At 49.2% G+C, this 60948-nt stretch overlaps 1 protein-coding gene and 1 long non-coding RNA gene across 4 annotated transcripts; one reads left to right on the top strand and one right to left on the bottom strand.

The window, feature by feature from the left end:
* Nucleotides 1-276: 276 nt before the first annotated feature.
* Nucleotides 277-23014, bottom strand: ZNF507 (zinc finger protein 507). 3 transcript variants are annotated; one of them, XM_074314985.1, is made up of 6 exons: nt 22894-23014; nt 13940-16035; nt 12467-12587; nt 8995-9109; nt 4046-4180; nt 277-3954 (listed from the first exon to the last, which is right to left on the bottom strand). In XM_074314985.1, the coding sequence occupies exons 2-6, from the start codon at nt 16031-16033 to the stop codon at nt 3603-3605; spliced, it is 2817 nt and encodes a 938-aa protein (XP_074171086.1). In that variant the 5' UTR covers nt 16034-16035; nt 22894-23014; the 3' UTR covers nt 277-3602. The 3 variants fall into 3 exon arrangements, with proteins under 3 accessions (XP_074171086.1, XP_019596088.2, XP_074171088.1); XM_019740529.2 differs by lacking the exon at nt 22894-23014 and adding an exon at nt 21506-22699; XM_074314987.1 differs by lacking the exons at nt 277-3954; nt 4046-4180; nt 8995-9109 and adding an exon at nt 9116-11210.
* LOC109451923 (uncharacterized) lies at nt 22162-47144 on the top strand. Its single transcript, XR_012490534.1, has 5 exons — nt 22162-22421; nt 22541-23428; nt 38970-39155; nt 44157-45244; nt 46760-47144. It is a non-coding gene; the product is annotated as an uncharacterized LOC109451923 (long non-coding RNA).
* The last annotated feature ends 13804 nt before the right edge of the window (nt 47145-60948 follow it).

Below are 60948 nucleotides of genomic sequence, written 5' to 3'. Positions count from 1 at the left end.
TTGGAAGATAAAATGAAGAACTGTGTAGCAAGGAAAAAAGCTTCAAAATCAGATTGAATTTTTAAAACAATCGAAACAATCTAACGCATTTTTGGTTATGTTTGTGTAACAGTTTGATGCTAGTCAGCAGTTGTTGAACAAGTTACCGAAGGGTGAAAACCTTAAGTCTAACCCTTGGGAAGTTCCTCATGAACTAAACCTAACTTTCTAAGTGATCAAATCAACATTTCCAAGATAAGAATGGATATACTCTCTTGTTAATAACTTACAGGCAAGTGTTTTTAACAAAAAATTTATTACCAAAATACAATCTTAGAGTCAATACATGACAGACTCTCCTATAAAGCACAATAAGTTACTGTAACGTTGCACAGTGTTTCCAAAGGTACTTCAGGCAGCGCTGCAGACCTAGCTTGGCCGACCAGGCACACTGCCCCGTGGACACAGCCCTGCAGCGCCCGCCTTAGGCACGCTGCTCGACCACACGGCTTTACAAAATGCAAACCAGCCTGGTGGAACAGGATACAGCGGGTAGTCTTTACCTGTCAGTGTTCCAGAAACTTCTAGACTTTGGCTACAGAAGCAATGCCATAGTGTTACACAATACTTATTTCTTAAAAAAATACATGTATCATGTCCATGAATATCAAACTCAGAATTCTATTAAATAGATTTCATAGAATATTAGAGCACCTTGCTGTACAATAAAAAAGATTAAATAAGTGTGTATGAATACTAAAAATACAGTTAAGTCTCAATAGAGAACCTGCTTGTCTTTGTCAACCTAGTACATCGCGGGAAGATACAATGTAAACATAGGTGCCTGCCACCTGCTTTGTGTTGAAAGACAGAATATGAGGAAGCCACCAATCGCTGCCTCGTGTAGGACAGATGCAGAACAAAGGCTTTGGAAGTGTCACTACACCACATGGGCTGCACACAGAGCTCAATCTACAGAGCAATGGGAGAGAGTTCTGGGATGGTTAGGGCACTGGGGACACAGACCACCGTGGATCACCAGAGAGGAAATGACAAAGCCCTGAACGGAATCATTTATAATGATCAGAAGCATTACCTTCCCCCCAACTTTGCCTTACCCAGTGAGTTTCTTTAAAAAACTATTTTCACTATCAAATCATAGAGTTGTAAGTGTTCAGAGTGGAAAACAAATTCTGTGGGCCACAGTGTATGGCAAAAGCTCGAGGGCCCGTAAATGAAATGTTACTCCTATAAAGGGAGTCCCTGCTGACTACTTCAATACCTATCTCTTCTCCGACTGAATTGTGGATTTAGTCATTTTCACTTTTAGAAGCACTCAGTTGTTCTTGGTTAGAGGTGCTGCTAACCTCACGCTTGCCACAACGCGGTCCGGGAGGGAGCGGACCGTCCCGGCCGCATGGGCCCTCCTACAGGCTGGGAGGAAGCTGGTAAGGACATTCTAGGCCAGAATCACACAAATGTTTAAAGACTGAACTTCTGGGTTAGTTTTCTCCCCATGAGCCCGGGGAAATTTAAATTCGTGATTACAAACGGAGTGTTTAAGTCACAATCAGAGGAAGTGGTTTAAGAAAATGAAGAAAGGTAATGTAAGAAATTCACCATTGGAATTTTGGGGATTTTTTTGGTTATTAGTATTTTCCAAATGATTATATAAAATTAAAGACAAGGAAATTTATAAAACAAAATTTTTCTAAGGTTGTTAATTTTCAGAATAGTATTTTTATAAAGAAACAGAGTCACAGCTACCAGCAATGAAAGGACTGACTGAGGGGCAACAATGTAAGTGATAATAATGGAACCATTTAAAACATTTTATTTAAATTTGAAATGAAATATAATTGTTTTAATTCTTAAAACGAGAAAATGAATATATATCCACATGCAGCGGATTTGGGGAATATAATTTACTACATATAAATTCATTGTACTTTTTAAAAACCAGAAAGTGGATGAACTCTCATAAATAAATTAAAGCTACCTAAATTAAAGAGCTGCAAAGTTACAATCGTGTTTAAATATCATCATGAAAATGAGATTAGAAAAACAAATCAGACAGTGCTTCAAGATGCCTGGCCCCGCGCAGATAACTCCTAATGCGACCTTAAAATGCTAATTCATCCAACTCACACCTGGACTTTGGGGCGCAAGCTCTCCCCTGACTGAGTCCATAGAGAGCCCCATTGAAAACCCTGCTCTCAGTGTTTCCTGTTTGCCAGAGTCCCGGCCTCGGCTCCAGCAGGCGGCTTCCCGCCGCCAGTTCAGGAACAGCAGCACCGTGAGGGCAGGCACCATGGCACCCACCTGACCGTGGGCACAACGTGCTCAACAAACAATGCATAAATAATGATCAAGCCACAAAACCAAAACAAAAAACCCTGTTCTCTTCACTCAGAAATACATTAAAATACAAAATGTGTAATTAATGAGATCACACCTACTTCCTGGCATTTTAATGTCGGGCCCTCCTGCATGCCAAGAAAATGGAGCTCATTTCCTAGACGGGAGAAACTCCCGGAGACTTGCCAAATGCTGTTTGTTCCTAAAAGTTTATAACAACCTGAATTCTCATTTGACTTTAGCCACATTTGGTTTTCCTCTTATGTTAAGTGGAACGACTTACTAACCCCAGGAAGTAAAATCTCAGTAGCAGCGCTCACCTTCAGGGGTTTCTGGACCTCGCCCCTCTTCCCCCACTGATTTTTATTTTCGATTTAAAACGCCTCAATTTCCAAGTTCTGCTGATCAAATGCAAATTTTCATACTTTGTTGCTTTCCTAGACTCTTTCAGATAAAAGCCTGCTCTAGTTCAGGACAGAGGGTTGGGAGGCTTGTGTAACCTTCTAGACAACTGTGGGATCCGTCAAACACTGACCAAAACCTTTGGGAAGTACCTGCACTGTACTCAGTTCTGTTTTCCTCAACCTTGAGATTTGGTTTGAGTCTGGTGGGGATTCACCTATTTCTTCCTGTGCCCACAGGAAATGCTCTGTAAAGGACGAAAAATGTACTCCTTAAACGCCTATGTACAATCTAGATTTAGATGCAGACGTCTTTTCTTAAGGACTAAAGCAGTATCTCTTAGATTGAGTATATGACTACTTCCCATCCGTTTGCGGAAGGACTTAGGCAGGTTATCTCCAAACCCTCTTCCTCCCACTGCCTCCCACTTCCCCCAGGAGGCCTGTCATTCCAGAGCTGGCACATCAGAATGGAGAAGGAAGAAAACTGAGCTCCACTTAAGACTGTGACCCTTTGGTAAGTTTTAGAATAGTTCCTGCAAACCCTTCCTCAACTCTTTGCCTGTGCAGCTCCACTCCAATGAGCTTTTGGTAACAAATACACTCAACCCTGAGCAGAGGTGGCAGACGGTTCATACGGGATTACATCTCTGCTCCCTCCTCAACCCATTTCCCTCACTCAGAATGTTTATAATATTACTACCACGTACCCATTCGGAATCCCTTTTAGTACATTACAGATTTGGTTCCAAAGCCATGTGTCATTTCCTTAAAAACCACACCAACTATTTCTTCTGTGTCTAGTGGGTCACTGGACGGCCAAGGTGAAACTCCTCTAAAGGGCGCCTCTCCAGGACTGCGTGTCTAATTCGTGTCCAGGGTTGTGCCGTGCTCCTTACTGAGGATGATGTTGACAATCTCACCCTCATGCTCTTTCATGTGATCCAGCAGGTTTTCTTTGCTGGTTGATTCAAAACCACAAATACAACAACAGAAGAGCAGAACACAATACTCCATCCCAGGAGGGGCCGTGCTCGTGGGTTTTTCTGAACTGTCGGCGGTGGGATCGCTCGAGGGGCTCAGTTTCTCACTGTTGCTGGGCGCCTGGGAGACCAGCTCCGGGGGCGACGACAAGTTTTCTGGAGTTCCAGGGAGGGGACCAGCAATTTCCTCACTGCTGTTTAGTGGAGGCTTTCCCGGGGATTTCCCTAGAACTCTTAGGAAGCAAACAACAAACAGCAAACCTTGAGTTGGTTAGAATGGAGGACTTTCACTTGCTTATACTGAAAAGGGGCGGGGTCAAGTACCTGCCACTCTGTGAAATGGCATCGTTAATGGCCTTGTTCACTTGCTCGTAGTTGTAGTTCTGGTCACTCGCATGCTTCCACATGTGGGACTTCAGGGAAGGGGGGTGGCTGCAGACATAGCCACACAACGAGCACCTGAAAGCAGGCACGAGGGGGTCAGCTGGTCCCACAGTGTCACCTCAACAATGACAATGACTCTGTAACTACAAAACTCTTCTCCTGAAGCCTGTGAGGAATCGTATTTCACTGAGTCTAAGGGTCACTGAACCTCAGAGACATATGACTTCAGAGGTTAGAATGTCCTAGAATGGATGGCCTAGAAACAATGAAGTCTTCTATGCTTAGGAGAACTTACAAGTGTCAAGACAAATACCCAGATAATTTAGCTGTTAGGGCGTACGTTTTTGACATAGTAATATGCTAAATCTATGCTCTAAGTTATGTAACCACGCACACACGGAAAAACATCAATGCGCTACCCCACTCTATTCCTTTAGAAAGCAAAACCAATTAGGTGATTTCCAACATGAGCCACGTGCCTATTGACAGATCCACAGAAGACGGGAGGAGCAGTCCTGAAAAGCTTCAAGGCTTTAGCGCTCATAAATAAAACAGGTCATTAGTAATCCTTAAAAAGCTTCTATTCAAAATAAGAATTGTCTCCCATAACTGGGCACATACAACTGGTCAAGTCTGAAGTTCATTAAAAACACTCCTTTCCAGGGACTTTTGGGTGTTCCCTGTGGCATCATCACTGCGAGTGGTGGCCTGTGTCAGTCAGCGTGGGGCACGGTTACAGTGAAGCGGCACCCACACATTTATTAACGCCCGTCCACAAGGTGACCTGAGTGCGGGGGCTGGATGCGTACGAGGGGTGTCACCAGTTGGGTTGTCCAGCATGCAGCCTTTCAGACTGGTTTCTCTCCCTCAGGCACAAGTGTTTAGGTTGCTCCATGTCTTCCTTTTCATGCCTTGAGAACTCTTCCTGCCGCTGAACGACCCCACTGTCTGCAGCTCCCAGTGTGCTCCTCCATCGCCCACTGAAGAGCACATGGCAGCTCCCAGGTGTTGGCGATTACAAATAAAGCTGCTAGAAACTCATGTGCAGGGTTGTGTGTGGACATAAGTTTTCATCATTTGGGTAAATACCCAGGAGCATGACTGCTGGATTGTAGGGTAAAATTATGTTTATTTATTTATTTTTTAAGAAATTGCAAATGTACTTTTTAAGACATTTTTGTTGAATAATTACAAACCTAACAAATCAGGTAAGTTGTCTGAACTCTCCTGCACAATAGTTAAGAGACATGGCCAGTGATAATGAAACACAAAATCAAAAGGCCTAATTTTACTAACCATCATCACCCCAATAAATTTTAATTAAAAAAAAAAAATCAAAAGTAAATATGACAGTGAAATCTGCCAGGACTAAACTCTGAATTCTGAGCCACCTTGACCTTTATGGTGGCTGTGGCAGCATTGTCTTTCACTCCAGGTCCTGAGGCATCAGGTCCAAGGCCAGTGAAGCATATTTTTGAACTATAATATTTAAGAAAACGTTGGGTCTTTTTGGACTGGCTATTAAAAAACCAAGACACATATCTGGGCAGCTCTTGTATTTAGAGAAGAAAAGGCACAGATGCCACTATCCATTTATTTTCAAAATACAATAAACTTACAGAAGCAGAGCCACTTCATAGACGAGAACCGCCGAGGTGTCTGGAGAGCTGCCAGTCGCCTCACTGGGCACCCAGGAGCCTGGTCCTGTGCCGAGGGCTCTCCGTCCCGAGCCCATGCCGCCCTCTGTCACGGTGTCCCCCACCCTCCACCTGCCATGCTGTGGTTTTGGAACCTATACCAATATAATTGTTTCTGAAGGAAGACAGGTTCAATACCACATACAAGGACACTGGTCACCTGAGGAAAAGTGGTATTTGGGGATGTAAACCAGGGCAATTCTAGACCTGCGATGTTAAACTAAACCAAGAACAGTGTACTATCTGGAAGTTCTGAAGGGAACCTGCTGGAAACGGGTCCATGCTGTAACTACCAGGCATTACGACAGCTGGTGTGTGCTTTGCATGGAACATTCCTTCATAAAGCACAAGGAGACAAGCGCTGCGTCCAGCAGGCCTGGATGGCACTGCATTTTCTCGGGTCTCCTGAGCTGACCCAGGGAGGAAAGCAGTTTTCCTCCTTTAATGAGGGTGGGGCCTCTGACCCGCCCTCATGACTTTAGGAGCAGAGGAAGGGGACAGGCTGGGTGCTGAATACTTGGCACACACAATCTCCTTCGATCCCAACGAAGGTTTATATACCAGGCTGTACATCCCCCAGTTACATTTGGGGACTAGCATGCCCAAGGTCCCCAGTTGGGCACAGGATGTGTCCGGCCCAGGCCTGAGACTCTAAAGCATCAGTCTCCCCCAGTCACTGGGTTGCTCCAAGGCAGTCAACACCGCCCGGGGACCTCAGCTGTGACAGAATTTGTGCCTGGGCACAGCATTCCTTACATAAGCACTCAGGACAAAGTGCAGTGCGAATAAATTTGGAGATCACACACTGAGACTTCTCTGATGTAACAGGAAGACAGTTCTCATGGGTGCTGCCCACCGGTAGGAAGACGCCAGCACAACGCAACCACCCTGAGTCGGTGAATTATTTTAAGAACTAAGGAAAACACAGTCCCCAAGACACCCAAAGCTATCAAATTGAGTCTTCAAGCAGCAAGGCTCATCTGTCCAGGTAGACGTGAAACTCCTCTACAGAACCAAGGTCAGTCATTATCCTCTCTCCTAAGTTTACCACCACTGTGTATAACAGCTCACTTGTTCACTGCTTGTCTATAAGCTTCATGAAGGCAGGGATGGTGTCTTTTTTATTATGGCAATAGCCTAAGAGCCTAGCACAGCTCTTGGAATATAATATTTGCTCAATGAATGTTTCTCAATGACTGAATGGACAGTCTAATTCTAGACACAGAGAATGTCATTTTATTCTTGCCCCGATTGCATGAATTTGGCGTGGCATAGCATCAAATTTGAGAATAAAGACACCCAAAATAAAAAGGCAAAGCTTTTTCCTCCTATCAAATGAACCAAGTGCTTCCATCACATTCCCCTAAATACTTCCTAGGGTAAATCACAAATGATACATGTTAAATACCATCTATTACTTGTCACCTTCAATTTACGGCATTGAGTTATTGCAAATAATGGTCAAGGATCTTCATTACATTTGGGGGGAAAAAATCTTTCTTAAGGGTCCTAGTTTGAAATAAAGAAAATGTGGTGCATACATACACACAATGGAATACTACTCAGCCATAAAAAGATGGAATAGTGCCATTTGCAACAACATGGATGAATCTTGAGGGAATTATGCTAAGTGAAGTAAGTCAGATGGAAAAAGACCCCAAACTGTGTTAATTTCACTCATATGTGGAATATGAGTCAAAAAACAACAACAAAAACAAATGCACAAACAAAACACAACAATAGATTGGTGGTTACCAGACGGGGAGGGGAGTAGGGGAGAGGTAAATGGATAAAGGGGACCAAATAGATGATGATGGATGGAAATGAGACTTTTGGTGGTGAGTATGCTGTAGTGTATATAGATATGGAATTATAACATCATATACCTAAAACTTATACAAGGTTATTAACCAATGCTACCACAATGAAAAAAACTAGATAAACAGCCTTTTTATACCAGCCCACTCTATATCCAAATGATTGATTCCACATTGATAAACAGCTAAGTCCTTCCCCTGGGAACAACCACAAAACAGACATGGCAGCAAGGTCAGACATCTTCCACAGAGCCAGAAGCCTTAGCAAACAGATACATTGTCGGAAGAGTGATTATAAAGAAGTCTGTCGGTTAGCAAATTAAGCACAGATTAAATATTTAAAACTACACATAGAAGATCTAATAGTGGCATTTTAAGGCATAGTCTTCTGTCAGGTTTTCATTTAGATAGTAATACAGTCACTTTCCCACACTCACCTTTGTCACACCTATAAAACCTGGGGAGAGAGTTAAAACAGGAAACAAGTTTTGACAGGGGGTTAAAAGAGTTCATGCCCACGGCCTAGCTCTCCCCAGCTTAGCTCAGAATGGGAACCATGTCCCATCATGGCCACAGGAGACCAAGCTGCTCCATGACAGATGGACGACATGTACATAAACAACAAGTAGTTTACTGTCAAGAGGCAGCGTATTTAAGAAATAATGATTTCTGTTTACCAGCCTATCTTGATAACTATATTTTCTGAAAACATACCGTGTTTCCCCGAAAATAAGACCTAGCCAGACCATCAGCTCTAATGTGTCTTTTGGAGCATAAATTAATATAAGACGGGTATAATATGAGCTCTTATTTTAATATGAGACCGGGTATAATATAAGACTGGGTCTTATATTAATTTTTGCTCCAAAAGACGCATTAGAGGTGATGGTCCAGCTAGGGCTTATTTTTGGGGAAACAGGGTATATTAGAATTGGCTTCTGTGAAAAATCGAGTAATAAAAACAAATTAAATGACCTTATGCTACTATACATGATAGAGTAATTTTCAAAAATAGAATCTTTCACAGGGAATTTCATTGCTTTTAAATTTTAAGGATCTTCTGGTGGGAACACGGAGACAAGATGCCGACCTACTGAAAGGTCCTCTAAACACTGAAAATGGCTACGACCACTTACAGGGAACTGAAAGCTCAGAGCTAAGACATTTCCTGTATTTCATTTAGACAAAATACCTATTGTCCTAAGACTCAAGCTTAAAATTCCTATTTTTTAACAAACAATACTCATGAAACCAGTAAGTGAAAGTTCTTAGCGCTTAAGCTGTGTTCAAACAAGAGTCAGGAGTTTGTAACTACCTCTACTTTGGTCTTACAGTATTTTCACAAGCATTAGGACTCCAGGACTATCACACTCACCTGTACGGCTTATCCGAGTTGTGGATCCGTCTGTGGTTTCTGACACCAACGTACGTTGTACTTGTATAATCACACACATCACATCTGTACTGTTTCTGGACTGAAGACTTATTCTCTAGACAAGGCAGTTCAGAGTTTTAGTGACATGCTCCAATTAGGTTCAAATGGCAGCATTTACAATCCATTGTAAATGAATAGTCACACCAAACAGTATTAACATTTCAATCAAGGCTTTCTCACTGTTTAATAAAGCTACCAAGTTTGAACACAGCCTCACAGCCTCACCTGCATCTGGACCAAATAGAAACCGAACATCATCTGACCTGTGGCCAGACACACGGGGCTGGTTTAGACACACCTCATACCAAAGCCCAATGTAATGAACTGGAGGTCAGCTGCCCTGCTGACTGTAGCAGCTGCATTGACCACAGATGCACAGTTAACTTGAAAGGTGTTAGTCTAACCAGTACTGGGTGTGTCGTCCTGAGAACCACTGACCTGCCAGCCAGCTGTACTTTAACACCACAATCCAATGTTCTACAGTGTGGCTGCAGAGCATACGTAACAAACTCCATCTAAAAAGCCTCATGCTGTTTCAGTCTTGGGTTTCCTTTGTTTATACCTGTCAGCTATCAGTGACAACGGAGGGAAAAGCCAGGGCGCAGTGAAGTGCCACGTAACGCTCATCATTGCATCTAACAACCTGACATGGTACGGGGACAGAAGCTGGGAGGAGCGTGACCCTGCAGCTGTGTGACTCAGGAAGCTACCCTGTAACTGAAACAGGGAGAGCTCGAGACAACACAGCGGGGACCACACGAAGCAGTCCTAAACACACGCCCTTGGTTTCCTGTGTCAGCACCAAGTCCACAGGCCACTCAAAGCCTGCGCTGTATACTCAGGACGAAGCGTGCACAGATGCTGAACCCGGCAGAGCAGGGAGGGAGAAAGCTCAGGGAGAACACTAACTAGCTCAGTGCATGGAGGTAACCTGGAGGTACAAAAGGAAACCCACATACTGACATTTGAACAAAACAAAGGAAATCCGTAAGTTAAATGTTAAGCTCTTTAAAACTGCAATTTTCTCTTGCCAGGCAGAACACAATGTCCTAATTTCCAAGATCAATTTATAACATTAATACACACACCGATCATAATTATAATCTAAGGATTACTCTTAATTGGTAGGTTAAAAACTTGGACTTGATTATAAGTGGCAGTATTCCAAATACCGTTTAAAAAGAAACACCTAAAAAAATGAAGTGTGAAATATTGGATAATGGTTTTGTGCGAGAAATATTACAGATCAATGACAATGAAAATGACAGACGGAAAGACTTAATATAGCACAGACTGAGCCTGTGCTACTTCAAGCAACTGTGCCAACGGAAAGAACACTGGGTGCAAAGTTCCAAACCCGGGCCTGGGCCCTGCCCTGCCACCAGCACAAGTAACCCTGCAAATGCCTTTACCCAGGAGGACTTCGTCTGCTCACGTACAAAATGGGGACACCAGGAGCTCTCCCAGCGCAGTCACTGAGCCAGAAGCCTCCCCCACCCCCACCCCCTGCCTGTCTGGGCCTCCCTGTCCTCCTGCACAGGTCACTGAGGTGGCCATGCCTGCCGCGCTCATAGTGAGTCCTCGGGGCTGGCAATCGTGGTGCACAATACAGACCAACCTACGTGTGAGAGCGCTCTGCCCACGGCTTTGGCAGGGCTGCTGTGACACGCAGACCTTTACGGACACAGCCAGCTGTTCTGGTCACAAAGACAGTGAAGCCCCCACTGTGCTCCCAGCAGCCAGGATCCAGCTCAAGCCGGCCGCTCCATGCCTCTGGCAGGAGGCACGTCCCAGGTACCATTACCCTGCGCCTCTTAGGGGAGACTGCCCCCAGTTACCGGTGCTGTGTATTGCACACGTCTCCCCTCTGGCTGAGCATGTTTACTAAATGGTTAAACAGGTTTTAAGAAATATAAATTATTGTTACTTTCTTTATGAACTAAAACTTGTTCTTTGGCCCGACAAACGGATTTTGAGAGATCTAACCTTGGATGATAAAGCATCAGCGTAGGTGTAGGTACGCAGGGGGTCACCATCATCAGAAGGGTCACACACACCATGACAACGAGTGGAGCCAGGTGGGGGAAGGCGTGGCATGCGACTTAAAATGCAAACACTGGACCCAAGGGGAGAGCACGGTCCACCAGGAAACGATACTGCAAATGGAGGATGGTGGCCTCACTAGGGCTGGAAAGCTCCAATGGGTTATTTTAATTTTGAGCTGACGTTATAATCTTTTCACTAAAACTGTGTTAGTTTGTTAACCTATGTGGACAATCTTATGTCACTGCTTTGGAAGGTGATGCAAGAGTCACCCCAGCCTGCTGTCAACTGCAGGTGGCGCCACTGAGCAGGCTGCTTTCTTCCCTCTTAGGAATTCTTGGCAAAAATGCCAAGATTTTAGGTTTCAGCGCCTCCTTTCAGGGACTGTGCAAGCATATCTGAGCTACAATAAAGGGAGGCATCTGGGGCTAGTCAGGGAACCAAACTGAGCTCAGCCAGCTATTGCAGAAGCAGATGCTGTGTCATAAAGTCCCTTTGTCTGGGAGAGCTTCACAGGGAGGACAGCTGCTTGAAGCGGGTTTTGGTGCTGCAGTGGTGTCCAAATCAGTTCTTTCAGAAACATTCCAGCATCAGTTATGCTTTCTGGGGTATAATTTAATGAACATTATGGTGAAACCTTTTGCTCAGCAGTTGTTTCTAACTTTAATTCCCAGGAAATCTAAACAGGAACGCCACCCCAGTATGTTTTATTTCCCACAAACACTGTGCACCACACTTGAGACATTTCAAGTGTACTGACTTAAGGGAGCGGATGCAAGCACACACAGCTCATGACACTCGACCCTAACTCTCCATTCGTGGCGCCTGCCTTTTCATGGAAGTCTAACCCGTTCTTCTGATTCCAGCACGCCCTCCTGTCAGCAGCAACACGGCCAACGGTCCCTAGCGAGCGCATAGAGACCTGGTGGTGGTTTTGGAGACAATGCAGATGAAACTGGCAGTAATGCTGGTTAAGAGTGGGATCACAGCAGGAGCCTCAGTTAAGGCTTGAGGTGGGGCCTGTCACCTGCAAAGCTGTGTCCTCAGTGCGCCCGCTGGCACTCGGGAGGGCAAGAGGCTCTGTTTTTGGGCTGCAGCTCCCCTGGCTCGCTGGCATGTCACCTCAGGGTTTATGCTGCACTTGGCTCTCACGGGACAGCAGTTTCCCCATAGTATCTATGCCCATAGTGGAGGCTGAGTACTTACAACCACAGTACCTCATTTAGTGCTCGGAATTTCCTCGGCAACAGAGACAAGATTCCCTCCCCGCCAGCACAAGACAGGAGAATACATGCAGCTCTAGTCCCCAAAGTGACCCACAGGACAGCTAGGGGCCTTTTTCACGGCACAAGCCAGGCAGTGCAGGTACCTTCCTGAGCACGCGTCCCCCCAGCTGGCTCGCTGGACACTCTTGGCTCACTGGGGGTCCCTGTCGACATGGCCGTGTCTGGAAGGCTGTGTTGCTCTCTCTCATGGTTCCTCAGCTGACTCTGAAACAGAGAGAAATGAACACACGATTTTCAGTACACACACTCGCAGTCACGAGGAGGCTGGAGGAGTTAATTGCTTCCACGGCCTGGTACCTAGAACACGTTACCAAGTCTAAAATCAAACGTGCTAAAAGATTATTTGACACATTTGACTGTTGAAATTACAATAGGGAAATCACAATCTCACCCAAAAGGCAGGCAGGTCCCCTTCTTAGGTTCTCCACAAGGAAGCCACCGCTGTCTGAGAGCCTGTTCGTGGCGCGTGCAGCTTCTGAAGCCCAACAGGCCCAGAGCAGAGTCACACGCAACACTCTCATAGCAGCAAGTCCCAGGTGACAGGTGACCCCCTCCAGTTTGCCTTCAAATATCAATAAGAGTGTTGGGGAGGCCTCATGTGAACCGCTACTCCAAGGACCCCTTCCTTCCCCCCCACTCAAGTCAAGGGTACAGCAGCAAAGGAACTTCTGGAAACACCTGGAACTCGCCTGTGCACTGCTTGTCCAGTGGCCCAAGGCCAGCCCAGAATCTCACGAGGACAATCGAATGGGGTGAATGTGCCTTCGAGGCTTCGTTTCCTGATTACCTGTTCACTACCAGCTAGACCCAACTCTGGGTAAGCTGAGAGGAAAAGGCTACATGCCTGGTTTCGCGGTCAGCCCTTGAGGATACTCTTTTTTTTTTTTTTTTCATTAATTTTCAAAGTCAACTGGCACGTTGAAGAGTAAACGTTCTATACAAGTGACTCAACGAATGCAAGTTTCCTTTGCTAAAGCAGCACTTCCTGCTGGCTGTTGGTTTTAAGGTCGTACAGAAGACGAAAATCACAGAGTAATCCCTGAAAGTCCTCGAAACACCCACAGAACATAAGCCATGGGGCTCTATTTACACTGCATGGTCTTCATCAAGTACAGTGACACGGTTCAGCCCTTCTGCAATGCCATTAGTCACCACGGCCGCTGGGGCAGCAGCCGAAGGGAGTGCCTGCATTTCGGGGCCATGGAAGATGTGGGATTAAATGCGTGTGATCACGCGTGTATACTGTTGCCCACGGCACATTCCTGTGTAATTCACTCCCACGTACTTTGAAAGCCCTGCATTTGTACGAGCCCTCAAGCAGGGAACCGAAGCACTGACACACCAAAGCATGGGCACAGGCTGGGGGAGTGCAGGCAGGGAGTCCCACCCCAAATTCCACTGCCCCAGGTCTGAGCCCCAGCTTGGGTGCTAAGCACCTGGGGCCCCCGGTCATGCCATGATTCTGGGCCTGTTTGCTGATGGTCACGGGAGTGGCTGGGCTGGAGTGTCGAGTCCCGACCCGCCCCTGCTCTAAGCCCCGGCTCTCCAGCACTCACCTTGTAATGGAACGCGCCCTCGCAGCGCCGGCACTGGTGCAGCCTGGCCTTGCAGTGGCCGATCATGTGGCCCTCCAGGGCCTTGCTGCTGTCGGCGACGTGCTCACAGATGGGACACTGGTAGGGCTGCCTCTGTCGGTGCACACGCAGATGCTGCTTCATGTAGCCCCTGTTCCCGCTGGCGTAGTGGCACAGGCGGCAGCGGTAGGGCCGCTCTGCGCTGGGGACGTACTCCACGACACTGCCTCCCGGCAGGCTGGGGTCGCTGCTGGGCTGGCACTGTGCATTGTCCTGCAGCTCCTTCAAGATGTCGTCATCTGAGGCGTTCTGGTCCGTCCGTTCCCGCAGTTTCTCAATCACGGTGAGCAAGGATGTGCTGATGCCCGTCTTCACTTGCCCGCCTGACAGCTCCTGCCTGCCCCCTGGGAGTGCCACCAGCGCAGAGCTGCTCTGGCTAAAACCAGTTAATCCACCGGGAGCGTTTCTGAGCGGCGACATCATTTTAGAATACACCGCCAACGTGCTCTCCACCTGCCTCTGCCCGGTGTCTGGATCCAGGAGGCTGGCTCTCGCCCGCTCGGCAGCTCTTATGGGCATGGTGACCAGGGCCTCGGCAGCCAGTGAGTGCAGTCGGAGAGACTCGGAATTGGTCCTCCTGCGGCCCGGGGGCGCGTTCTCATCGGGGTCTAGCCCCTTCCGCAGGAATTCACCGTCTGTCCCCTCCACACTGCTCCAGCCGAGGATCAGACCCCCAATGTCCACAGTGCACTTCCCAGCATGGGGACCGCCACCTCTTCCCGCGTCCCCGCCCTGGGCCTCTGTGGGCGTCGGGCTGCTCCCCTCGTCCATGTCAGCACCCACGAGGAAACTCCGCCCAGAGAGCGGCTCCTCAGCGCTTGGCAGGCGCTCCACGATCACGTTCACGTGGCCCTGCTGATTGGGGCAACTGCTGACAATCTTCTGTGCCGATGAGAGCAGGCTGTCGGCCGCCAGGCTGTCCTCCGCCTCGGAAATCACCTCGAGCACTTCCTCCTCATGCGGCTCCAGGGCTGCCGCCCCCCTGACACCCACAGCCGCGTCGGCCTGCGCTAGGGGACATGCAGGAGGCAGGGGATCTGAACTGCAGATCTGCACCTGCACGGCGGGGCCGTTATGGATGCTCAGCTCGCTGTCTCCGATGGCGATGACCACAGCGTCTAGCCCGCCAGGCGCAGCCGCCGAGGACTCCAGCAGGCCCAGGGGCTCGTTTTCATTCTCAAATATTGGGTAGGAGCAGTCCACTTGCCCAGCATGCTTCCATGCGTGCGTCTTCAGCATTCTCTGCTGGCCGCACGTGTAGCTGCAGAACAGGCAGCGGTACAGGCCGTACTGCTCGTACGCGTACCACTTGCCCCGCCCCACGTCTGCCACGGATGCGCGGGGGCCAGCGGCTGGCGGGCTGTTCACCCTGACCGGGACATCAGGAGGCGTTTCACGGCTTGTCTCTGTGGCTCTGGGGCCCACGGAGCTGGAGGGGCTCACGCTCTGGGGGAGTCCGGGCTGAGGACGACTGCTGGCCTCGTCCTCATGGTCCGTTGCCACGTGAGCCTCCAGCTCCTCTTGGCTCTTGGACGTGATGTGGCACTCAGAGCACATGAGCAGCACCTCGTTCTGCTGGCCGTGCTGTCGGACGTGGTCCTTCAGCACGGGGAACGACGGTGACAGGAACTGGCAGAGGCTGCACTGGTAGGACATGGGCTTCCCATCGTTCTGGGCGGGGGCACCCGGGGTGCCAGGCACCTGCGGCTCCTCGGCCCCTCCATCGGCGGTAGCAGGCGGCTGGGCCACCTTAGCTGGAACCTCACAGGGCTCTTGGGCTTCAGGAGAGCACGTCGCAGCACTGGAACGTGAGCGTTTTTTCCCAATTAAAAGACATTTTTGTGACTTTTCATGTTCCACGATCTTGCTTAACTTCTGGATAACATGGATTAACGGATCTGTTTTGGCTTTTCTTGGCTCATCGATTTCCAGTGAACTGATGACAGTTTCAGCAGTCAACACCGCTTCCTGTTCCCCAATATCTGGCACCAACATGGCAACACCGCTTTCTTCCATACCTGCGGGGCAACGCACAACAGAAAGAAACACCAGTTAAGGCTAACCGCAGGTGTGTGGCTCAGGAAACCTGGACCAGTCGGGGTGAGCTCACCCAACAATCTCTATGGGGGTCGTCAGTGCACCTGGCCAGCCCTGACGGAGACGCAGACTGTTTGGAATTTCTCTTCGGAACGCTGTCTCCTGTCAGGACTGAGGGCAGAGAGCTTTCCATCCTTCATTTCTTTCTGGAAAAGACTGACCTTCTGCTTCTCCCTTTCTTCCCTTCCTTTCCCCTAGCCATCTAGCCAGGCCCAGTCAGTACCCCGTCTTCTGCAGAGTTGATGAAAGGGTCGCAGCCATTCCCAGGGCCCAGGGAACCACCTCGTTTCTATGCAGTACCACCCCGTCAAGCCAATATGACTCACACAATTTCTCACCCCAAATATAACTGTAGTTTACAAAAATCATACAGTTCAGATCTTTCTCCACAAATCTTTGGAATTATGAAACTATAGTCATTAACCTATTTTAAAGGGCACGGTTACTTTTGAGAAGCACTGTGCTAACGAAACTAAATAAAAGCAATGACCCTCTTCCTCCTTTCACTTCCTTTGGTTTGTCTCCTTGAAGACAAACCACAAACTACGCTGCGGTTTTTCCCAGAGGTCACATAAGTGGTCAAGTATCACTCATACACACATATTTTCTTTTTCCTGAAAGGGAAAGGGGCGCCAAAGAAGGACACAGCTGACATGCTAGCTGTGGTCCAGGTCCAAACACGCAGAGTTCTCACCGCGGTCTATGTGGCGGTCCCAGTTACACGTCACGGGCAAGGAGGTCACAAAACAAAGTACTTGCATCTTTCAGCCTAAATCTTAAAACTCCATTTCTTGGCAGTCCTTTCATTTCAAACATTTCCTTTGGCTTAAAGTGACATTAGTTTGTTGACTTGGATCACATTTTTAAGTTAGGCTTTCTTCCAGCAACAAGTTTTGTTTTTCCACATTTTTAGGTGCATTTTAGAATCTTACTCACAACATTCAATAAACGCCAGTAAAGTTTTAGTGGCACTGGCTGCAGACCAAAGACCACGCTGTCATTTAATCTCAGCCACGGAGTCTGCACTCTTATTTCAGGTGGGTCACGGCCTCCTCCCCAGGAGGCCCTGCTAAGATCACATCCAAACTCCCACTAGACCCCCCCAGAGCTTGGAGCAGCCTGATTGCTTCCCAGCCCAACAGCAGTTACGCTCCTCCGCTTGGATTTCCTCCTCTTTCTGGCACACTAACTCCCTATGCGTAGGTCCATATCAGGTAAAAGTGCAAACACTTCACTCATGGCTTCTTTAGTTAATCACTTCCTCCCTCCTTCCTAACATGCAGCCCTCTCTGCTTTCCTGATTAACTCATGGCAGGAGATGCGCGTCACAGCCTGAACAAGGACACCAGCCAGCTCCCGGAGGCCACTCTCTCCTCTAAACAACCTGAGGGCATCACCTCTCAAAAGATGACAGGGGCTCCTTGAACATGCGGTTACTACTACACTGCAGACCACGGTTGTCTGTGCTCCAGACCACGTGGCTGCCTGGGAGCTGCACTGTCCACAACAAGAGATCAGCTACACACCACCAGCTGGGGAAGATCAATACTCAGAATCCAAAGTACGGTTTCTCCTGCGTGTGTACTGCTTTTGCACCACCGTGAAGCTGAAATATCCTAAGTCGACAACTGCTTGGCGTTCCATTAAATCTGTCTCAAGTAAGAAGAACACGTGCTTTGAAATCTCTACCTTCAACCTTAAGTCACTAAAGAGGGGACCAGCGGCGGAACAATCTGTTTCTTTAGAAAAACACTTTGTGACTTAAGTTACCTTATTGCCCAGGAATCCCACATCTTTAGGCCCAGGGGAGCTGCGGCTCTTCCTGAGACCTCTGACCCCCTGTGGGGTCAGTCCCTGAAAGCTTTGTTCCCACTAGTTCACTGTTGCGTGCCAATGTTAAACAGGTTAAGGACAGGAATCCTTGAACATTCACTTTCTTGCACCAGATGTGGTTCTAAGGTAAGATCCCCTGCCCTCCCCGCAGGCTGACTGATAACCTGGAGGTTAAGACTGGATTCCCACAAGACTGACGGCCAAGGTGCCTCACATTATCTTTCTTTACTTCGCGACACAACAGGAGGGAGGCAGAGTGGTGCCAACTGCTCCCCATGTCCGTCAGTGTGCACCTTGAAAAGACAGGAAAATGTAGGAAGGAGTTCACTTCACCTCAAGGGGAAGACTCGGAAATCTGCAGCCAACGTCCCAATCCTCCCTGGACATGAATGCAAGTGTCTCATCATGGAGGCGGCACACATTTGGGGATAAGTACAGAAATGGCAGCTACAAAACTATGTGACAACATGAAGAACACCAAGAAACACCTGAAAAACCAGTTTAGGTGCACATGGAAAACCGATGCACAAGCCTCAGTTAAACAGGTCAGATAAACAGCTCATGATAAAGCAAACACAGAGGGTTTGAGGTTGACCTGAAGGCCAACTCCAAATTTTCCACAAAATTTCACTGAGGCCACCAGTGTGCATCTGTTTGGGATTGCACGTCAAGTGAAGTAAAATTTATTTGAATAACAGAGATGAAAACAAGGAGGATAAACACCGTCCCACTGGCTCAGTAACAATGGCAACATGGACTGTGCTAATGGGCTTACTGTGCACAGCCGCCAAGAGAGCCAAGCAATGTCCTTAAAAAATTACCCCGGAGGAGCAGGTGGAGAGAGAGTGGGCAGGAAGAGTGGCCAATTTGTAACTGGAGTGATGAGTACCTAGGAGTTCATTACGCTATTCTTTCTACTTCTGTAAATGCTTCATTTTTAAAAATCAAAGTTACAGAAAAAATTATGTGCAAAGCAAGCAAAGTACCAGGAATAGGAAAAAATTTAAATTCACACGAGGTCAGACAATGAAGTTCGTGAGTTCATCCTAGAAAAAGTGCTACATACTTCATTGCTGAATAACACTACGGTCACCTTCTAAGTACTCCCCTTGGGAAGCTGTGCACCGACCCCAGCGCCTAGTCCACCCTTCAAAGCAATGTTGGAACTCTTTTTCTGAAGTGGCCATTACAGCTGTCATCGTATTACCCCTTGATGTCCTGAATGTCATCAAAATGTCCTCCTTTCAATATTTCCTTTATTTTCAGGTAAAGAAAGAAGTCATTGGGGGCCAGATCAGGGAAGGTGTTCCAATACAGTTATTTGTTTGCTGGCTAAAAACTCCCTCACAGACAGTGCCGTGTGAGCTGGTGCACTGTCGTGATGCAAGAGCCATGAGTTGTTGGAGAAAAGTTCAGGTCGTCTAACTTTTTCACGCAGCCTTTTCAACACTTCCAAATAGTAAACTTGGTGAACTGTTTGTTATTCATAATGAATAATCCCTCTGATATCAAAAAAGGTTAGCAACATCGTCAATTCGCGAACTTAATTGTCAGACCTTGTAGTGTAAAACTGAGCTGAGTGAATAAGACAAACATATTTAGAAGTTAAAAATTAACAGCTTTTAAACAATGCAACAGTATACAAGGTAAAACAGCCAGAAGGCTTCTGTGAGCGACGAGATCCTAAGAGACTGGAACTCTTTAGTCTAGAAAGGTAAGCAAAGGCTTCCTGAAGAGGCAAGAGATGCGTGCATTCAAGGACAACCATGCCAGGCACCATCCATCTGCCCCTCTAGGCTCACTGTTCCCTCTTCTCCACTCGATTCTCTGGTGCTCATGCCAATAGGGAGCCCCCTCAGGAGATCAGAAGGCAGCTGAGCGAGGTCAACATATTCATTTCCCTGGTCCCCTCTCTCCAGGTCAGCTGGAACTGGCCGTGTTCCCCAACAGAAGGCCATTCTCCAGGTAGGTGCTCTACAAGACGCTCCGGGTCATGGCACTGGTTCCTTCCGACGCTGCGGCCCCTGTTGTTGCCTGTTTAAGCCCAACGCCTTTTTTCCGAGCATATCTGCGGACACATCCCCTTCAGTTCTCCGAATTTGAGTGTACCGTTTGCTTTCTTGGAACTCTGTCACACAAGCCTAAGGCTGACAAGGAAGGCAGCTCTAACAGTGTTTTACTTGCAGAAGTGAGAACAAGCTTGGTGAAAAGGCCAGCAGGGCTGATAAGATTTCCTGGGAGAAGACTAGAGTCATCAGCCAAACAAGGGTCTTGTGTGCAGTCTCCAGACGTAACAACATTAGATCAAATGCATCAAATTGTTGCAATAAAGTTATATCCCCAACCAGAAAAGTTCTACCACCTTTTCCACTGAGTCTCTAGTCTTCCCTAGACATTAGTATTCCACAGGCAAAAGCTTATAATTAACATCTTTTGCAAGAAAAGAGTCAAATAAGCTCAGCCGTCTTTATCTCCTTATCATTTGCTGTTTGGTTTATTTGCACATCTGATTAGTTCCTTTATAGTCACCGTCAGTATGGTGTCGTCATAAGTAAAATCAAGTCGAACGATTCACATGGGCCTCGAGAAAGGCTGTGATTTTTCTGTGTATGTATAGACAGTTCAATATGTATAAAGAACCCTTTCCTTCAGACTAAGAATTTGTTCTTTTCCTAGAGAAAAACTTAGAAGTAACGGCAATTCCCCATTCTTTTACATTATTGTAATTCTAAAATACAAATCATTTATTTTGCTCCAAGCAAAAGAAGTCAGGGGACATAAACTCACGGATTCCTCTCCTAGAGGAACCTCACTGAGCTGTGCGACCTTAGGCAAGTCATAGTTTCTGTGGGTTTCTGATTCCTCAGCTGTAAAACAGTATGGTGCTGGATAAACTTTTGTGTCCCTGAATTATAAACTGTCTACAAAGTCACCCCGAAAATGCTTATACATTGTATTTATAGATTTACCTTCCTAATGTCAGCTACAGTTCATTTGACTTAAAATGTCCTTATCTTACTGTAGCTATTAATTGCCACTGAGAAAAAACTGAGTATAAACATCACAAGTATATGAATTTCATAGAATAAAATTTCTTAGCTGGCATCTAGCCTGAGATAATATTCTAATTTGGCAGCTGCAATTAAGATGTAAGGTCTAAGTAACGTTAACCAATATTTACCCTGAACATGTACCTATAGCTGCCAAACACTGTGCTAGAGAGCAGGAAGCCGAGTGGGAGTCCTCGCCCTGGAGGGCCTGTGCCCATTCTGTGCATTACTCATATAATTCCTGGCAGGCTCACAGATACAAAGTAATAAATCATTTAAGAACTGGAATCCAAGCCTCCCTGATTCTAAATGTATCCTTTCTCAATTCAAGAAGTTTCCTCTTATTTCTCAGTGAGAACAAACATTTAGAAAGTATCGATACTGAAAAGAGTAACAGCCCCTAACAGCTACATTGTATCAATATGTGTGATTGCTCTTTGGGACAGGCTAGGTGGATGTTACACAACTTTATAAATAAGGAAACACTCAGTGTGTTTACGTGACTTACCCAAGGATACATGGCTGTTAAGTGGCAGAGCCAGGGTCTTTCAAATCAATTCCTGAAATTAACACAGTCTCTTGGATCAATTGTCAGAATCCAGCTGTGGCCAAGAAGGGAAGTAGGTAGTATCAAACATTTCTCTTACTTGGTGAAACGATGTAATGATTTTTGGGGGCAGTGAAAAATTTCTCACTATTCTATGTCAAAAGCAACTTCAGAGTAAATGTTCACGCAACCCAATTATGTGATTTAAATTTACATAATTTATCTAACAAGCAGACTTTAGGATTTTGCATGTTAGAAAAAACAGCTGTGGAAACTTGTCCAATAATTGTGTATTTTACGTTTTAGCTCAGAAGTCATCGAATTGACTCAAAATATTATTGGTTTTACTGATATCACTGTCCAATGAATTAGGAACAAAAATTGTATACTGCTATTTTAATCTTCACTAAAAATACAATATAAACGGTGATTCTGCAAACTTCAAACAGTTCTACAAGCCCAGTGAGCTGAATGGCAGCTTAGACATGTAAGACAGCGGCCTGCCCTTCGGATGCAGCTTCCTGCGCGGTCCTACCCGTCGGCTTATCGTGGCCAGAACGAAGCTACAGGATCAAAGGACGCTTATTCGTTTCACCGACAACGCCACTCCATCGCTTATGGCTGAGTTCACCGCCAGGGCAGAACGTATTTGGTCTCCTCCTGAAGTTAATTCTAAACAAGGTGGTGAGGTACAGGACGAAGGGGCCAGGCTCGCTCTGCAATCAGAGCCGCGCCGCGCACCCCGAGGCAGAGCGGTCCCACGGCAGCCAGCGCAGCGCCAGCGCACGGAGGCGACAGATCAGCAGGCGCCCGACCAGAGACGCACACGGGCAGCACGCGACCGCCCACTCGGCGGCTGCGGGCGGACGGCCTGCGGGTGGGGGTGGCGGCCTCCGCCTAGGCGCTCGGCGGGCCTTCCACACACGCCGTGCCCTCCGGATGCCCCCGGGGCTTGGGCGGCGGAGCTTCTCCCACTGACGGGACCTCACCGAGGAGGTTCGAAGAGGCGCCGGCAGGGGCCGCTTTTGCGTCCCAGCCTTTCCCACCCCAGCGGTGGCGAAAGGGCTGCGGCGCGAGAACAGCACGGAGACGCGGCGGGGACGCCGTCGTCAGCTGCGTCCCCGCGCGTCGGCCGACTCCCGGCAGCGGAGGGGAGGGAAGCGACGCCGGGCGGCCCGCCCCACCCCGGCTCCCCGCACGCCTCGCTGCGGGCGGCACAGCACCGCACGGGGACGCGGAGCTCGGCGTGTGGCGAGCACCGGCGGGCCCGGCGGAGGCCCGAGGGGAGGGCGCACATGGCCGGCGGCGGCGCTCGCGGCGGGCGGAGGGGCGGCCCCGGGGCGCGGTACCTGCGGTCGGGCGGCGGCTGCTGCTTCCGCGGGCCTCCTCGGGCCGGCCAGGGGCCCCGCGGTGCCCGGGCCCGCGTCCTCTCCCACCTCGCTCCCGCCTCTTCGCCCCCGTTCCCCCCGCTTTCCCCTCCTCCTCAGGAGCTCCAAAATGGCGGCGCTGGCACGTATCACGTGAGCCGCGGGCAGGTCAGGTGACCGAGAGGCGGGGCCTCGCGCAGGCCCCGCCCACGGGCTCGAGGGGCTCGAGGGGCGGGCGGGTGAGCGCGGCCAGGTTCCGGGCGGGGCGTTGGCTCCCCGGGTGGCCGCGCTGCCCTCGGGGTCGTCTGGGTCGAGTCAGAGCGTATCACCTGGCGTCTCCCCCGGTCGCCACGTCTGCTGTGCTGCGGCGCCGTCCCTCGGTCCTCCGCCGCGGCCTTTCCCCGGGGAGCGCGGGCCTCCGCGGCGTCTGCGCCTGGATTCGGTGGTGCTTTTGGTTGCGCGGTGCTTTCGGTCGCCCGAACGTAGAGGTCCCGCGCGCTTCCTGGCTCAGCCTCAGGTGTGCCTGGGGAGGGGCAGAGCCGGCCGGGGACAGCTACTGGGGGGCTTTAGGGGGAGAGCGCATCCGGGGGCTGCGGCCAGCCCTGGTAGCTTATTAACCCGGTGGCACAGGCCCGTCCCGAGGGCACCACGGTGGTGGCGTTTGCACCTGTTCCATGGCATACTCACCGGGGTCCTTGCAGCCCTGTCAGTAGGGTAAAGCGAAGGAAGGCATGCGTGCAACCCACCGGCTACGCCGGCTTGGGCACGTTGAGAACGACACCGCAGGCTGCTTGGGTCGGGACTGGGCGGGGGGGTGGGGGGCGGGGGGGTCACCAACAGTAGGAACAGTCACGCTGAAGACTGTGGGGGTGATGGGCTGGGCTTGTTCAATGAGATGCCTCTGGGGACTTGCAGACAGTGTCTGCAGCAGGCTGGGTTCTCCTCCAGGGGAGAAGGCGCCAACAAAGCCAGTCACTGTTCAGACAGGTCAGTAGTTCCTCAGACCCAGTAAGTATCTCAGGGTACAAATTCACCTGAACTTGGGGCTGGAAACCAGCAAAGTTAGAATTCCGTTATCCTACAGGATCCTTTGCCAGATAGCTCAGAAGAAGGAAAAAGAAAGGGTTGAGTAATTGTTTTCAATAAAAGACTGAGCAGGAGGCTAGCATGGATGGGTAGAAGGAAAAATAACCAAGGAAAACCAGAACTACATAAAAGGGAGAAAGTGAGATCAAACAGTTAGTGTGCAGGTTTCTTCCCTCCCCTTTTCTTCGCTACCAACACAAACATCATAGTTCATAACCTTCTGAAGCGGGCTTTTCTTTCGTGATGTCCATGGATCTGAAAGTGGACAGACCGAAATCAGAGAATGCTCTGATCAGGGGAGAGTGCAGAAACAAAGTGGAGAGATTATAATCCAGGGAAAATAAGGGCATTCTAAAACGAGTGGAAGAAGGTAAGTGAATATTTGACGTTCCTGTGCAGTCTCTTTTGGTGGTCACCAGCTGTCCCTGATGTCCCCCTTCTAGGACAGGGTTTGATAGGACTCACTGGTCCTCCTGGCTCAGAGTTGTGGCCTGTGACAGGTGTTGGCTGATGAACTGTGTGCAGAAGTGAGGGGAGCCACTTCCATCCTGGGGCGTTTAGTCACCAGTGCAGTGCCTTCCAGAGTACTCTTCCCGGCTGGCCTGTTGACAGTACTGTTTGAAATAGTGGCCCCCCTGTCAGCCTACATTTCAGAGTGACAGTGAGGGGCTGAGCCCCCCAGGTTGCCCACGATGGATACATAGGGTGAGGAAGTTGGTGAGGTTTCCGAGCCGTTTGTCACTGCAGCACGACACAGCCACTGCGGACTGACACTCCTCTATTCAGAAGCATGGGAAAGAGACCATTCCAGCCACACAGGAATGTTCAAGCAAGAATTAGGACCTTCCTCCCTGAAGACAAAGTTATAGGATACAGAATCCAACAGAAAAACCTAGATTACTTACAAAAGCCAGTGCAGCAAAACCTCAGTCAGTGTTTCTGTCTCCTATGCAAGAGCTCTTTAGAAAATCACGGTGAACATTTTCAAGTCAGAGGAATGCAAAGACGTTCAGATGTGCTCTCACCGGAGTTGTGGCCATCTCAGCGAAGCTCTCCTCAGCACGTTCCACTTGCCACTGAATGTTACTTATCATGATTTAATGAACCATTCATAGGAAGATTTAGTGTCACAGGAAACTCGCTTATTCAGTTATCTGGCACCTACTCTGTGGAGTCTGATTCTGTCTCCGGATGGGTAATTGTCCAGATAACTGAGTTTCTATCTTAACACATCTCATTATTCCACTTTGGGATCGTTAATTGGGTTGATGAGGTTAAAGGTTTCGCTTCTTCTCCAAGTATCAGAGGTCTGTATCTTCCAAAGTGGCCAGGGAGTCTGGTGATACCTGTGGTTTGCGCGACAACTTACAGCAGAGCACTGGTTAACTTTTGGGAACACTAAAGCGTGCACTGAGTAAGCAGCCGGGAGATGACTGGTTGGAAGGTGAAGGAGATGCCGGACCAATTGAAACTTGAGAAGACCAATTTGTTCCCAGCAATGTTCCTTATGCAGGATACCTGGTCTGTGGTGTAATGAGATTAGAGTAGGTTTCTTTGGAAGGGATTAGTCATGTAAGTCTTTGGCACAGCACAGAAAATTGGAGGAGGCATGTTAGCCTGTATTTCTTTTAGTTGTAATTTTTATTATGACCTTTAAAAAATATACTTTGAGTATACTGCCTCGGAAACGGATAGATTGTGGAAGTGTGAGAGGAGGCAGAGGGGCTTAAAAGGGAGTAAAGGACGTGGTGTGAACTGAGAAGAGAAATGCAAACATGTTCCCTGACTTCCTGTTTAGGTCCTGTGGGGCTGTGACAAGGTGGGCTCCATCTTTTTGACGTTTTCATTCTGCCTGTAAACAAGATGTTCTCCTTTTTCTCAGGTTCAGATGTCTAGTGTATGGAGATACGGAGTTTATTTATAGGAATCTTCTGGGTTCAAAATGAGACTGGTCATTAAGAATAATGCCAAGGCTTGATTTCATTAATGAATGAAAAGATTGCTTGATGTAAGTCAGAAGGAATGTAAGATTAAAAGACGTGATATATTGTGATATATACAGCTGTCAGTAGTAAATTAACATTAGCTCTGGGTTCTTTACACTTTGCGTCCTGAATATACAGCCTGAAATACTTCATAATTATACTTCAGGTCTCAGGAATCACCCTAAATTACCCATCTGTCGTTCATTGTCTGCTAAAAGCCAGAGACCTACATTATTTCAGCAGCACGTCGACATCTAAAACGTTTGATGCTACGAGGCACACATATTAATTCGTTTCTAATCGAGGACCTGTATGTGTCAGAAGGGTACACCTCAACCACTGACAACTAGGAAGGGCTGGGGAAAGGGGGGGCGCTTGCTGTGAGGGCTGGGGTTTGCTCCAGCAGACTCTGGTCTTGCTTCACTCTCAGCTCAGCTATTTGGGTCTAAGCGGCTAACTGCTTTAGAAAAGGCCCATGGAGGAGCTCAGACTGTCACAGCCTCTTCAAAGAGCCCTGCTGGCCAGGTTGGGATGGAATTCTGTAGAGGTCCTTAGCCCCTGGGACTCTGGTAGCAGGGACAAGAATCCACAGTGGTAAAAGAAAAAAAAAAGAAAGAAAGAAAACAGGTGATACTTATGTAATAATAATAATAATGGATTAAAAAAAGAATCCATGGTGGTGACATCTAGTGGCTTACCTGGAACATGCAGTGGAGCCACTCACTCCCCTGGAAAGCATGGCCAAACGTTTGCCTTGTCCAGGTAACCCAGGCCTGACCCCCGGACCCCTGAACTAGCCCCTGAGTTTGATTTCTGGAGGGACAGATCCCCTGAATTCATGTTGCTTTATGGTTGGGAGCCAGGCAAGGCACCAGCAGGCTGCTTTCAGTCTGGTTGGCATATGCACAGACTTGTGCGTGGCTTAGCCAGGCTCAGTGGAGATGCACGTTGGTGCAGGGGGCTCGCCTCCGCCAGACTGCCTCTCTGCTTCAGCACACCTGGTTGCTGGAGCACTCAAGCAATTTTCAGTCTTCTTTGTCAATAAAGTGAGTCTTTCCTCCAGGAGGGGAATGGAAATGAGATTTTGAGGCTTCCAAAGGGCCGTCTCCTTTGCCACTTTATCTGCCCAGGAGCCTCAGCTGAATTGGGTGGCAGCTGCTTGCTATGCCCAGAACCCTGTTGACAGGTAATCCCACCTGCTTCTGAACAAGATAACGTGATTATAATAGGAGACCGTTAAATTCTTCGCTGAGAAGCAGTTTCCTTAGCGTGGTGACCTTTATTGATGAGAGGAGCAGAGGCAGAAAATGAAAAGGAGAAGATGAAAAAAGACACTGAAAGGAAAAGGAACCGCTAATCAAACCGAGGGCCTGGCTGAGGGAATCCTGTGGCCCAAAAATGTGTCATTTGTTATTTTGACAGCTCCTCTGGAGGCGATAGACTAGGAGAGGCCGCTGGCATCGTCACCAGCTGCCTGGGGGTCCCACGTCCTGCTTCCTTAAATGCCAGGAAATGGGTGACCATAGACAGCGATTCGTCTACCCCTGAGCCCGGCTCTGAGTTCCTCATGTCCTGTGGACCACGGTGCGGTATTTGACCTTCTGGGACATTTCTTCCAATGAGAAGGAGACACGACTGAGAAAGGGAAGGGAAGAGGCAGATGGGGCCTCACTGCAATTTTCATACCCTTTCTGCCTGTGAGGCCAGAGCTGCCTGTCATAAGCCCCCACAGGCCACAGGTTGGAAGGCGCAGCAGAAATCTGCTGGAAGACGGAAGTGGCACCTCCAGGACCAGGCAGGCACAGGTGGCGAGGCTCCCATGTCATCTACCCTCTTGCACCAGCACCTGTCCCTCAGCTCACACCTCTGGGCGACCTGGACGGAGATTCTGAACAGCCTGAGTTCACAAATGGATCGATCAGCTTGGTGTGTGAAGGAAAATGGACCAACATGAAGAGGTGGGAGGACTTTAGTTGGGATGGTGGGGACACCCACTGGGCACAGGGCGCTGTGGTGGGAGCAGGACAGCACTAGCCAGAAAGGTGAGGGGGGGTGGGGCTGACCCAGGCAGAGGCCGCCACCAGCATCTGTCGCCGGCCTTTCAGGTGTAGGGCTGTGTTAGGGCTCTGCTTGTCTGACGTCACACGTCTTTGTGGACTTAGCTCTGTGACCGTTACTTGGTGGCCCTGAGCCCCAGGAATCCACGAGCTTGTCAGCCATGTTCATCGATATGCCCTCCGGCCTAGAACACGGTCCGAGAGTTACCTACAGAGAATAAATACTCAGTGAGTGAGTGAAAAAGTGATCCCACTCAGCAGACGCACTTCCAGGCATGGACTTTATTTGAGAAGCTACTTGAAAGCAGTTGTTTTGGAAGATTGGATGTCAGAGTGAAAGCTGGGGCTTGGGAGAGAGGATAAAGATGGCGTCCTGTTAGAGACCTGGGAGTTGGCCTCAGAGAGGAGGCCCTCAGAATCTGGCTGTGGACAGGATTTCACCTCGAGCTTCAAAGCCTATTAGCACCCACTAGCTGTGTGATCCAAGCCAAGTTACTTAACCTCTCTGTGCCTCTGTTACTTCATCTGTAAAATGGGGTTTGTGACATCTATCTCATATGGCTGTTGAAAATCTAAAGGACATTTATAGACCATTTACTATGAGCAAGCAGCAATGTACTTGCTCATAGTAAATGGTCTATAAACAGCAGTTTATTGTTATTGCAAAGGTTCAGACTGGAGTTATACAGAACGGGAGGGAGAGATGGAGGGCCAGCGAGCATCTCCGTTCATTCCATGTGCCCTTGGTGAGCAGCACACACGGCTCCGGGCTCCAACTCTAGTGACCAGGCGAGCATGGGAGGCAGAGGACACGCACAGAAGAGCCAGCATCACCTGACCCCTCAGAAACCCGCTCACCAGTCGTGAGACTTGATGTGAGACCCGCTAGTCATGTCACATGTGACTGCATGGGTTTCAGCCTGTTTTTCCTAAATGCGGATTTTTGTTGGCAAGTGAATTTGTGCTAACACCCAGGATTTAGTTACATTTTGGTTAAGAAGTCCAGAAGTCTTTAGACTTGGCTTTGAAAAATTGGAAGTGAATTGAATTTGCATTATTTAAGTGGTTTCTTCGGGCGAACCCTTCCATCATCTCTTCAGATTTAAAATTTCAAAGACTCAAGATTTGATATTTCAGCAGTGACTATGACAGCTGGGGGATGGTTTCTACAGGTGTAAGCTTCGTATAGACCCTCTACATTGTGAGAAATAGGGGAGCTAGCACGTCAGTTCCACCCGGAATGTCGACCGTGTGAACTTGTTTGGTGGCCAGGGCAATGGCCAGTGGCTCCTGCTGTTTGTGAGAGCGACGTGCTTCTGAATTGCAGCATCGCGGTTTACTGAGGACACTCATCTGCCCCTGACCTTTTAACAAGACATGTGCCATGCTTCTCAGCTCTCCTGTCCGATGCTCGTCCACGCTTCCTCAGTGATGCCTCTGACCTGGAGAGGGGCAGGTTCTGCCCAGTGTTTTCCATTCTTAGGTGAGCCAGGCATGGGAGTCTTGGACAGTTCACCTCATCGCCACCCTGTGTTTTTACCAGATGCTTTTATTTTTTATTTATTTATTTTGTTTTTAGATTTATTTTATTTTTTATTGGGGAAGAGGAACAGGACTTTATTGGGGGAACAGTGTGTACTTCCAGGACTTTCCCAAGTCAGTTGTTGTCCTTTCAATCTTAGTTGTGAAGGGCACAGCTCAGCTCCAGATCCAGTTGCCGTTGTCAGTTGCAGGGGGTGAAGCCCACCATCCCTTGCGGGAGTCGAACCAATAATCTTGTGGTTGAGAGGACGCGCTCCAACCAGCTGAGACATCTGGACACCCAGGAGCTCAGCGGCAGCTCATTGACTTCATTCTAGTGGAGGGTACAGCTTGCTGGCCCATGTGGGAATTGAACCGGAAGACCCGTTGCCCAGAGCTTGCACTCTAACCAACTGAGCCACCCGTCCGCCCTTACCAGATGCTTTTAGATGGATCATTCTCTTGACTTTAAGGCTTTGACCATCAGACTCAGAGGCAGCCTTTGGTCTGCTGTCAGTCAGTCAGTCAGTCAGTCAACTATATAGATTGAGCACCTTCTGGGTACAGCCTTGTGTGTGTGTGCCCCACTGAGGTTCAGGTGGGAATGAGAGGGACCCGAAAGGCAGTAAGTACATTTGGGTTAAGCCCATGAGAAACATAGTGTATTTAGAGGACACCAAACACACATGTTCATAGGAAATAAATTATACATGAAAATATCTGAACATATTGGAAAAATTCACAAATGTTCAGAGGACATTTGGGGTTCCTCTCAGCATTCAATTCTGCGATTGTTGTGTAGTTTAAAGTGGGTGCCCTGTTATCCTGGTTGTAAGGTGTCGTTGTCAGCACAAGGATGTAGACTTTTTATGTCCTAGGGAGAATAGTGCGGAATAGAACCTGTCCGTGCTGAGCACAACTGACCCTTGGCTGTGAGCCTGTGTTCTGGCTTGCAGGCTGAGCCCCGGGCAGTGCTAACGGCCCCGCTGTGCTGTTCTGGGGACACACGCCCTGACCATTTGACTTTCCCGTCATCTTAAGATGGGCCGGGAAATCCTTGTTTCAGCCCTTGCTCTTGACCTTTCCTTTTCTTTCTTTGGTGTGTTTGTCCAGTTTCCCGCCTTAACAAGTGGACTATACAGGGCTGATGTCTTGCCAGCTGTCACTGTCACCTTCTGAATTGTCCTTGAATTTCCCCCTCTCTGATGGTGCCTAAAAGTCTCCAGGTGCTTCTAATAAAGATCCAGACCTTTGTCTAGCTTTCCCGGTCTGGCCGATGTCTCTGGCACTGGCCAGCTTCAGCCCCATCACACCTGCCTGCCCTCAGATGTGCTTCGTGGTTTCCCAGCTGCATAACTGGTGTCCCCTCCTATACATGTGGTCACCTCTTCCTCTTCCTCACGTCCTCAGGGAAGCCCTCCCTGCCCTCCATGACCACATCAAATCCCTTTGCCCTCTTAGTGCCTTGTATGGCCCAGCTCTTGCAGTACTGTAGTTCATGTGTGGTTATTGCCGCAGTGTGAAGCCCCTCTGTAAGTGGTGGGTTCTTTGAGGCCGGCTAGCAAGTTTTGTTGGTGTCGTGCCTGGCACTAGTACACGCTAATGGCAGCAGTACATGCTAATGGCACCAGTACATGCTAATGGGGGAACAAACAATGAATGAGTGAATGAATGACAAATACAGTGGCATTTGTCTTAGGTGACTGAGATTCTTGTAGTGTTTCAGGTTCATCGACCCAGCATGAAATCACTCTGCAACTTAGTCCGTTTAGGCTGCTGTAACAGAAAACCATAGACTGGGGGGCTTGTAAACAGCAGAAATCTACGTCTCACTGTTCTGAAGTCTGGGCGCTCCAAGGTCAAGGCCCTGGCAGATTCAGTGTGGGGTGAGGACCTCTTCCTGGTTCATAGAAAGCCATGTTCTCACTGTATTGTCCTCATGTTGTGGGAGGGACAATAAAGGGAGCTCTCTGGGGTCGCTTTATTAAGGTACCAGTCCCATTTATGAGGGTCCTACCATCATGACCTAACCACCTCCCAGGACCCCACCTCCAAATACCATCACAAGGGATAGGTGTCAACATGGGAATTTGGGGGTACAGCATTCAGTCTGTAGGACTCCATTCGATTGTGTGAGATAGAGAACTAGATGAGAGACAACATGGGTTAAATGTCTGAGGCTCGGGGGCCCGCTGAGGAGATTCTGATTGCAATGAATCTGTGACCTCACTGGGCCTCAGAGTTGAGTGTGGATAATTGCAATTACTTGAGCAGCCTTCAGTAACCAAGCCCTCCTGCATGTTAAAAATGAGGTGGTGTAGAATAAAGGCCCTGGAATGGCCAACTTTGCATGGACAGAGATGCTCATTTCTGTTGGCCCAGAATTCTTGTCCCCCAGACCAGGAGGCCCAGCGTGGGGGCTGCGTTCTCGCAGCTCTGGGGAGCGCTGCCTCCCCCACACGGAAGGAACTTCTGAAAATCATTGGCCTCACTGACCTCGGGTTAGTGTAGCCCTTACGTTCTGTCTACCCAGAAAAGGTTATAAGGGGACATCTTACTTTGGAGCAGAGATTTGTGATTTGTAAGCTACTCTGAAAGGAAAATAGGAGTGACTCAGGGGACATAGCACTAGCACCCAAAGGCCTCTCGCGGAGCATTTGTCCAGTGGCTTTTGCATTTATCCTAGATTTCAGAGTGAAGGGACATAGCAAAGCCTAGAGGTTAAAGGCGCAGAGTCTGGGCTGGGTTGCCTGGCTCTGTTTCTTGGCTTCCTTACTTACTAGCTGTGTGACCTTGGGCATGTCACTTTACCTCTCTGTGCCCCAAAGTGTCACCTTTAACTGCAGAACATAACAGTCCAGACCTCACTGTTCTGTCAGGTGGGTTTCATGAATGAGGCCCTGTAGGAGCAGGACTGGTGCTGGCAGCTGCTGCCCTTTGAGAAGTGGAGGGCGGTGTGCCCTTGGCAGTGGGCGGCTGGACAGGACTTGCGTTCCCAAGTTGCCACACGTTTGTTTGGAGTTGTGAAATGCCTGTGGTGTGCGTGGTGCTGGCGGGGTGCCATGGGGACCCCTGCGCTCAGGGGAGTCATGATGGAGCTAGAGAGAGGTGCCCTCTGGCACAGTTGCAGAATGTACTGGGTCCGTCCACTCACTCAGCAAATGTTTCTTGAACATCGACTGTGTGTCAGGGGCCATGCCGCGGCGGACAGAGGCGGACCACATCTGCTGACGGGGCGACACCAAGAGGCAGACCCATGAACCTCACAACTGGAGGGAAGAAAAGAGACAGGAGGGGGAGCCCGGAGTCTTCACTGTTGTAGAGAAGTGAGATGTTCAGGGGAGGCCGCCGTGAGGAAGACCGGGAGGACGAAGCCAGGAGTCCAGCGTTCCAGGCTTGGGGACCACAGGCAGGGCTGAGCCCGGACAGGAGGCCCGGAGGCCACCCAGAGGGTGTTTGAAGCAAGTCGGCCAGCGGGAACTGGTAGAGCGGGGGCGGCAGGCGTTGCCCGACTGCTGGTGGGCGGGGCGGGGGCGGGGCGTCAGGGGAGGACTGCCCCCCCCCCCCCCGCCCTCAGTGAGGGGCGTTGCGGGCTGCGTGCGGTTCCCACGGCTCCAGCCCCGAGCCCCGCGCCCAGCACCTGCCACGTTCTCCAGCTGGGGCGGTGTCCGGCTACACCCCAGTCCCGGCCCTCAGTGTGGGGGAGCTGAAGCAGCTGCATGACGCCAGCCGAGAGCCTGAGAGCAAATGGGGTTTAAAGTTGGTAGGGCATTGTGGTATCCAGTTCCCGAGGTGAACAGTGTCTTGTCTGGTAATTGCAATTAATGGCTCTGCTATTCAAGCATATCCGTCAATAAATCTCCTCTAATAACCGATTGGGCACAGTCATTGCCATAGTTATGTGTCTAAATTGAGCCCAGGGTAGTTGGCCATGACACTGACCTTACTGGGGTCAGCCTGCTTCCTGACGGCATGACTCCATATCCCAGGAATGGAAGTTACCCTCCGCATGGCTGGCTTTGAGCCAGCTGAGCCCCTCGCCTTAACTGCCTGGAGATTTCCTGTAAATCTCTTAAATGCTGAATAAAAACCTTCAAAACCCTGCCACGTCAACAGCTGTCATCATTAATCCTGTCCACCTACTTTTGTGCGATGCCGGACTGGTCAGCGGGGAGAGCCCATGTCAGATGGCGGTCGCCAGTGTTATTCACGGCAGGCCTCACCTCCGGGCCCTGGCTGAGGAGGTCGGTGCCTCAGCCTGGAGTGGCGTCTTCAGTTCCCCCTTCTAGAGAATTCCAACCCTGCTGTGTGTGAGGCCCCTCGCCTCTGCTGGGGCGTCATTCTGCACTGCCATGCTGCTTGTTCGCTGAAGGGCTGCAGCCGACACTTCACCCACCAGACTGGCCCTCCCCCATCCCCCCCAGGTCACACCTGTCCCTAGGAGCTCTTGGATTTCCAGAATGCCATCTTAAAACTGAGTTTGGAATGCCTGATGCAGTGCGGTGTTTTAGAATGTGTCTGTGTACGTTTGAGAGGATGGCAGGTGGTTTTGCAGAAGGTGAAAGCGGGTCTGTAGGCAGAAGCACTGGGTTAAACAGTGTCCCAATTCATAGCTGTGTGAAAGCCGTAGCCAGAAAGGGCAAGACAGTGGGGCTTATTTCTCGAATGGCCCGGCCGGCGGCTTGATGTCAGCATTCTCTATTCCTGCTCTCATTGCTCTCCATCTTGCTTTCTTTGTTTATGGCAGAATGCATGTTACAGAACTTCAGAGCTGCAGGTCTGGGGGTGGGAGGGTGGGAAGAGCTTTGAGGTGGTGGGGCTGCAGGGTCCACAGAGCAGGGGCAACAACCCAGTGGTCTGGACAGCGCCCAGCGCCTGCACCATCTTCCCTTCTGGAGACCAGCTCACAGGGTGTGGCAGGGCTTCCCATTACCTTCTGTTCACACATCTTTGAGAAACAGGGGAAGGACTTCCCTACGCCAGAAATTGACAGAGGCATCCTTTTAAAATGAAGTAACCTCTGTTTATTGCATGGCCCCTTTTTCAATAACTCCAAATATAATAAAGATGATGGTGATTTTTCAAAATGGATAAAGTTTGTAAAACTTGCTGGGTGAATAGAGGAATACTCATAGTCTTTTGAACTGTAACATTTCAAATTAAAAACAGAAGAAATCCAGCCAATCCCTGCATGGGTTTGGATGGGAAATGCACGTGCTTTTAAAACGCAGCTTATCAGTGGCTTATCCAGTATCTTGTGGACGTTTGACAGAACTTGAACTTCTAAGCAAAGCCAGGTAGAGCTTTGGCTTCACGGGTAGTGATGTGTCATTGAAAGGAGCTGTAAAAACAGCAACCCACCTGCTGCCTGTCCCTACTGGAAAGATGTCCGGTCTCTAGTCTGTGGCCCAAAGGCACTTCTTCTGCCTCCTGCCAGTGCTGTTTGGTGGGCAGTGTTTACTGCTGTATCATTTGGGTTTGGAGATGTAGCTAAGTGTACACAACTCTGCTGAACTTGTAGTTGCAGCAGAAGGCAGTTGGCCGCTGGGGCCGCTTAGTGGGGCCTCTTCATCACGCAGTCACACTGTGCGTCCTGAGCACACACAGCTTGTACCTGGCCAGCGGGGCCACATGCTGGCAGCAGGAGCCTGAGGGCTGGCTCTTCTCCTCATAGCAGAGACTCGGAGAGATGATCCCCAGAGAAGCAGAGCACTGGAATTACAGAGAAACCGGATGAGAACAACGAATTGAAGACTCAGGAGAATGAATGGAATGAGGGGGCCCCGAGACATGTGCGTTGGGGCTGGACCAGAGGGGGGGCCCTGGGCAGAGGGCCAGCAGCCGCAGGCCCCCAGCCCACCCCACCTCTTAGGCCTCCTTTTTCTCGTCTGCATAATGTGACTTTCCCTTTGAATTACAATCTAAAGCAGCTTTAGGAACATTTCACTTTTGTTTACACATTTCAAGTTGTTAATACATATACACAGTATAAAAATCAAGACTCACATAGCTGGTAGCTGGTGAAAATGGTCTTGCCTGGCCCATTACTATTCCCCCACTTCTCCTACAAAGGATCCATTGTTAATGGCCCATCATGTTTTCCACAATGAGGTTCTACCCAACACACACGCCACACACACCACACATACATACACACCCCACACAACCCCCCCACACACACACCCACACACACACCCACACACACGGCATACATTGCTTTGTGGTTACTCCTTTCCCCCACTTGACCATATGACATTGGCAGCTGTGGCCTATTGGTGTGTGGACAGCTGCCTGGCTGACCTCACAGGCTGCAGGGTTCCATCTGAGGGATTTACTATAAATTTTCTTCATTCTTCTAACAAGTCCTCTGTTGACGGACATGTAGTTTGTTTCCAATGTAATAAATTTCCTTGTACAGACATCCTTGTGCATATGTATAATAATACCTGAAAAGTAAATTTTTAGAAATGGATTGCTGGTTAGAGGGTAAATGCACTTTAAATTTTGAAAAATGCCACCACATCCCCTCCTTTGGGTTTACAGTGCCACTTTGCCACACCAGTGCAGTCAGAGGGGCGCTGTGACAATCTGTTGGGCACAGCCCGCGTCTCAGAGGGAGTCAGCTCATTGGCACTTCCTTTCCCGTCAACTGTTTGCTCATGTGAAGGGCAGTTTTGGTAAATCCATTTGGAAGAGACTCCATTTTACAGAAATCACCAAGCAGGGAAGATTTGAGAAGGAGAGGAAAAAAGCCAAGTGAGCTTTATGAAAGAAAAATAAACTCAGGGAATATGTCTTTTCCTAAGGACGCCACTGTGTTTGGACTGTGCACTGTCAACATGCCAGTTGTGCACAAATGGCTGTCCAGTTTGGTGAACCGACGTTTCTCCCCAGACTCCGCCCTATGAGGCTTTCCTTCACAGACCTGGTACGCACAATGCCATGCTAGCATCGCCAGGGTATAGTTTCACTGCAAATTGCATATAAAACCCATTATTTCATTGCAAATAAAAGTTTAGATTTACTGTGACGTGACCGCAATGTGATATCTTCATCCCTGAAGCCTTCAGCACTCACTTGCCTTTGCTAGTGCATTAGACTGAAGTGAGCCGCCTCATTTTCAGTGAGTGACCTTGAGGTGGCAGCAATACTACACACAATTCTGTGACACTCCAAGTCCATTACAAAGTGAAAGTAAAAATTGCCATCAATCAGAATAATACTGATTGTTATAATTTTATTGTCAGAGCATTAAGTCAATAAAACTTACCTGCAATGCCATTTGCATTGGATACAATTTTTACTAGTTACTCAGTATGTCTTCACAGTGTGTTTAAAACAACAAAATGAAGAAATTGGTGATGAATTGTGCAAAAGCTGAGGTTTATCTCATGCTGTAATAAAACTACATTCTGTTTTCATTCTTTGCATTGTAAAGTATTCTTTTTGCAGACTTTTAACTATAGCATGTGTACCCAACTGCAGCTAGTGTCCTATTTATTGTTTGATTACTTATTTTCCTCCAGGTTGCATGGTCTTTTTCATTTATGATTTTATATAGAAAAGTCATCTAATATATGGTATCCTTTCAGGGAAGGAGAATGTGTTGTTTTTTTAATAATACAAGGTAATGTATCTTATTTATGAAGGAAGTCAGAAAAATTGATTGCAGAATCACTGCAAGAGAAATATGTGAATTGAAAAAAACCTGCTTGATAGCATATTCATTACTGGCACCTTCCAAGTAGGGACATAGTTGTGTGAACGGCAGGATATTAGGTGACATAATGCTCACGTCAGGTACAGTTCACGATTAGAATGCGTTTTTGTCCTGTCAATTGCTATTATACTACTGTGGTGCTACTGTGTAATTAGTCTTCACTAACAATGTTTACATTTTTGCAACTTTCTTTTTCATTTTATGTGATGGATTGCTGACATGTAAGTTATAGGAAGTTGGAAAAATAGATTCTGAATGTGTCCCTAGTTTGATAATATTAGTGATGTTCTGGTTGTCACCTTGGCCTTGGTCTTTAATTGAACCTTTCTAAAGTAAATACAAACTTGAGGCTCTTACTGTGCTGCACAGACTAGAAGCCACGAAGCTCTGCCACCATCCAGTTCTGTGGCCTCCACGAGGGGCTTGGGGTCCCTGAGCATCTTTGCAGTGAGCTGGAACTGACATAAGTGCATATATGCAGTCAGCACTCACGAGTGTCAGCTGTGGGCTGGGAACTGTCCTGGGGGCTGGGGTTCTGAGACGATGGAGGCCACACCAGGCCACAAGGACCTGCAAGGCAGTGGGGAAAGATGGTGTGCAGACAAGCATCAGAGCAGGTGCCATGCGTGGTGCAGTGGGCTGATGGGTGACCAGACGGAGCCCTTCTTGTATCGGGCACGCCCTGCCCCAACCCCATGTCACAGAGGAATTTGACCACCTGTGTGTTACAGGTGAACAAAGTGTGGTGCAGAGAGCCACCCTTTTAGGAACACCGAGCTAACAGATGGTGAGCTGGGGTCTTCACACAGGTGCTCTTCACACCACATCCACGGGTTTCTTTCCTTCTCTTTGATTCTCACTCAAAGAAAATGCTCCTTTCTGATGGATGTGATGGACCGCTGCCCCACCTGTCCTGTGACACTCCTGGAGAAGGGGCAGCTTACCTGAAGGAAAGCTAAACTTGGAGAACAGTAAACAGAAGTGACCATGACCTTAGGCAGGACCAGGTCCTCTGTGAGGTTCACTCTAGTTTGGCCCTCTGGTTATTCGCTGACTCAGAGTGCAAAGGAGTCTTATGGGAGTCTCCCCTTGGAATCTCTTGTGCCTGTAAGAAGGGGAGCCGGCAGCGGTCAGGGCCGGGCTGCTGAGCCAGACGGCCAGCGGCGAACATCGCAGCTCCAGCCCATCCTCACCCAAATAGGGTTCCACCCATGGATTCCGTATAGACTTGTCTGGAGGTCACACTACACAGTCCTGTTGGTGGCTGGAGCCCAGAATCGGCAAACTAGAAGTGTCAGTAGTTTCCATGACTGTTATTATTATTGAGGGTCTTTTCCTCTTGGGCAGTTGGCATAAATAGATATGTCAAAGGAAATCCAAACCAAATTAAATTAGAAGCTCACATTTTATCCAAATGCAACTGATACAAAGATCAACGGAATGGATAGTTAAATGTAAATAATGGATGCAGAAAAAATGCCTTTCGGTGACAGCAGCCAGCACTGTGAGGCTCAGATAAGCTGATTATTAGATGAAATACTCCTCTCTTGCAAGAAGTATTGATTTAATGTTGATGACAGCATCCATGGGAGGGGGCTGGTTGACTCTGTTGGAAAGAATTTGCGTGGGATGGTCTAATACGACAGGTTCTGTGACATGCTAACAACTGCATATGTGTATGTGTTTCAGAATTGACCTGCTCTGGCTGCTCCTTTGTGTGCTGGTACATGTCACCCTCCTGAAGCTGGGCATCCAGCCATGAGCCAATCTGTATCAGAGTCGAAAACAGCTCTTGTCTGTCACTTCTCCCAAAGCCACATGTTGCGTTGGTGACATGTCATGGAACCATCTCACAAACACATCACCAAACGAAAGGTAAGTTCCAAGTGGCTTGCTAATACTGGGTTCTTTGTGGGAGACATAGGGAAATATCCTCCTTTGGAAAATGGCTGTATTTGCCTGAAATGTTAAATCACAAACAGGTCAGAACAACTCAGGGCTTTCCAGGGCACAAGTTCCCAATGTGCACACATTGGAGTAGACAAGCGAGCTCTGTACCTTCTCGGCTGGGTGGTGGGGCCATGTGCTAGGAGCAGAAATTCCACGGTGATCAATGGCCGATGGGTGTTGAGTTGGGTGCCCAGAGCTGCCTGCTGGTGCTTCCTCAGCTCCCTGGCAGTATCTATCTGCTCAGGTCATCTTTCTGGGTTTGGTAGCTGAAAGGGACAATGCAGCTTTTCAGAAAATCAGTGGACAATTTGGCTTCCAGTACAAAAGTGTCACACACACACACACACACACACACACACACACACGTACACTTGTGCCCTCAACACTCTCAAACACATATGCATGTAAGTGCGCACACGTTCTTTCCTGACTTCTTCTCTAAGCTAAGAAGGCCTTCCATTTCCATTGTAAGTCAAAACACTTCTTACTATTGCCACCCAAACCTTTCGTTATTGTCATCGAGTTTCACATGTTGATGGAGCACTGCCTTCATCATCTTCAGCGGCCCCGTCATTCTACTGAGCTCTGTGCTGTTGTCACTGAGTCTGACCTACAGCCAAGGTTCACCTTCCACAGACACTGTGACCAGAGTTGTCTGGCTCTGGCCTCCTTCCCCTTAAGGGTCCCATTGTACGTGGAGCAGTGACAGGCAGTACTGAACACTTCCTGGCATCAAAGCTAATCTGCTACCTTCCCTTCTGTTCTGGAAAGAGGAGGAGGAATGTGGGAACCATGACCACAGACTTTTCAGGGTAAATCACAGACTGCAGTGGAGCTTCAGTGAAGCGGGCTCAGGGATCAGACTCCTGGGTCAACCCAAGGCTTCAATTTATGGCGACCAACAAGAGAGTCCACGAACGACTGCTTCTGCTGGGGATGGCTTTCTCTGTCCCCTACAGACAAGTTATACTTTCCTGGTGGTGTCACACACAGGAGGACATTTACGTTTGAGATGAGAGAAGTCTGGTGCCTTTGTTCCTAAATTTTTACCCCCCCAGGCTCCCCAGGCTAGTCTGCCTCAGGCCAAACTCCCAAAGTGTCTGGCTCACTCTGGGCGCTAAATTATCCTGAGCCTAAAAGGAAAGAAATGGAGGGGCCTAGTTGCCCTCTCCAGAGCAGAGGGCAGAGAAAGGTTGGAAAATGGATGGAGCTCTTCCTTGGAATGGTCCAGAAAAGATTTAAAAAGGCCCATCGTCTGGGTCATTTTAGTTCCATGAGTTCAAGATTTCAAGACGGGAACCAGATCGAGCTCGTTGTCTTTATCATCACTGCCACCATCACCATCTTCTTTTTATTTTAAGAAGAAAGAGTTTGAAGTGCTGTGATGGATTCTGGCTGCCCACCCAGAACCGTAACTCAGCAGGTTAACAGGCTACAGTGTTTAACGCAAAACTGGCATCAAGCAACATGACACCAACTGGCTGGGAACTGTCTCTCAGAGTCTGTCCACACAGCAAGCGAGTGAGCATGGGAATGGTCCTCTCCCTCCAGGACCCACAAGGTGACATTTGCTGCTGGCTGCCCACCAACCCTCATGAGTGTGTCCACGACTCCTCCCCTGAGCCCCGCCAAACACACTAGGGTCCTTAGCACAGACACTCTGTTACGTTGCTTCAAGACCCACTGGGCGAGGTGTGAAGTGGGGTTCCCCACTGCACCGCTGAGTTGAGGCCTCTCCTGCTCTTGCAGATCAGAAACAAACACATTTCTGGCAGAAAGAACCTGCCTTTGGTGGTGTCTCCACAGAATGGATGTTTACAGTTATGCCAAGTTTTGTTCCTAACCTCTGCTCAGCATTTGTTTTTCTAAAGAAGTCAGGGAGAAATCATCCTATGCAAACAAAAGCTAAAACATTTCTCCTGTTGCAGAGCTGAGTGTGATGAGCATTTGTATTTCTTATGGGTTGGCTGCTAAACTCCTGAAACAACAAACAAGCACACCCCTTGTCTCCCTCTCCAGAATCCTGGGACTCCTGACACACTGACAACTCATTTCCATCAGAAACTCGTTCAAGCCAAGAAACTCTGGAAGTTACCCCAAGTTTCTTTGTTTCTTCACACCCCACAGGTCTTATTGGCTCCATCTCAAAACAAATGAACAAACAAACAACCCAAGTCCAGCTACTTCTGTCCACCTCCACTGCCATCACCCCAGCCTCCATCACTTACCTGGCATCTGTGGAAACCTCTCCCTGGTCTGTCTGCTGACACACCTGCCCCCTACAATCCATTCTGAGAGTGGCCAGTGTCATCTTTAAACAAACATCAGTCAGATCATGCCACTGTTCTTGAAAATCTGCGGCGTTTCCTGATGCCCTTTAGAATGAAATGCACGCTCCTTCCAAGGCTCCTGTCTCTTACCGATCTTGTCCAGTACGCTGCTCCCCTGGGCGTCAGCCCCACGAACTTTCTGCCCTGAAGTCACCGATGGGCCTTTGCAGGGGCTGTTATGTATGCTCAGAATGCTTTCTCTGATCTTTACATGGCTGGTTTTAGCGAAGCCTGCAGGTCTCTATTTAAATGTCACCTCCTCAGAGAAGCCTTCCCTGACCAGCCAGGCTATACCTCTTGGACCCTGCCGCTGTCTGTCATGCCACCCTGCTTTGTTTTCTTCACAGCATTTACAATGTGCAGACTCGTCTTTTCTGTGATGTTTATAACTTAATTGTCAGTCTCCCCTTTCAAGTATGTAAGTGCCAGGGCACCTTGTCAGCTGTCCTCGGAGGTGGGGATTCAGCACCCAGGACAGCGCCCCAGGCCTCCGTTGGAGGAATGAACAGCCCCGCTCATCCCGTCTGGGACACAGTGGGCCCTTAATCTCTCTCTTTGTGACCTTTTTCTCCATCATGGTCTCTTGGCTTACTTCCCACTCTCCTGGAAGTTGTCAGGTGAGCAGCCCTTCCAGTATTACTTCTTATTCTTTGTAAGAAACAGCCTTGCCGTGGGACGTTGCTGTGTCACAGAAGTCGTTCCATGACGCTCCATCCGTGACTGTTCCCCAAGAGCACAGGCAGAGCGATGTCCAACACCAACACCCCAGGTCTTGTGCAGAGCTAATCTGTCCTGGGGTGACATTGAGTCAGAGGAGGAATGCTGAAAAGGACCCTCGACGGATCCCAGACCCCAAACAGCCCTTGCAAAGTCAGGAGAGGCCTCCTGTGCAGGGAATGAGCTCGCCGCCCTTCTGGGGAACCAGTGCTGCCCAGACGCTGCGCAGCCCAGGTACTGCAAGGAAACGGGTTGAAAAGGTAGGAACGTGGGCACTGGAGGAGCCTCAGTGGAGACGCGCTGCTCACTGCTCCCTGACTGAGAGCCATGTGCCTCAGCGGGGTAACTTTGCTGAAGTTTCTTTCTTTATTGTATTAATATAAGAAGAGTGGGTGGCCATGGAAGAATGCCGGCTGCTCGAGCCAGAGAAATGCCCACAGGCTCTCAGAGGTCAGACCATCATTCCCCTGGAAAGATAAAGTTCTGTCCAAGCCAGCCAGTGTCCTCAGACTCCCCAGTTCTGAGGTTTTATGGACAGATTCCCAGAAGGAGCAGGCAGAGACCATTCTGCTGGGTGAAATCCAACTGGAAGGTGGTTGCAGGGAACTCAGCAATGGAGGAAATTGAAACAATGAAAATCAATAGTGTATCTGAAGAGAACCCCAGTTCAATCTGAGCAGCTCTTTGCACATATAATCTGTGAGAAAATTCATTATGTTGTGACGGTAGCAAACACATTCCGTGTAAACACACAAATGCTCTGCTAATAGCAACCACCTCCCATGTTGTGTTGTGGCAAGTGTCGCACGAATGTCACAGTCATAGGATGTTAGGGCTGAGGGGGCCAGGAGCCCATTTCAGGGTCGAGTAATCACAGCCTAGAGGGGCAGGGCATTTTTGGAGGGGTCTCAGAAATCACTGGCTGCAGAGCCGGGCCTGCCCCAAGCCTCTGTCTGTCACCTTGTGTTCTTTCTGTCACCCATCCCAGCTCTGCCTGTGCGCCTGCTCCCCTGTTGGGTGTGCTGTGTGCGTTTTGCTCATGTGTCAGTTTAGACGTTGCCCATCACTCCCACAGAGGCACTCCTGAGCACTGGGGCGGCAGAGACGATCACAGGACAAAGACCCTGTAGCACCCTCAATAGAAAGTTCTGGTTGCCAATGACCGCTGTTTGTTGGTCACCCCCGCTGTCCTGTAAGCTCTGCTGAGACAGCTGGCTTTTCCTCACAGCAGGATACAAAAATCTCTCCCTACATCGAACCGCTCAGCTCTTCCCATAGTCTTAACCTCAAAGCTCAGTGCACAGGAGACTGCCGCAGGTTTCACAGGTGCCAGGTAAGTGCTGGTCTGGGATGAAGGTGAGAGGCGGGGGTGGGCAGAAATAGCTAATGGGTTAAGTGGGGGTGTGAAGAAACAATGGCCCCACACCCAGTGAAACAAAACATCCTTCAGGTGACAGGATGCTTTGCTCCCTGCCCACATGCCACTTGAGCACCTGACCCCACTCTGAGTGTTCCTGGCTCTCCTTTTCCGTGGTGGGTCCCAAAGCTGTGACACTTGACAGAAGTGCCCTGGCCTGATCTCTGCTCCCGGGAGGGTCCCCTGCAGCAGAGGCAAGGCCACAGTCTGCTGGCTTCTTCAGTCGGTGGGTGGCCTTGGCCTTCTGTCCCAGTGCAGGTACCACCCCCACTGCGTGCTGAGTGTCCTCCACACATTATCTCTACTCCTCACAACAAACAGGACACTGGACGCTTCCCCTGTTTTAAAGGTTAAGAAATCAAAGTTACCAGAGGTTCTGAGATGTGCTTGAGGTTACCCAGCCGTTGACGGCAGACAGGTGGCACTAGCCTGCCTTTTGTCACAGTTTCGTTCTTTCCACAGCACCTCACGGCTCTTGGTGAGAATCCCCAGGACAGACCGCTCTTCCTCATTCTAAAACAGACAGATGCAGGGAATCTGGGACCCACTAGTTCCAGAGCTGCCATCTGTTAGGAGGTCACTTGATGGCAGAGGAGTGGCAGGTAGACTTGTGGGTCCCACGGGAGGAGTCATGCCTGCTCTGGGGTTCGTGCCTCAGTCTCCCCCTGCTGGACACCCTTTCTGTGCTTCCTGATATGTGATTTGTTGTTCCCACCCAGCAGTCATGTCCCCTCACAGGTGACCAGACTTGGGACCAGCATAGGTGTCCCTGTGAGGCCCTAGACACAGTCCCCAAAGCCTCTGGTGGACTTTGGTTAGACCCTGGACCCGTTGAGAACCAGTGGGCACCAGTGTCTACCCAGGCCTGTCTCCACTCCATCTAAAGGGGTTGAGTTGGCCATGAAGGTCCACAGGTGGCAAATGTGTGTGTGGACGTGTGTCTCTATGGCCTCACTCTGTGTTGACAATGTGGAGAAGACGAAGATCCTGTGAGCGTGGGCCCTGCTGTGGGTGGCGGGGGTGGCTTCTGCATGGCTGCCCTCCAGCTCCCTGCCCTGGGCTCACAACCCCAAGAGCCTGCCCGCCGCCCACCGCAGGGCTTGCCGTGGGTCACGGTCTCTGTGCTCAGGCCCGGGCTGGGGCTGGGCAGCGTGGCCTGTGGCCAGGTCACCACTCCTGACCAGTGCATGGTGGCTGTTCCAGTTGAACAGAAAGGCAAATTTTTAGAAAGTGAGGGAAAGATGCCTTTGTGAGTAGTTTTGTTCATTTTGTTCGGAGGTTACCCGAAATTTTGGGTTGGATGGAGCTGGCTACGATTCCCTGCACCTTCCTGCCGTCCAGGCCTGCTGGAGCCCCACTGCTGCCTGTGACATAGAAGTGGCAGGTCCTGGGCGTGTCCCAGCTGCGCGGTTCAGGAATGTGAACAGAGGGCCACCAGGACGCCTAGACCCACCCAGAGCACAGCTCTAACCACATGGCTGCCCAGAAAGGCCTCGTCTGGTATTTATAACTGAAAACCAACAGCACAAAATCCTCAGCAGCTGTGATGGGTAAGTGAAACAAAGGCAGATAATTTCTGACTCAGACGTGAATGTGTGAAGACACTTGGGGAACCGAATGTGGGGCTCCAGGAGGGGTACCCACGCTCCCTGGGAAGTTTATTAAACACAGGAACCACATGGCACCTCCCACTGTGGTTACATGATGACCAGGTTTTCTCTTCCCTATGTTTCACCCAACGTGGTATTTTCTTACTGAGCCATGCTGAGACTCTGGCCACGTCTCACGGGCCACAGTGAAGGCTTTCATGCAGTAACTCTCCTGTGTCCTGCGTGTCAGCACACGCACGGGGCCCACAGTGAGGGGCAGTGCTGGTGGACGCTTTCTGAAGTGGGCTTTTTATTTTTTGCACAACATGTTTTTGGATTTCCGTTATCCTGTCCTAGGCCAGGGAGTAGTGACCTCAGCGTTATGCTCACATTAAGGCATCGACTTCTAGGGATAATGACTATTGCTTCTGCGGCAATCTGCTCTTGAGGGCACCTTGGGAATATTTCATACTTATCAGGTTTTTGGCCTCTGAGGCTGTATCTACATCATTCTAAAGCATATTGTCATTTGAGTACAAAACTTAAAACAAGAGAAAGCAATTAACCAGTCTCGTAGTGTTGTATAGATAAGAAATCTAGGTAATCAACCTCGCCTCTGACTTGGCTTGATGGATTAATTAGTTAAACATTTATTGAGCCAGGCCTGCACTGGGTGCTGCCATGCTGTGTCTGACCATCAGGGGCCTGGCAGGTAATCTGCAAATGTTGGTCCTGCTGGTGAGGGGCCCTGGGGAGCGCAGAGGACTCCCCAGACACCCTCAGCAGTCGGTGTGAGGAGGGCCTCTTCCTCCCTCACCTGCCCCTGCACCAAAACAGGTGCCCTTGGGGCTCAGAGTTTCACAGCTTGGCCATGGCCGTGGGTCTACACTGAGCATGGATGTGTGTGGGCACGAGGGTTGACGGGCAGAGGTCCCACTGTTGTGTCTCTGGGATGTTAATTAGTGCACAGTCATGGAATATGATATAGTCACGTCTATCGAAATATAAGAAACAAGCACCTTGGACACAGCCATTCAACTTTTAGGCATTTATCTTGAAGCTGTACTCACACACACACCAACGATGCACAGTCAGACACATTACCCAGTCACTTATTCATTTATCAAATATTTAATGAGCTCCTGCCACAGGCGCTCTTCTAGGCACTGGAGAAACTGTAGTGAAAGGAACAGACTAGTTCTTACTCTCTCAGGACTTATATTGTGTGTGGGGGGGCAGGAACAGACACACACAGGAATGCACACACAGAAGGCAGGTGGGGGGCCAGGCATCCTGTTTGCCTGGGACAGTCACATTTATGTCTTAGTTATATTTGTTGATAGTGCCCCCATCTGCTCCATAAATCATATGGTCGCCTTGAGGTGGTTCTGGTAAGTGCTATGAAAAGAAAATAGAGTAGAAAAAGAGGAAAGGAGTGACTGAAGTGGGAGCCGTTTTATGTGTTTTTCATTGCAGATAGTTTGTAGTAGCAAAAAACCAACCAACCAAACAAACAAAGAGAAGCAGCCTGAATGTCCATGGACTGGAGACTGGTCACTAAGTTGTTACATTCATGCGACGGAATCTGTGTGGTTGTGAGAGAGAGACAGCGCCCTGTGTTCCACTCTGGGATGGTTTCTGGGACACTGTGATGTGTAGAGTGCAGCTCAGTGTGAAGAAGAAGGTACACACGCGTGTGGTGTGCCCAGGAAATCTCTGAATGCACGTGAAGATCTGGCAGCCATGGTGGTGTGTGGACAGGGACACTGGGATACTGACCGTCAGCGGAGGAGGAAGCCTTGCTTTTCACTGTACACTGATTTATATTCTCTGACTTTTATTTAAAAATTAAAATTTTTAAAAAAAATTTTCAGTGATACTTGACATACAGTATTATATTTGCTACAGGTGTACAACACAGTGATTAGACATTTATGTAACTTATGAAGTGATCACCCTGATAAATCAGTCCTCATCTGATACCGTACATAGTTATTACAAGATTATTGACTATATTCCCTGTGACTATTTTGTAGTTACCAATTTGTACTTTTTAATCCCCTCCCCCTTCATCCATCCCTCCCAACCGCCCCCCCATCCAGCAAACATCAAAATGTTCCCTCTATCTAGGAACTCGTTTCTAGTTTCTTTGTTCATTTTTCCTGTTCTCTAGATTCCACATATAAGTGACATCATATGGCATTTGTCTTTCTCTGTCTGACTTACTCCACTCAGCACAATACCTTCTGGGTCCATCCATGTTGTTGCAGATGGTGAGATTTCATTCCTTTTCTATGGCTCAGTAACATTCCATTGTATATATGTCCCACCTCCTCTTTATCCATTCATCCATCGATGGACACCCAGGCTGCCTCCACATCTTGGCCATTGTAAATAGTGCTGCAGTGAACATATGGACACACAGGTCTCCTCGAAGTAGCATTTTGGGTTTCTTCAGATAAATATCCTGAAGTGGGATTACTGGGTCCTTCTTTGTCTCTTGTTATAGCCTTTGTTTTAAAGTTTATTTTGTCTGGTATAAGTATTGCTACTTCAGATTTTTTTTTTCATTTCCATTTTCATGAAATATCTTTTTCCATCCCTTTACTTTCAGTCTGTGTTTGTCTTTTGCTCTGAAGTGTGTCTCTTGTAGGCAGCACATGAAAAGGTCTTGTTTCTTATCCATTCATTCATCCTGTGTCTTTTGATTGACACATTTAATCCATTTACATTGAAAGTAATTGTTGATGGATATGTAGTCATTCCCATTTTATTCATATTTTTTATCTTTTTTTTTTTTCCTTCTTGATTTTAAAGAAGTCCCTCTCACATTCCTTGTAATACTGGCTTGGTGGTGATGAACTCCTTTAGCTTTTTCTTGTCTGAGAAGCTCTTTATCTGTTCTTCAATTCTAAATGATAGCCTTGCTGGATAGAGTAATCCTGGTTGTAGGTCCTTGCTTTTCATCACTTGAATATTTCCTGCCGGTCCCTTCTGGCCTGCAAAGTTTCTATTGAGAAATCAGCTCACATTCTTATGGGAGCCCCTTGTAGGTAACTAATTGCTTTTCTCTTGCTGCTTTTAAGATTCTCTCTTTGTCTTTAACCTTTGACATTTTAATTATGATGTGTCTTGATGTGGGCCTGTTTGGGTTTATCTTGTTTGGGACTTTCTGTGCTTCCTGGGCTTGAATGTCTATTTCCTTCTCCAGGTTAGGGAAGTTTTCTGTTATTATTTCTTCAAATAGGTTTTCAATCCCTTGCTCTCTCTTCTCCTTCTGTTACCCCTATGATGCAAATGTTGGTACACTTGATATTGTCCCACAGGTCCCTTAAACTATCCTCATGGGGTTTTTTTTTTTATTCTTTTTTTATTTTTGCTGTTCTGATTGGATGTTTTCTGCTACCTTATCTTCTAAATCGCTGATTCAGTCCTCTGCTTCATCTAATCTACTCTTGATTCCCTCTAATGTAGTCTTCAGTTACTGTGTTCTTTGTTTCTGACTGGCTCTTCTTTATGTTTCCTATCTCCTTTTTTATATTTCCTTCCTCTTCGTTGAAGTTCTCCCTGAGATCACTCAGCATCCTTATAACCCGTGTCTTGAACTCTGTGTCTGGTAGGTTGCCTGTCTCCATTTTCTTTAGTTCTTTTTTTTTTGGAGCTTTGTTCTGTTCTTTCATTTGGGACGTGTTTCTTTGTCTCCCCATTTTGGCTGCCTCCCTGTGTTTGTTTCTATTTATTAGGTTCAGCTGCAATGTCTCCCGGTCTTAGTAGATTGTCCTTATATACTAGGTGTCCTGTGGGGCCCAGTGGTGCCATCTCCCTGCCACCAGGTGTGTCCGTTGTGGGATGTGTGTGCCCTCCTGTCATAGTTGAGCCTTGATTGCTGTTGGCTGTTGGCTGTTGGCAAATCAATGGGAGGGATTGACCCTCAGGCTGACTGGCTGTCAGGACTGGCTGTGACTACAGGGGAGGAGCTGTGGTGCAGGGGCTGAGCCTACAGAGCAGGATTCACTTTAGTGGGCCTCTGGTGTCTGCCCAGTCTTCTCTTTGCATGTGTTACTTGTGGAGGTGGCTGCTTGGTGCTGTGGTGTGGTCTGAAGCTGGCCACCAGGTGTGTTGGTTCTGGGGCCTCTTGGCAAGGGCTCTGGTGCAGGCCAAGTTCAACTGCTGTCTGTGCCCTGCCTGGGGCCACTTGGTATGAGCTCCAAAGTGACATGCAGGTGGATGCCACTTGTTCGGAGCTTGGAGGCACCTGGAAGAGACTGAACTGCAAATTGAGGCCAGATGCTCTCTCCAGTGCTGGGCTTGGGGCTGCTCGGCAAGAGGTACAGGACATGTCGAGCCAGGTGCTGCTTGTTTGGGGTTTGTGGACCTTTGAGAGGTTTTAGGAAAGTTCGCAGCCCAAGCTGAGACAGACTGTGTGGAAAAACCACTGGAAGTGGCTTGGGTGGACCTACAAGTTGGGAGGAATGGGGTCTTGAAATTACCAGGACAGGGCAAACGGTTTCATCCAGGTTGATGGAGACTCAGATATAGGGCTACTGGCATCAGCACGCCAGGAGAGGGAGGGCTCAAGAAAGGAACAGTGGTGTGGGGACAGAGCCAGGAGTGCAGTTTCCAGGCTCTCGGCCTCACGTGGAAAGGTGCTAGCTCAGGTAGTAAACGGCCATCAACTGTGATTGGATGGCGGTCGGCTGTGACTGGTTGGCCATCAGCTGTGACTGGTTAGCTGTTGGCTGTGGCTGGTTGGCCAATTGGCTGCTGATGTAAGTGCTGTGGCTGCAGGTTGGTTGACTGGTTGCCAGGCAGAAAAGCGGGCGACGGATTGAGGATCGTGTGGAGCCTACTTGGTGTGTCTCACCGGGCCTCCAGCGATAATATAGTGGTATGACTGCCGTATCTATGGCTCCGTTGTTCCTTTTTGGCCTCACCATGTCCTGCGTTCTAATGTGGGGAGTGGGACCAGAGACCTCGTGTGACACCCTGCATGACAAGTGGCTTCCACCAGCTCGTTCATCCAGGAGAAAGCTGCCCCTCCAGCCTTCACCCTGGAGTCAACTCAGCTCCTCCTTGTATGTCCCTGGCACCTTCGAGCTGCTGCCTTAATGCTGGAGCTCAGAGCCAGCGAGTCTGTCAGCAGGTAAGTCTGTGCGCGGGCCCCTTAAGAGGGGCGTCTGGGACCTCAGCAGCCCTTGTCTCACTCAGCCACAATCTCTGCTGGTTTTCACAGCCAGAAGTTGTGGGGACTTCTCTTCTTGGCACTGGAACCCTGGGCTGGGAATGCTCCCTCCTGGGGGCGAGGGGATAGCCGAGATATCCCTCCTTATTTTTAAATGCCACACGTGGGTGTGGGGCCAGCCTGTTCCGTGTCTCAGTCTCGACATGGCATCTTTTGTATGTCTGCAGTTGTAGGGCTTCTGTTCAGCTAGACTTCAGGCGCTTCTGTGTTGGCTGTTCTGTCGTTCAGCTGTAATGTTGAGGTGGCTGTCATGCAGGGTATCAGGCGGGGTCTCTGCTCCCACTCCCTGAACAAGAACACAGGTGTCGTGCGGGGCGGCCTGTGGGGTCTCAGCTCCTGCTCCCCACATAAGAACGCAGGACATGGTGAGGCCAAAAAGGAACACCCACGGAGCCATAGTTAGGGGAGTCATACCAGTATATTCTCGCTGGCGGCTGGGTTGGAGAAACAGGAAGCAGGAGCCACACTGTTCGCAACCCTCACTGTACCGCTTGCCAGCCCAGCCACCTTCTTACTAGCCCCCACTTTCTGCTAGCGTAGCCACAGTGGTTATATTAGTGGCCAATGGCTCACTGGTTACAGCTGATGGCCAACTAGCCACAGCTGATGGTCATGCAGTCACAGTTGATGGCCATTTACTACCTGAGCCAGCACCTTTCTATGTGAGGCCGAGAGCCTGGAAACTGCTCTTTGGGGCTCGGTCCCCAGTGGCCCTGGGAGGAGGTGAGCGTCGCGTTCATCTACTCTGTTGTCTTGACCCGGACGCAATGCTCTCTGGCTTTTAAAAGATGATGATCATGTGTTTCCTGTTTTGAACAAAAACGCTAGGGAAGAGGAAGGAAAGCCATGACGTCCAGCGGACAGGAGGTGCCGGGCTCTTCCAGGCCAGTGTCCTCGCTCTGCCACACTAGAGCCCTGGAGAACTTTATAAAACAGGTGGCTGGCCCAGCCTCAGAGCATCCAGCTCGCTTGGTTCCTTTTTGGCCTCACCATATCCTGTGGGTGTCGGGATGGGCCCGGGGGTCGGTATGTGAAAACTGAACTTGCCCAGGTGGTTCTACAGGCAGCAAGGGGAGGAGAACCAATACCTCTCGAGTTTTAATGTGCGTACACCACCCTGGGGACCTTGATGCAGCACAGAGTGTGATTGAGCGGACCTGGGGGGGCATTTCCAACAAGGTTCTGCATCACTAACAGCATCCGGTCCAGGGGCGGCACCGGCAGGAGCTCAAGGTGACGAGGGCTGGTTTGGAAGAGGCCGTCCCTGTGCCTCTGCTCACACGTCATGAGATGAGCTGCTCAGTCCGTTTTTGTTGCATAATTAGTTTCCGGTGCACAGAACAATGTCATAGTTAGACATTTATCATTTATATGCCTCACACTGTGTCAACCCCTCTACCTCCATGCTCAGTCCTTTTTGAGTTGCTGTTTCATGGAAGGGTGGGTGCAGACTGCTAGGTTTGTAAATTGGGAGATGTGAACGCTCCTGCAGTGCTGCGGGACCCTGGGTTTCCATCTTGTGTGTCTAGTCTTCTAGATCTGTTCTGAGAGCACAGGGTGAGGTCTAGTGTGGTGATTCATTCATTCATTCACTCACTCATTCTTTCATTTGGGGAGCTGGTATCAAACAGTGTGCCATGGGTGGTCTTTGGGAAAGGCCCTCCACCATGGAAAGGCACTGATGGCATGAGTAGGTGGTCTTTAAAAGCACCTCTGGAGGGAATAGGAGACTCTGGCCATGAAAGGCAGTGGCGAGCAGGATTTCTAGCAGATGTGGGGGTCTCTGCCTGGCCCAGGGCAGCGGCTCGGTGTTCCTGAAGATCTCTCACAGACGAGTCACTCTCTGGGAAGTAGAGGTGGCCTTAGCTGGGCACCGACAAAACTGTGGCTCTCACCAGGCAGGTGAACTTTGAGGCAGTGTCCACTGGCAGGTGGCAGCCTCTGTCCGTGGCTGTGTTGGCACAAGTCTCTCATGGCTCCAGACACTGTCCAGGGCCCCTTCTAGCCTGAGGGTTCATTGCTATGGCTGAGTGAAAAACTTAAAAAAAGGAGCTTTGATACTTTATCAGGTTCACAGTCTTCAGTCTATAGCTGCTGAGAGACTCTGCCCAGTCCGAGGACCTACCCCTCCTATGTGGGCAGGTGAAACACTGCATGTGGACACTTGGACTCTTCAGGAGGACGGGGAGCGTGTCTGGGGGTGGTTTGTTGCTCTCAGGAAGCACCAAGGAAGCCCCCTTCCCTTGAAGGGGGCTGGGATGCGGGGTTGCAGGAGGGTGGGAAGCACGGCCCACACGAGGTTGCTTCTCCACAGGCTGGCTCTGGGGGGTCGGCGGGAGGCTGCCCCCACCTGGTTGCTGTCAAAAGAGGCCTGATGGGTGGTGTGAGGGCCCTGAAGGAGGGCTCCCAGCTGTCGCACGTCACACGCCTGCACCTTCCTGTCACTGGCCACGAGCCTCCCTGGCCCTGCGGCACTTTTCTGTCCCCTTGCCCATTAACCCTCCCTATTGGGGGGACCCTCTTCCTACATGCCTCCTCCACTCCCCACCTGAAGCAGGCCGAGTCTATCTCTTCCACCGGTACCGTCAGGGCTTCTTGTGAACTCGACGCTGCTGTCCGTCAGTGCACGCCCCCTGCGGCCGGAGCTCCCAGCCAGAGGCTAGGCAGTCTGTCCCCTTTGTCAGGGCCCTTGCAGCCCAATGCCCCCATGCCCAGCCCAGCGCCTGTGTGTCACAGCACTGCTGGGTTTAATGGGCAAAGACAGAAGCAGACTAGAGGAGAACAAAGAAATGCTTGCACTCCCCGAGGAAAACACCGGCCGGAAGCTGCTGGCTCGGGGAGCTCTTTATTCTGCAGTTAATGGAAGAAAACAGAGCTGGGTCAGTTACAGTGCCCCCTCCTCAGCCTCAGCCCGTGTGGCCCCATCTGCCTGTGACCCAGACGGGACGAGGCCAAGGCCCAGTGTGCAGGGCCCCGTGGGGGCAAACCCAGAATCAGAAGCAAATGGGGGCCCAGAAAGTCTGAGGAAAGGTCTGAACCAAACAGAAGTGGTTCCAGGTCAGCAGTCAGCAGCTGTGGAGGCCCCACTGACCTACAGGGCATATGTTCTTCAGCTTCTTTCTGGACAGGCCCGAGAGCGGGCCAACTGGGCTGTCACACACCGTCTGTTGTACTTGCCACCCCTGCCTGGTTCTGGGCATCATGGCTCCATGGGCACGTCTCTTGTGGTTCGTGTCTGTCTTCCTCAGTGGCCGTAAGCCCTTCGGGCGTGGAGACAAAGTCTCACTCCTGGTGTCTGTGCCGTGAACAGCAGTAGGTGTTCAGTAATTGTTTTTAATTTACCTCCTAGTCCCCTGATTTCCTTTGCTTGGTTTTGGGAGTTGGAGTTTCTGAGCAGGCTGCACCCTGGCTTCACTTAACGCAGCGAAACAGTGTCATGGGCTGGCCTGTCCCTGACACGTGCCCAGGATGAGCTGTGCCGTCAGCCGTGTAGACGCCAGCACCCATGGTTCACCTGGGACAGGTCCGTGTCACCTGAAGCAGGGTCCTGGCTTATGGTTAAGGAAATGGCTCTTCTGCCTAGTGGGAGCCCAAAGCAGCCCCTGCTGACCCTCAGGACAGAGCCAGGGGCCCAGCTTGTGAAAGATGCAATTTTCCTAATTTTGCTCCAGGTCCTCACTGAGCCAGTGATGGATGAGCTCTGGAATAGCCGTGTGCTGGTCGTATTTATAGCACTAATTAATTAATTAACACAGGTGAGGAGCAAAGGAGACAAAGTGCTACCAGAGTGCAGCGTCTGAAATGACTGTCTGCACAGAGGCTGGGCAACTCTGGCTGTGACTCATGGGCAAGGAAGTGCTGCCTCAGGCAGGGCGTCATAGGCAAGCCCACCACAGGTAGGGCCATCACCTGCAGGCCTTTCGAAAGTGTCACCTTGATTACAGAAGACATGAACCACCTGGAGGAAGTAGCACTGTCAGTGACAGGCTGTCATCAGGACCCTTCCGTTTGGTTTCCATTTAAGGCGACAGACATGGCGAGGGCTCGGTTGAGGGTGTCAAACGTCCAGAGCAGCACACGCCCCACAGGAGAAGGGCCTGCCTTGGTGGCTGTGAACTCCGTGGGTGGTGTGGTCTCCCAGCCACCGTGCTTCTCTCTCACGGCAGGAGGAGGGGTAGCCCCTGTGAGGACTGGGTGGCTTGCTTCATGTCACTGCCTTCATGGGGTCCCCGGCACCCTTAGATAATATACCATTGGCACAGATGCCTGGAAAGAATTGATGGCACCACGGCCGGGCTGGGGAGCACGTGACGGGGGACGAGGGGCTTCTGGGGCTTTCATGCAGAAAGACCCGGGGCCGTGGTGGTGTCGGCGTCCAGAAGCTCTGTGACGGCAGCGTGGGGCCTCGTGTGTCAGCTCTGTGCCCAGCTCGGAGCCACATGGGATGGGCTGGGGCCGGGACGTTTTGGGCAATGTCAGGCCTGGATCGGGGGCCCTGCAGAAGCTCTGCTGAGTCCTGAACCTGTTGCATTGGGGCTGGGCCTACACCTGAGTGGAAATGCCGCCATTCCTGACTGAAATGCTTCTCTGAGACACCCTGTCAGCCCAGAAAACAGCCCCATGGGCTACGTGGGATGGGGCTGGGGGCTTGAGCTTTCAGGGAGAGAGCTTGTCCCTTTAGATTCTGCAGCCCGCTGTCTCTTCCAGCAGCGGTCCTGCACTCCTTGCTCTGTTTTCCGAAGCGCCAGCCCCTTACTTAGCACACTGTGCAGTGTGCCTGTTGGTTGGTTATGTGTCTTGCTGCTGTTTGGCTCCCTTCTCAGGACGGTCAGGTGGCAGGGACCCGTCTCATTAGACTCTGATGTCTGCGGTGCTCAGCGCAGGGCCTGGCACATGCTAGGTACTCAGTACTGTGGAACGAGTGAATCTGCCTGTAGCCATGCCAAGCGGGCCGGGCAGAGGCCATCTGCAGGAAGCCCCGGCCCAGCTGAGGACTCAGGGCCTCTGCCCTGGGGGGTCGGGTGGGGGTTACTGCACGTGAGCCAGTGGCAGCAGCCGGCTTCACGCCTTCATGCTGCTGAAGCATCATGGCTCTGTGGTGGATGGTCTGGGCCCCTCGGCCTCATAAGATGGCTCCAAGGACGGTCCCTTCACGGCCCACAGCCCACATGCTGGGTCTTTGCTCAGGCCACTCAGGCAGCCCTGGGCCCACAGCTGTATTTCTTACTGTGAGGGGAAGTAGGGCCAAGAGAGTGCCCTCAATTTAAGGCCACTTGACCCCAATTTTGTCATTCACCTTTCCTTGGGCATCGTTGTCAATGTTATTTGTTGTTGCCACGTTGAAGATTCTGCTTGTGTTGACGAAACTGACAGTAACCGTGTGTACATTCGTGTATGTATATAATTCCCCCCTCAGCTGAGTTAAAAATGTTCACACAAGTGGTGTTTTTCAAAGAAGTGCATGAATTTTGGCTTCTTCCACTCCCTTTCTCCCCTTAGGTAATGTCCTCCTTTTGAAGTCCGTGAAGACAATTTTATCTAGTGTTCCTAATGGATTTAACGAGCACTTGACAGCACGTCCTCAGCTCCTGACACTGTTCTAAGCCCTTCCCAAGTGGTAACTCACGTAATCCTTACACCATCCCATGAAGTATGTCCTGATATTGTCCCATTTTTCAGATGAGGAAAATGAGGCCTAGAGATGTAACCTGTCTCAGTCACCCAGCCAGTCAGTGGAACCCAACTGTTGATCATAGTTCCAGAACCCAGACCAAGTTCAAGGCCACGTCTAGTTCCAATCATGAGCTTTGGTCTGCTGCTGCAGTCTTCTTAAGTGGACTGGCAGGTGCAATGGCAGTGTCAGGGCCGCACAAATGCCAGCAGACCCGCGCTCACAGTTGGGGCATTAAAGGGTTGCTAATAATAGTACAGACCTGCAAAAGTGACCAGAAAACGAAGAACGAAGGGACAAATTGCAAGATGGTAGACTTGTAGATATCAGTTAGTAAATTACATGTAGTGAACTAAACTCTCCAATCAAAAAGCACAGATAGTCAGATGGAATTCAAAAATCAATAGCCAACTATATGCTATCCACAAGAGACATTTCAAATGAAAATAAATAGATAAGATGGAAAAATGACAATAAGAAAACAGGAAAGCTAGTTAGACTATATTAATATCCGTCAAATAGACCGCAGAACAAAGACTAAAACCACAGATAAATAAGGCTATTTCAGAGTGACCACCTGCAATACTGTTCTGTTTTCAGCACTCCATTTTAATTTTTCTTTTTATGCATTTTAATACAAATAATTCTACCTCTTTGTATTTTGTTTTACTTGATTGTGCTAGGGATTACAATGTGCATTAACTCAGTCTATTTTGTGTTAGTATCCCACTTGTGTTAATATTGTACCACTTCACGTAAAGTGTGAGACATTTACGACACTGAAATCCATGTGCCCTAACCATCTTTTGTGCTATTGGTATCATATTCTAATAATACTTAACTAACCCCACAACGTCATGCTAATATTTTTTCTTTTGCTTAGGGAGCTGTCTTACAAAGAAATTGGGATGAGCAAAGACTTTTAGGTTTATCCACATACAAGTATTCACCATTCTGACATAGTCCCTTCCTTCCTGTAGCTCTGACGCTGTCCCTTCCTTCCTGTAGATCTGACGCTGTCCCTTCCTTCCTGTAGATCTGACGCTGTCCCTTCCTTCCTGTAGATCTGACGCTGTCCCTTCCTTCCTGTAGATCTGACATAGTCCCTTCCTTCCTGTAGATCTGACGCTGTCCCTTCCTTCCTGTAGATCTGACATAGTCCCTTCCTTCCTGTAGATCTGACGCTGTCCCTTCCTTGCTGTAGATCTGACGCTGTCCCTTCCTTCCTGTAGATCTGACGCTGTCCCTTCCTTCCTGTAGATCTGACGCTGTCCCTTCCTTCCTGTAGATCTGACATAGTCCCTTCCTTCCTGTAGGTCTGATGCTGTCCCTTCCTTGCTGTAGATCTGACGCTGTCCCTTCCTTGCTGTAGATCTGACGCTGTCCCTTCCTTGCTGTAGATCTGACGCTGTCCCTTCCTTCCTGTAGATCTGACGCTGTCCCTTCCTTCCTGTAGATCTGACGCTGTCCCTTCCTTGCTGTAGATCTGACGCTGTCCCTTCCTTCCTGTAGATCTGACGCTGTCCCTTCCTTGCTATAGATCTGACGCTGTCCCTTCCTTCCTGTAGATCTGACGCTGTCCCTTCCTTCCTGTAGATCTGACGCTGTCCCTTCCTTCCTGTAGATCTGACGCTGTCCCTTCCTTGCTGTAGATCTGACGCTGTCCCTTGCTGTAGATCTGACGCTGTCCCTTCCTTGCTGTAGATCTGACGCTGTCCCTTCCTTGCTGTAGATCTGACGCTGTCCCTTGCTGTAGATCTGATTGCTTCTCTGACGACAAGTCTGCATCCTCCCCGCTGGTATTGCCCTGTGTGCCACCAGCCTTAGGAGGCGGCTGCTCCTTCACCTTTAGTTTTCAGCAGCTTGACTTTGATGTGATTGGGGTGTGGATCTCCTGGTACTTATGCCATTTGGGATTCATTGACCTTCTTGGCTCTAAGCTCATACTTTCCAGGAAATTTGTGGAAAATGCAGTTGTTATTCCTTCACATAATTTTCTATCTTCTCTCTTTCCTGTCCATCCTTGTCTCCAGTTACATATGTGTTAGACTGCTTTGTCGGAGCCTGCCGACGAGACGAACGGTTCCTGAAGTGGGGAGTGAGGATTGAGAAAAAAATAGACAAGAGACAAAGATGGGATCGGGAGGGCGAGCAGTTCTAATTAGACTGCTGCGCCTACTTTATTTTTCAGCTTTCTTTTATACACACAGAAACAAGAAGGTTACATAAAGCAGCTAAGGCAGCAAGTACAGATTAGTTATGTTTTCTCAAAGTTTGGCCCTGACTGTTCTTAGACCTTCAGATATTTTCCCATTCCCAGGGTAGCAGGTGTCTGTTTGTTCTTTATGCTTATCGGAGTTCCCCTTAGTGATCCTCCCAAACTCTGCTTGAAGTTACATTTTCTTAACCCTTAATGCTCCGGCTCCCTACACTGCTTGACATTTGCCCACAACTCCCTGAGGCTCTGTTGATTCAGCCCCCACCCCAGTATTTTTTTTTCTGTTCTCAGATTGAATAATTTCTATTGATCTGTCTTCAAATTCAATAACTTTCATCTGCAGCCTCCAATTTTCTGTTAAGCTTGTATACTGAGGATGCCAAAAAAAATACAAGTACACAAGTGGGCACTTTGGTCAGCGTTGCTCAAGCAGCAGTTCGCCGTAATCAGAAGTGTCTGGATGCTGATGGGAACCACTTTGAGCACCTCTTGTAATTGCAGAAGTCAGATGTGACATGTATTCATCTTTTGTTATCAGTATATATTGAGTATTACAATTTTGAGACAGTTTTTTCCTTGTATAAATTTTTTGGGTCCCCCTCTGTGCAAGCATTGTACTTTTTTCAGTTCCAGAATTTTCATTTGATATATATATATATATATATATATATATATATATATATATATATATATATATATATTTTTTTTTTTTTGGGGGGGGAGGGGGATGTATCTGCTATTCACTCATGATGATGTTTTTAAGTCCTTGAACATATATTTCTCAAGCTGCTTGAAAGACCTTTTCCTGATAATTTCAATATGTGGGTCATCTTAGGATCAGTTTCTATTGAATGATTTTTTAAATTATGGATCATATTTTGATGCTTTGTTTCATGTCTAGTAATTTTTGAGTGGGTAGTGGACATTGTGAATGGTGCACTGTGGGGATTCCAGATTATGTCATTTCTTTAAAGAGTTTGAGCTTTGGCTTTGTCAGGCAGTGACATTCCTAGTGGATCCTTTCTGTCCTGTTAGAGTTGGTTTAATTAGTTGCTAGCATCTATTTTAATTTTGAACTTGCCTTCACTTTGGACTGTTGTGCTAGTCTAAAGGCCTTTTGGAGATCTCAGCCAGGGGCTTGGCATGTTCAGTGGTCACTGCCTACTCATGGCTGAAGCCACCATATCCAGTGGCAGAGCGTGACCTCAGCCTCACCAACTACACCATGTTCAGCTCCACCCCAGGGCACATCTGCCAGGCTTCCTAAAATTGTACTTTGTGAGTGTACATCCCAGCCTCAACCGAGGCCCCCCGGGGAGCCCCCAGCTAGACTCACAGGGCCCGTCTTTCTGGTGTTCTGCTCCACACAATTCAGCCACGTCAACAGCCTAGAACTCTGGTCTCTACATCTTTAGCTTTACTGTAACTGTTTCATTGGACATCTCATCTTTGTGCGAGGCAGAGGGTGACTCCAGGCAGAGGGTGACCCCAGGCAGAAGGGTGACCCCAGGCAGAGGGTGACCCCAGGCAGAAGGGTGACCCCAGGCAGAGGGTGACCCCAGGCAGAGGGTGACCCCAGGCAGAGGGTGACCCCAGGCAGAGGGTGACCCCAGGCAGAAGGGTGACCCCAGGCAGAGGGTGACCCCAGGCAGAGGGTGACCCCAGGCAGAGGGTGACCCCAGGCAGAGGGTGACCCCAGGCAGAAGGGTGACCCCAGGCAGAGGGTGACTCCAGGCAGAGGGTGACCCCAGGCAGAGGGTGACCCCAGGCAGAGGGTGACCCCAGGCAGAGGGTGACCCCAGGCAGAAGGGTGACCCCAGGCAGAAAGCCAGAGAACTAATGGGGTCCCCTCATGCATGTGCCTTCTCTAAAAATTACAGTCATGTTGTTCAATGTCTGAAAACAGTTGCCTCCTATATTTGTCTAGTTTTATGGTTGTTTTTGTCAGGAGGGCAAGTCTCATACCAGTTATTCTGTCATGGCTGGAAGTACAAGTTCTCCAACTTCTTTATAAAGAGAAGATGTTATTTAAAATATAAATGCTGCTGGGTTTTGTCTATTTTAGTGCTTTAAATTCTAGCAGGGCTAGTTTAATTTACAGGTAGATTAGATGTGATTTAACTCTTTCTCTGATACGTGAAAGGCCTTTAATAAAGAACCGGCTTTTATTTACAATTGCAGGTACATACTAACAGTTACCCTGAGCTGTTAAGAATGAGCTCAGAATAGTTGTCAGGAGAGCTGGGCCTCAGCTTCTCTATCTGGAAAATGAATAGAATGAGTGTGTGTCTTCAGGTCTCTCCTAGCTCTGATATTCTACCAGGTTTCCCCCAAAATAAGACCGGGTCTTATATTAATTTTTGCTCCAAAAGACGCATTAGGGCGTATTTTTAGGGGATGTCTTATTTTTCATGTACAACCACCTATATTTATTCAAATACAGTCATGTCATCTTCTTTTGGAACATTGTTATAGCATACTAAATATGTCCACCTGGCTGACAATCTTAACTGGGGCTTATTTTCAGGGTAGAT

Source organism: Rhinolophus sinicus, linkage group LG11, assembly GCF_036562045.2.
Source record: "Rhinolophus sinicus isolate RSC01 linkage group LG11, ASM3656204v1, whole genome shotgun sequence".
NCBI lineage: Eukaryota > Metazoa > Chordata > Mammalia > Chiroptera > Rhinolophidae > Rhinolophus > Rhinolophus sinicus.
The sequence above is the reverse complement of the archived record's forward strand: the minus strand, read 5'-3'. Positions and strand labels throughout refer to the sequence as shown.

Coding starts and splice junctions, on each gene's coding strand:
- ZNF507 (XM_074314985.1), bottom strand. CDS start 16,033: ATGGAAGAAAGCGGTGTTGCCATGTTGGTGCCAGATATTGGGGAACAG. Junction 12,588..13,939: donor AGGGCGCGTTCCATTACAAG/GTGAGTGCTGGA, acceptor TCTCTGTTTCAG/AGTCAGCTGAGGAACCATGA. Junction 3,955..4,045: donor GCCATTTCACAGAGTGGCAG/GTACTTGACCCC, acceptor TTGCTTCCTAAG/AGTTCTAGGGAAATCCCCGG.